The 72089-nt window shown below is 38.2% G+C and overlaps 2 protein-coding genes and 1 non-coding gene across 3 annotated transcripts; 2 read left to right on the top strand and 1 right to left on the bottom strand.

Annotated features, from left to right (window-relative positions):
• Positions 1-43441: 43441 nt before the first annotated feature.
• On the top strand, positions 43442-43523 carry TRNAS-CGA. The gene has a single exon. It is a non-coding gene; the product is annotated as a tRNA-Ser (tRNA).
• A 47-nt stretch (positions 43524-43570) lies between these two features.
• On the top strand, positions 43571-47651 carry LOC113302769 (putative polyketide hydroxylase). Its single transcript, XM_026551712.1, has 11 exons — positions 43571-43890; positions 44214-44296; positions 44444-44579; positions 44756-45249; positions 45336-45383; positions 45523-45697; positions 45791-45903; positions 45991-46087; positions 46184-46403; positions 46742-46889; positions 47020-47651. Exons 1-11 carry the CDS (start codon positions 43692-43694, stop codon positions 47428-47430), a joined length of 2124 nt encoding a protein of 707 aa, XP_026407497.1. The 5' UTR covers positions 43571-43691; the 3' UTR covers positions 47431-47651.
• Positions 47652-59882: 12231 nt separating this feature from the next.
• LOC113305970 lies at positions 59883-69817 on the bottom strand. Its single transcript, XM_026554961.1, has 4 exons — positions 69133-69817; positions 68750-69048; positions 60014-60067; positions 59883-59972 (listed from the first exon to the last, which is right to left on the bottom strand). Exons 1-4 carry the CDS (start codon positions 69815-69817, stop codon positions 59883-59885), a joined length of 1128 nt encoding a protein of 375 aa, XP_026410746.1.
• Between the last annotated feature and the right edge of the window lie 2272 nt (positions 69818-72089).

Below are 72089 nucleotides of genomic sequence, written 5' to 3'. Positions count from 1 at the left end.
AGTATAGATTTAATATGGCATAGTTTAGGAGCGGCCAAAAGTTAGGATTTTGGCTTTGTTTAGTCACGACCAAACTAGGGCCAAAGGTTTTCATGCGTTAGCTGGTAACCTTGGACGGCTAAGATCTGCATCTTAGATGAAAAAGTGGTTGTTGATTGTTGCAGGCCTTCGTTTCGGTAGCCGAGGGAAGGCCGGCATGGTATGGCGCGACAAGGTGGTTGACATGCCATTGGCACATGTGGCATGGCATGCCTTGGCGCGGTTTGGTGTGGAAAAAACTAGGGTTTTGGGCTAAAGGTTACCATGCGTTGTTTGGCGACCTTGGACGGCTAAGATTTGCATCTAAGATGGAAGGGTGGCCGTTGATCATCACACGCCTTTGTTTTGATAGCCGCATAGGGAATGCCGGCATGGTATGGCGCGACAAGGTGGTTGGAATGTCATTGGAACATGTGGCATGGCATTCCTTGGCGCGGTTTGGCGTGGACAAAACTAGGGTTTTGGGACAAAGGTTACCATGCGTTGTTTGGCAACCTTGGACGTCTAAGATTTGCATCTAAGATGGAAGGGTGGCCGTTGATCATCGCACGCCTTCGTTTTGGTAGCCGCATAGGGAAGGCAGGCATGGTATGGCGCCGCAAGGTGGTTGGCATGCCATTGAACATGTGGTGCGGCTGGCATGGTTGGCATGCCTTGGCGCGGAGGTGCGGCTGGCATGGCATGCCATTGGCGCAGTGGTGCGACTGGCATGGTTGGCATGTCATTGGCACATGTGGTGCGGCTGGCATGGTTGGCATGCCTTGGAGCGGAGGTGCGGCTGTCATGGCATGCCATTGGCGCAGTGGTGCGGATGGCATGGCATGCCATTGGCGCAGTGGTGCGGATGGCATGGTTGGCATGCCTTGGCGTGGAGGTGCGGCTGGCATGGCATGCCATTGGCGCATTGGTGCGGCTGGCATGGTTGGCATGCCTTGGTGCGGAGATGTGGCTGGAATGGTATGCCATTGGCACAGTGGTGCAGCTGGCATGGTTGGCATGCTTTGGCGCGGAGATGTGGCTGGCATGGTTGGCATGCCTTGGCGCGGTAGCATGAGAATTAGGGTTTGGCATAGATGATGTCAGCCAGTGTTCAGGGTCTTGCCGTGGAACATGACCCATGTAAAAAAAAGGTACCCGGGTAATTCTTTCGTAGGAATGCTGATTGATTCAATAAATGTGCTAATGGTCATAGTGACGTCATGTCAGATGTAAAATTTTACGATTTTGTCCCTAAACTAAAAACCACCATCAACACCGGGCACACATGCCAGATGCACATGCCAAACGCGCCAAACATGGACACTTACCCCATGCGACGTGCCATATAGGCTAATTAGGGTTTCGACAAGCCAAACCCTAATTTAGGCAAGATTTACACACCAACGTGCCAACATTTCAGTGGCTATGGATACGCGCGCAACCGTGCTAAAGGCATGCACGAGCCATGCCAGCCATGCCACAATACCGCTAGCGCAAGTTAAAAGCGCCACTTCCAGTTAAAGGTAGCCATGATCGACGGCAACCTTTCCTCCTGAGATGCAATATCAGCCATCTAAGTTCGCCACCAAACTAACAGGCTTGTGGAAACTTTTGAGCGACCATGCCGCCAAACCCTAAACTTTGGCCACGGCATCAAATCCCAGTTTGGCCACGGCGCCTAAATTCGGCCACTGCGCCAAGCCCTAACTTTAGTAACGGATCCAAATCTTAACCTTGGCCATGCTACAACACTACATACCTGGCCATGCCCCTAACATGCTGCTATGCCACAGCCACTGGCATGCTGCCATGCCACAGCTACTACCATGTCTCCATGCCACCATGCCACGGCTACTGGAATGCCACCACGTCATGGCTACTAGCTTGTCGCTATGCCACGACCATTGGCATGCCGCCATGCCACGCCTACTAGCATGTCGCTATACCACGGCCACTGGCATGTCACCATGTCGCGGCTATTAGCATGTCGCTATGCAACGGCCACTGGCATGCCACCATGCCACGGATACTAGCATGTCGTTATGCCACGGCCACTGGCATGCCACCATGCCACAGCTACAAGCATGTCGCTATGCCACGACTACTGGCATGCCACCATGCCGCAACTACTAGCATGTCGTTATGCCACGGCCACTTTCATGCCACCATGCCACAACTACTAGCATGTCGCTATGCCACGGCCACTGGCATGCCGCCATGCCACAACCACTAGCATGCCGTTATGCCATGGCTCCACCAGGCGCTACTATGCCAATGGCGCCACTTCGCTATACAACAAGATGCGACCATAATCAATGGCCACTCTTCCTCATGAGATGTAATCTCAGCCATCAAAATTCGCCAACGAGCCGTTCAGCTCGTGACAAATTTTAGGCGACTAGCCAAAACGAGCCTAGAATCACATATGCTATTTACCTACGGCAAGCCTCTCATTTTTAACTTGCCACACGTAGAAAAGTGCTACATGTTTTCCACGAAAACAATCGAGACATCAAAACATGTCACAAACTGGGGGATACTCATCAGGGTTTTGGTCTGGCGGTTTACAACATGCGACGTGCAATACGCCCGTTAAAGAAAGTGTCATAAAGCGGAGCGGTTAGTAATGGAAAGAAGTAATGGTGTAAACAGATCTTTCATTATGGAAACATAAATTCCAGGCGTTACCCGTTACTCCCTTTTTCCACCACTCAATCGTTTCCACTTCCCACGAGACCAGGGTACGTTTTGTTGCGACTTGTATAAATAGGTCTCACCTGTTTTCCACCAAAAAACAAGTTTTGGTCAGGAGAAGAATACAACATCCACAAATCATCTGATAGCTTTTCATTCAGATAGCCAGTTCAACTTTCTGATACAAGTCACGAAACACCCACACTTCCAGAATCAACTATTTGGGTCTCAACACTTTCTTCGCTTCCCTCCTTAAGACCAACCCTTCTCCTTCACTTTGTGACGAAGCAAGCCTGGAACGACCATTTTTTGGTTAGGCCAAGATTGTACAGATTGATCTCTCAAATCAAAAGTACTCACGTGCAGTACATTGTTTAGGGTTTAGACTCGTTTCTCATCCACACACGAAATTACCAAAAACAACAGAAACTGTTTTCAAACAACAAACAATTGGCGACCACAGTGGGAGATTAATCTCTCGGTTACAATATCAATTTCTCAATTCCCGATTCTATCTTTCAACCCCGATATCAAGATGGTAGAACTCAGGTCCGGATCAGCAACAAACCCTGAGAATACTGGTGCTAAAATTATTCCCGTTGTTAACGTTCCTTCCAGTGGTGTTAATACGCCACCTGTCAGCACCAGCAACATGTAGAATGTTCCTTCAGGCGTAACGCCTTCGATTACCAGAGCCAGAGCCTCTGCCGCGGAAAATGCTCCTTCAGGTGTTACACCTCCAATCACCAGAGCCAGAGCCGCTGCCGCCGCTCCCAATGTTTCGCCAAGTATGACACCTCCAACCATCACCAGAGCCGCAGCTACTCCGCCGTCAGGACGAGAAACTGGAGGAGCCATAGGAGGCCGATCCTATATTACTATTGGTGATTTGATGGAAAGACAGAAGGTTCTTGCTAGAGCCCAAACAGACATGGCCTCAACTCAGAAGGAGGTACTTGTTTTTCTCAAGACGCTAACAGAACGGATACCACAAGAATCACACCAGCCAGAGCCAATGAGGAACACCTCCAATACCCCTGGCGCCAGCACCTCAACAGGTCACACCTTTGTAGATGAAGAGACTCGCCCAGGAACTCCAGAGGAGAGAAATCAACCGTCCAATTTTGTCACGCGAGATGATTTGGAACGACTTCTCCGAAACCGGGACAAAAGAGATTCCATGGACATGCATCAACATCAACCCTCATATCCTCCGGAAGTACAAAGAATCCCTCTTCCAAGGGGGTTCTCCTCCCCTCAATTCTCTATGTATGACGGCACCGGTAATGCGCGTGAACATGTTTCTCGATTCTTGGAGTCCCTGTGAGAGCACGAATACAATCACGTTCTCCGTTTGAGGGAATTTTCGAAATCACTTACTGGAAGAGCATACACATGGTACAACAACATTACGCCAGGCAGCATCTCCAACTGGTCTGACATGGTTACGGCTTTCTACAAGAATTACTTCTTTGTGTCTGAGCAAATTACCTTCTCAGATCTAGGAAAGATGTTCCAACGAAACAACAAACATCTGAATGATTTTGTCAAAAGATTCAGAATTCAAGCATTGGATTGTCATGACCCAAATGTGACCGATAGTAATTGGTGGATTCTTGCATCAATGGTATGATTCCCATCTAACGCGCCTTACTAGAGAATCTGCGATTCCAGACATTTTTGGAACTTCATGAAGCTGCGAAACGGTCGGCCACAATAGCATCAGCGTTGTTGGAAAGAACCAGGCCAACCAGAGGCGAGGACACATGCAAAACTCGAGGAAATAGACTCCTCATAAATAAGAAATACAACACTGGTCCCTCCTCTGTGAGCGTTGTAGACGAAGGAGGAAAAAGGAAGGCTCCAGCGGCAGAACAACAATCCAAGCGCGCAGCGCCAGCACGAAAGGCAGTTCCGCCACGGAAGACCACCGCTAAAGCTCCCATGCGACATCAAGAAGCTGGAGAAAATGTCTTGGATTTCCCGTTCCCAATCGAGGAAGTGATTGAACTCTTGGAAGCGTGGATCCAAGACGACGCCATCAGGCTACCTCCTACCAGACACCCACCAACAGAAGCGGAAATGGCAAACCCCAAATATTGCCGCTACCACAGATTTTTCCACCACCCGACCAGTGACTGCAATAAGCTAAAGCATATCTTCAAATTAAAGATAGAAGCAGGGGAGCTTCGAATGGACAATGAAAGAGTTCACAGAGATCCACTTCCAGTCAGGATTTGCATGGTCTCTGGGGACTCTGTACACAAAACTGTGCAATCCATGATGCAGCATGTGTGCGAAATTCTCTATCTCTCCGAGACACAGCGTCAATATATCTTCACATCCCTTAATCTTGTTGTATCGAGCAAGCAACTCTTTCCTACGGAAGAAACCATGCCAGAACCCCAAACTCTCTCGGGAAGCGGTGCTGGAAAATACAACTGGGGACTGCTGACCACGGACTCGACAACATATTAATCGACTTGGCCTCTAACTTCAACATCTTTATCATCAAAACTCTGAGAGCTGCGGGAGTTTCGAAGCAGGAGGCTACCCGTTCCCCAACCGTGGTCAAAAACTTGGAAGGAGAGACGATGGACGCATATGGCTATATCAACCGTGAAATCAAGGTGGGAGACACTCTAACACATGGCAAATTCCACATTGTCAAAGAACTCTCAAATTACGACATGATTCTGGGGCGCGCATGGATACACGACAACAAAGCGAAGTTAAGAGTATCCCCTCTGCCGATGTCGATACCCGAAAGAATTTCCAACAAGCCGTCCAACTTTGAATATTACATGTTTCCGTATCAACAACTTACCAATGTAACTCACTTTCCTGGAGAAATCCCGTCGACGTTCATCCACAGATTCCGAACACAAGTAAGTCTGGTTAAACAACCCTTTCTGTACCCAGTCACCTCTACTCTCGGCCATGCATGGGGACTCGGTCCGGTTATCAACCCAGGCGTCATTAGGAGATGTAAATGGGACGTTGGTCCTTTTGAGTGCTTTGTCAAAAATTTGAAAGTTGTCACAGTCAAAGATGACGAATTCAAAAATCAAGTGGTTGCGCAACGCTCAAACCCGTTTCAAATTGGAGATGTAGTAGTCAAGACGACCTCGTTTCAAGTTGGAAACATAACAGTGAAGATAGCCACTCGACCCGGTCCGCCTAAAGAAAAGGAAGATGAGTCATATCTGGTGGCAGATGTTATCTTGGGTGGTTACTGTGATGAGAACGCAAGTGTGACGCATTTTCACCCATAACTACATTTGCTATGACTAATCTAATCACTAATAGTCTTGTTTTAAGTCTTTTCAAGGAAATAAGCTCTCTTGGAAAAATAGCTCGAAAGAGTGTTAAAGGAAACCAGTGGAACTGATAAAGGCACCCATCATTTCAAATACGGGTACCTAACAAATGGATAGAGGCGCCCTCTTCTTCTTCATTTGAAACAAATTCACATAATTTATGGGAGATCTCAAAGATTTAAGGAAAAGATATCTTCTTGTCTATTATACAGAAAGTTTTCATATCTTGAAGTTAAAAGAGATAATATATTGATGACTTTGTTTTTATTGAAAAGGAGAAAGAAATCTGTGGTTTTATTTATAAATAAAAAAAGATAATATCCCCAGGATTTTATTCTAGCAAATAGAGGAAGGTGTGTGATAAATGGAGAAATAAAGTATTCCTGAGATATCTTTCATTAAAGAGAAGATCTGGTGGAGTTATGGAAGAATATTTTGAAAAGATGTTTGAGTAATGGGTTGTTGTGTATAAATAGGGTGCTAATAGGACCAAACATTCATCGAGAGTTGGGGAGAAGAACAGAGGGTTGTAGAGAAGATTTCTCTGTTGTTGCAGAGAAGAAAAAGAAGAAGAACATTTGACACATACAGACTGTCGCAGAGAACTGTCGTTTATTAATAGTACTCGTAACAGTCAGTTTGGCACGCTTGTTTTGAATTTGCAACAATTTCTTGTAACGGTGACGTATGTAACGCCGCAGATTCACTATATTATTACTCTTCTCCAATAAAAACACCTTTTGATCTATGAATTATATTTTTGAGCGTGTTTCCAACCTAATGAGCTAAACCCCAACACTGGGACGACGGAGGAAGCCGAATTTCATACATAGGTAAATTTATTTTATTTTCTATATGACTTTTGCACTAATTAAAATAGAATTATGATTTGAATTAATTAGTAAATTATTTTATTTGATGGGTCATGCTTGCTTAAATGTTTGATGTCCCATGCTTACGATTTATAACTAATATTTTGAGAATCTACTTTGGAAAAATAAGAGTCGATGTTATTTTTATTGAGCGATAATTGTTGAGAATGAATAATTGAGCCTTATGATATGAATTCGGTGGAATCCTAGTCCCAATAGCTCTCTTTTATCATTTTCGTTAAACCTTTAAATTTAGTCTTCACAAATCTTAGAGTTCAAATCTTATATTACTACAACAACAATTAAAAATCACATCATTTTGGCGCCGCCGACGCGGATTTGTTTTTAGATTAATTTTTAGGTTTATTTTTTTTATTATGTACAGTATTTTCATTTTTTTTAGATTTTTTTTTCTTTTTTATGTGTTTCTTTTTGTATTTCTTTTCAGGGACTTTTGGAGGATGATGACTTCTTCTGAGGAGACGTCACCTAAGATGACGCTGGCGGAATATAAGAGTAGAAAGTCAAACTATCAGGAAACCTCGTCTGAGATGACGCTTATTGAATATAAGCGTAGGCAACGGTATGGAGTTTTTGATCCACATGTGGTAAGTGAAGAATCTCCTCTAGAGATATATGAGAAGTATTATAAACACACACCACTTAGTTTGGACTTAAGATTGAGAATTCTGGAATGTAAAAAATTATTTAATGATGATGATGATCAGTCTTGTAGTGACTCTCTGGTCGAGACAGAATATTTTGATGACCCTGTGAATGATTGTGTAGATGATTTGTCTAATTTATTAGAAGAATCTATCTCGTAAGATCTTTCACCCGACTTAGAGGTTGTTTCTAGTCCCCTAGACTTCCAAAAGTTGCCTAATTTAGGGTTAGAATTGCGTGCTTCTAAAGTGTTGTTGGATTACTTTGCATCTAAGTACCCAGAAGAATTGCTTGTTTCTGATACCGTGCATGAGCTATGCTCACTTCCATGTGAAGTAAAAATTAGGTTTGGGGGTAATCCTCTATTTCAGACAGTTTCAGTGTCCCCGCATTTTCATAAGTTAATTGTGAAGCTGTCGTAAATACTGTATTTTGGGTTGATCCCCAAATTTTCAGGCTGTTAATTTTTGGGGATCCATTTTTGTACATTCCAGTAGGTATTTTTTTTATTAATTTTTTTTTAATTTTTTTCTTTTTTAACTTATTGCATTTCCCATCTTAATATTTACGTTGGATGACTCAATTACATTGAGGACAATGTAATGTTTAAGTGTGAGGGAGAGGTTAACTTTTTAATTTATTTTTTCAGGAAATTCCTTGCAAATCATGACCAGCTGTGTAGTGGGTCTCTTTCTCTTTATCTTATTATATGACCAGCTGTGTAGTGGGTCTAAAATAAATAAATAAATTATGATCAGCTGTTTAGCGGGTCTCAAAAAAAAATTATGATCAGCTGTATAGCGGGTCTAAAGAAAATAAAAAAATTATTATGATTGTTAGGGTTATGACCAGTTGTGTAGCGGGTCTTTTTCTTTTTTTCTTGCATGTTATGACCAGTTGTTTAGCGGGTTTAAAGGAAAAAGAAAAAGTTGATATGAGCAGCTGTGTAGCGGGTCTCTTTCTCTCTATCTTATTATATGACCAGCTGTGTAGCGGGTCAATTTTCTGTTTTACTCGAGGACTAGCAAAATGTAAGTGTGGGGGAATTTGATGAGCACGCAAGTGTGACGCATTTTCACCCATAACTACATTAGCTATGACTAATTTAATCACTAATAATCTTGTTTTTTGTCTTTTCAAGGAAATAAGATCTTTTGAAAAAATAGCTCGAAAAAGTGTTAAAGGCAACCAGGGGAACTGATAAAGGCACCCATCATTTCAGATACGGGCACCCAACAAATGGATAGAGGCACCCTCTTCTTCTTCATTTGAAACAGATTCACATAATTTATGGGAGATCTCAAAGATTTAAGGAAAAGATATCTTCTTGCCTATTATACAGGAAGTTTTCATATCTTGAAGTTAAAAGAGATAATATATTGATGAGTTTGTTTTTATTGAAAAGGAGAAAGAAAATCTGTGGTTTTATTTATAAATAAAAAAGGATAATATCCCCAGGATTTTATTCTAGCAAATAGAGGAAGATGTGTGATAAATGGAGAAAGAAATTATTCCTGAGATATCTTTCATTAAAGAGAAGATCTGGTGGAGTTATGGAAGAATATTTTGAAAAGATGTTTGAGTAATGGGTTGTTGTGTATGAATAGGGTGCTAATAAGACCAAACATGCATCGAGAGTTGGGGAGAAGAACAGAGAGTTGCAGAGCAGATTTCTCCGCTGCTGCAAAGAAGAAGAAGAACATTTGACACCTACAGACTGTCGCAGAGAACTGTCGTTTATTAACAGTACTCGTAACAGTCAGTTTGGCACGCTTGTTTTGAATTTGCAACAATTTCTTGTAACGGTGACGTATGTAACGCCAATACAGCGTTGCAGATTCACTATATTATTGCTTATCTTTAATAAAATCACCTTTTGAGCTATGAATTATATTTTTGAGCGTGTTTCCAACCTAATGAGCTAAACCCCAACACTGGGACGACGGAGGAAGCCAAATTTCATACATGGGTAAATTTATTTTATTTTCTATATGACTTTTGCACTAATTAAAATAGAATTATGATTTAAATTAATTAGTTATTATTTTATTTGATGGGTCATGCTTGCTTAAATGTTTGATGTCCCATGCTTACGATTTATAACTAATATTTTGAGAATCTACTTTGGCAAAATAAGAGTCGGTGTTATTTTTATTGAGCGATAATTGTTGAGAATGAATAATTGAGCTTTATGATATGAATTCGGTGTAATCCTAGTCCCAGTAGCTCTCTTTTATTATTTTCGTTAAACCTTTAAATTTAGTCTTCACAAATCTTAGAGTTCGAATCTTATATTACTACAACAACAATTAAAAATCACATCATACTGCAAGCTCATCAATGCCGACAAATTGTAAGGTGTGACAATTCACCCGCGATGGCTCAAACCCTTCGATACCAAAAACGATGTGCTACCTTCACCTCCAGCGTTCCCCTTTCAGCATTTCCTTCAGCATTTCCCCCTTTCATGCAATACTTGTAACTTATCTAAAATGATTGCACTGCTTGCATTCACGAGTAGAGTTTTCGATATCAATTAAAGAACATCTTTCCTTAAAAGTTTTCCCAAACCATCTTAAAGGAAAAATACCAAGTAAACCCAAATTCTGACAGAGTCATTACCCATCTGTTGAAAACCAGAGAAACCAAACCAACACAAAAAAAAGATATCTATTCAAAAATACTGAAAAGGGAATATGCAAGGAAGATGATCATCAAGCGGCAGAACAGATATCTTCTTCAAAAATATCCGGCTTCAAATCTCACCTATCGCTCCTCTGGTTTTCGGGATGTGTGACAACAATGCTGCTACAAGGGAGAGCCAAGAAACAGGTTAGTCGAACCTTTAACCATTGTTGTTATTTCCCCTATTTTGAGTTACTATAGGTGATGTCGGCGTTCGGAGGCATTGGCTACGAACCGGCCTGCTGCAAATTCCATCCACACTATTTGTGTACGGCGTCTATCCGTCTACTGGATGGCCAGGAGGGTCAAGCGACTTATTTTCGCATAAAGGGTTTTTGGATCTTTTTAGTATGAAGGTTTTATTAATTCATTCAGAGATGTGAAACCATAAGAGCTGAATAACGAAATGTTACTTGGCGAAGCCCTAACTCCGCCATCAAAACAAGAAAGTGAAAGTAAATCTTTGAAATATCATAAGCGGCTACACCAAGAAGAAAGTGAAAAAAAAATTATCGTCAATGGCAGACGCCTGGATCAATAACGCCTCTATTAGAGCTTTTTCAAGCACTTTTCCTAGCACCCTCTCTGGCAGCAAACGTTCCATCCAGAAGTCTCCTCGGCAGCAGCAACTTCAGCATCCCATCCAGAAGATGCCTTAGCAGCAGCGACTTCAGCGTCCCATTCATAAGCCGCCTCAGCAGTAGCGACTTCAGCGTCCCATCCAGAAGCCGCTTCGGCAGCAGCAGCTTCCACATCCTGTCCGGCGTTTGTTTCAACAACAGTCCCAGCGCATGTTTTCATGACTTCTCCAATGGCTCTAACATATGTTTCCTCCGCCTCCTCGCCCCTTCAACGTCCCTGACAGAAGTTTCGGCGTCCACTCCAGAAGCTGCTCCAGTTTCGCAAACCGTGTCGACATCTTCCTCAGGAGATTTTCCAGCAGTTTCTTGAGGATGTCCCTGTTCGTCCGTATCAAAGTCAAGGATTACGATGCCATCATGGATAGGGTAATTAAACTGGTGTAGATGGGGAAAAACGAGCCGCCGGTTTTTTGGGAAAGTGAAGAGTCGAGTGTGCTGTCGAGACTCCTCAGCCGGGAAAAATGTTAATCCTCACACAGATGCACCGCTGCAAAGGGGGTGCTTAGATTCGGGATATCAATCTGTATGACTCCGGCCTAAACCAAGACAATGTCGTTTCAGAGTCAATTCAGTCGCAAAGAGGGAGATGGGTTGATCTGTGGGAGGGAAGCTGAGAGTTGTGTGGGATCAGTGATGATCAAGGATTGTGGTGCGTTGAAGGTTTCTGCAATATTGCTGAACTGCTGAAGTTGAGTTATGTGAATAAGTTTATATCGAGTTGTTGACGGATAATGATGATATTCGATTCTTATGTTGTCCTCGATTTAGACTTATTTATCTTGCAAGAATGATGCACCACTGATCCCTGTAAGTGTGACGGTTTCTTGAGTGAAAGAGTGGGAAAGTGGGAGATCATGGTAAAGTCAGTTCCATTTCGTGTGGAGACTTGACTGATCGTGCACCCACTACTTGTCTAACTCCTTCAACCGTTTACACGACTTATGCACATTTCTCATTGTGGATGAATCCACGTGCCGTAGACCGCCAGACCAAAACCCTAAGTGATATCCCACCATTTGTGACGTGATTGAGATTTCACGAATCGTGGAGTCTGCAAGGCAGACGTGTATTAGTTGGTCAGCTGTTGACTGATTTAGACTGTGAGTCTAATTTTGTTGAATCGAGCATAAGTGGTGAATGCTCGGCGATTCATGGATTGAGCATGTAGTTCTCTGAGATGTCAATGAATTACTGACTAGAGACTGAGAAAGTATTGTTCAACTCGACGAATTGCCTAATATTGAGAGTTTGTCGAGCAACTGAGCAAGTATTGCTCAATTCGACGAATTTGATAATTTGGTGTGCAACTGAGCAAGTGTTGCTTAATTCACCAAAACACTGAATATTGATAACTTGACGTGAAATTGAGCAAGTGTTGTTCAATTCGACAAACTATTGATGAATTACCTAATATTGATGGTTGGATCAATATTCGAGCAACTGAGCAAGTGTTGCTCAATTCAAAGAATTATTTACTGGTGTCGAGACCCAATAAAATATTAATCAAAAATATTGGTGAATTACCGAATATTATTAATTTGGATGTTGATTGCTGAATCAACATAATTTTTTGTTTGAATTTGCTCAGAATGGTGATTCCTGGAGCGTTTGTTCGAAACCCTAATTTTTTGATCAATCCTTCAACAATTGGTGAATTGCTGAAAATTGGTCATGAGTGAAGAGGGACCGACCACATGGGATGATGAGCGTCCATGTGATGCCAGTGCTCGAGTGAGCACGCACCAGGGTTCTCATTTTGAGAGTTGGTGAAAGAACGATGATTAAATGCAGGTTTCATCATTTATTGAAATATTGCTGGATTCAACGTTAGGTGACAAACCTAGGTATGAGAGATGAGGACCGACCAAGAGAGCATGGGACCGGCTCTTGGTGGTCACGTGAGCATTTGTTGGTCATTTGAAGGGTTCTCCAGTTGGTTGGAGAGAGTTCGGGCCCAGTATGAGCAATTGAACAAATTAGGTCAGAATTATGAAAACATGTGGGACCGTCTTTGTGCAAGCCCTATGAATGACTCTGGTCGGTCATGGAGGCATGCACGTGTTTCCGTGGTTTCCGTGTTTCCATACTAAGAGTTTCAGTATTTTCTTATGCGCGTTCGAGCAACATAGTGAATTTTTCAGAAGAGTTTCATCTTGACTGAGAATTCTCGATTTTTGTTGGAATGAGCATGTTTGCTCAATTCATCAATATTTTGAAAATATTAAAATAAAAGTGTTTTAATATTTGAAATTTCTGTGAGAGGCTAGCCAGTCGTGCGACTATGTTGGCTTTTGATTTTTCGTGATTTGAGCAATATTTGAGAAAATATGGAGAAATCATGAATTTTGCTCAAACCCAGGAGTTTCATGAATTGAGGAAAATGATAATTATGCAAGATTAGGGATTGCAAGTTGTGGGACCGACCATGGATAGGGCATGTCCGGTCGGCTAGGTTGCCCTGTCCCGCACACCTTTCCCTATTTTATTATTTTTCATGAATCCTTGAAGTTATGCAGAATCCTTGAAGTTATGGAGAATCCACGAGTTTTTGTTGAAACGGAGGAGTTTCGTGAGATTAGGGAATAATAATTATAAAAGGCTAAGGATTGTGAGGTGTGGGACCGGCCATGGATTAGGCATGGACGTCCGGTTAGGTTGCCCGGTCCCGCACACCTCTCCTTATTTTATAATAATATTATTTCGTGAATCCACCAAGTTATGGAGAATTCACGAGTTTTTCAAAAACAAGGAAAGTTGCTAAAACCAAGGAGTTTTCGTGAGTTCACGAAATAACAAAATATAAGGAAAATAATGGGAGAGGCACGGGCCGACCATGGCTAGGGCATGGCCAGCCGGCCGGCTGGTGGGCTCGGCCTTGGGCGCCTCTTATTATTTTATTAATATTCATTGTTTTCTCTTGTTTTGCGAAGGATTCCTCATTATTTCATATTTTTTGGACACTCGTTCGTGCATCCAGGTGCTCAGTCGTGCATCATTGTCGAGTACACTCCCACCATTTTTGTGGGGCTTACTCAGTGATGGTCCAGATGCCCGGTTGTTGGGTATTTATTACTGATTTATGAAATTCAATGGAGAATAATTCATGAAACTGAGTAATAAGATGAGTAGTTATTTTATCATCAATCCATAAAATCAACAGCGGATTGGACTATGGATTCAGAATAATAAAATGATAATTTCATCACCATCTCATGTAATCGCAGATTTGACCATGAATTCAGAGTAATAAAATAAGTGGTGATATTACCATTTCATGAGATCAGCCGTGGATTCGACCATGAAATCGGAGTAACATCTATTACCATTTCATGAGATCAGCCGTGGATTCGATTATGAAATCGGAGTAATACATTTATATTACCATTTCGATCATGAAATAGGAGTAATGAGATAAGATAGATTATCTTCTAGGAATTCAGTGGTGAATATGACCTAGAATTTAATCTCTTGCATATAGTCAGTAAATCAGCGAGTGTTACTAATGTCCCAAGAAGTTTTGCCCTCTCAACATTTCATGTATGGAGGACCGCCTGAGTCTATACATAGGTCTCTCTACACAGTCAGAAACAATGAGTATCACCGTTCTGAAGACATTATTGCTCTCAATCTTATGGAGAACCGCCCAATTGTTCTTCTATGTATATGCAAATTTCTCTATGTAGTCAGGGAACAGTGAGTGTCACCGGTATCCTGAAGGCGTTAAGCTCTCAATCTTACGGAAAACTTCCCAATTACGTTATTCTACATAGAGGCTATGATGAAATTCCCGGTGTCGAACGCTCCAGAGAGGCCTTTCGAGCGACATATGCATCATACTTCGTAAAACATGAATCATCACATGGATCTCTGAAGCCGTGTCAGAAACATGCAGTATCATGATTTTACGGTTTTGACCTTTGTTGAAAATCCACCATCTACAACTGGCTCTCACCTAAAAGTTTCATGGACTCAGTCTTCCACCGTTTCAACCGAGAGGCGAATCGTCCAGCCCTAGCACTGGGTTGTAGAGAAACTTCATTATTCTGAGATCTCCTGACACGCTGAGATGCTTCATCATGTCTCTACTTTTCCTCCATATCCATCGAAGCCATGAGAGTCTGAACACACGTCCGCACTCTGCATAGATAGGAGAGAGACATGCCTTGTATAATCTCGTCAGCCTCACGGAACAGAGAATCAATTTTGTCTAATGCCTCCTCATGAGAAGAAAACTGGGTTTTGTTAGCTTCAAAATTTCTCTCTGAAGAGTCAGAGGTACGATCATCACTGGAAGTTCCCATTATATGCTACAAAAAAAAAGTTTTACCATGTCTGCACCGGCAATCTACATGATGAAGAAGACAAAATGGGAACTAGGAGAAGAAACACAAGATAGTATATGTGAAGAGGGTGGACACGATTTTGCGATGATCTGTATGAACGAAGGGTTCAAGATCACCTCTTATATTCAGCGGATTGATGAAGCATGAGAAGGAAAACCATTTTACCAGCCGTGAATTAAGGCTTCAAACGCGTGATACAAGCTGGATTAGATATTTGCTTATACGGGATAATTAGGGTTTGGCATCCAAGTCAGCAGCCGTCCCTACCGTTCTATGACTTAGCCCACGCCATCCTTCCATCCCAAGCGCGCGTCCTGAGCAATACCAACAACTTCACGCCCAAGCCAAGCCAGCAGCGCCAACGGAGTCACAACCAAGCCTGCAATGCCAATGGCTCCACAGCCTATCCAGCACCACAGCTTGAATCCTTCTCAACGCCAACTTTTCCGCTCCTGACAAGTGCCATCCGGAGCCCAAGCCAACTCCAACCGCGTCCTAACCAATGTCCTAACCAGCAGTGCCATGAACCATTCCTTAACCAGTAGCCAAAGACGCCGCATTGGTACCAACATCCCATGGCTAAGACGAATTTATGCAAAAGTTGCCAACACAAGGATCACAGATTCCTCATGCCTTCCACCAAAGGTTATTTGCATTCCTTGGAAATCTCTTCACATCTTTCTCTTTTGGTTTTACTCTTGTCTGTCACCATCTCATGCTTACCCCACAACAATGCCACTGTTACGTGCTAAGCAGGGGACTTAATATTGATGGTGGTTTTTAGCTTAGGTTTAAAATCGTAAAACCTTGCATCTGACGTCACTCTGCAAGGAAACGGTGTTGTGAGTGTTAACCTCTCCACCAGCATATTTATTGAGCCATTCAATATATTTACATGAAATTTATCCATACTGGCGAATGTAGAAACCATCCCAAACACTCTGTAAATTTCTGCACCTCGCCAATACAAGACTCACTGAGTACTTTCCTGTGCTATGTTCCCCGGCAGAACCCTTAATATCGGTATGACATGACGGATTTGTGTTCACTCGCAGCGGAGTAGCATGAACCTCCAAGTACAAAAGTTAAGGCCATCACATGAAATTCTCAGACGGAAAGCACACTGCATTCTGTAGATAAGGATTTTTGTGGCAGCACACAAAATCCAGCCAATTATTGTGATAACTCACAAAAAACTCATAAAACCCGACTAATATACAAAATTAGGGTTTCTCGCCCCGCGCAGTACACTAGACCCCGTTGGTCGAAAAACTATGCTTAGCCAAACTAGGCGATTAAATCCGCCACAGCGCACTAGAAGTGTGGCCACGCCCTAACTTGCCGGCCCCACTTTCCATCGACCAATCAGGTCGCTTTAAATGCGCCACACTCACACAGAAGTGTATCCATGCCCATTCCTGGCCGGGCCTCTTACCTTAACCAATCAGGTTACTTTAAACTCGCCACAGTGTCGAAAAGAAGGAAATCGTGCCAGATGGCCGCAAAGCCAATTGGCTCCCTAAAAACGCGTCAGCATGCCAAACGCACATACCGGGCACACATGCTAGATACACATGCCAAACTCGTCAAACATGGCCACTCACCCCATGCGACGTGCCATATAGGTTAATTAGGGTTTCGACCAGCCAAACCCTAATTTAGGCAAGATTTCCACACCAACGCGCCAAAATTTCAGTGGCTATGGCTAAGCGCGCAACCGTGCTAAAGGCATGCACGAGCCATGCTATCCATGCCGCAATACCGCTAGCACAAGTTAAAAGCGCCACTGCTAATTAAAGGTAGCCATGATCGACGACTACCTTTCCTCCTGAGATGCAATCTCATCCATCTAAGTTCTCCACCAAACTAACAGGCTTGTGGAAAATTTTGAGCAACCATGCCGCCAAGCCCTAAACTTTGGCCACGACATCAAATCCCAGTTTTTCCACGGCGCCAAGCCATAGCCCTAGCCTTGGCCATGACTCCAGGCCCTAACCTTGGCCATGCCGCCAAACCCTAACCTTGGCCATGCCGCCAAGCCTTAACTTTAGTCACGGAGCCAAATATTAACCTTGGACATGCTAAAACACTACAGACGTGGTCATTCCACTAACATGTTGTTATGCCACAGCCACTGGCATGCCACAGCTACTAGCATGTCGCTATGCCACGGCCACTGACATGCTGCTATGCCACAACCACTGGCATGCCACCATGCCACAACTACTAGCATGTCGCTATGCCACGGCAATTGGCATGCCACCATGCCACAACTACTGGCATACCACCACGTCACGGCTACTAGCATGTCTCTATACCACATCCACTGGCATGCCACCATGCCACGGATACTAGCATGTCGCTATGCCACGACAACAGCCACTGGCATGCCACCATGCAACGACTACTAGCATGTCACTATGCCACGGCCACTGGCACGCCACCATGACATGTCTACTAGCATGTCGTTATGCCACGGCCACTGGCATGCCACCATGCCACATCTACTAGCATGTCGTTATGCCACGGCCACTGGCATACCACCATGCCACAGATACTAGCATGCCGCTATGCCACGACTACTAGCATGTCGCTATGCCACGGCCACTGGCATGCCGCCATGCCGCGGCCACTAGCATGTCGTTATGCCATGGCTCCACCAGGCGCTACTATGCCAATAGCGCCACTTCACTATACAACAATATGCGGCCATAATCAATGGCCACTCTTCATCATGAGATGTAATCTCAGTCATCAAAATTCGCCACCAAGCCGTTCAGCTGGTGACAAGTTTTAAGCGACTAGCCAAAACGAGCCTAGCATCACATATGCTATTTACCTGCGGCAAGCCTCTCATTTTTAACTTGCCACATGTAGCAAAGTGCTACATGTTTTCCACGAAAATACTCGAGATATCAAAACATGTCACAAACTGGGGGATACTCATCATGGTATTGGCCTGGCGGTTTACAGCGTGCGGCGTGCAATGCGCCCGTTACAGAAAGTGTCATAAAACGGGGCGGTTAGTAATGGAAAGAAGTAACGGTGTAAACATATCTTTCATTGTGGAAACATAAATTCCAGGTGTTACCCGTTACTCCCTTCTTCCACCACTCAATTGTTTCCACTTCCCACGAGACCAGGGTACGTTTTGTTGCGACTTGTATAAATAGGTCTCACCTATTTTCCACCAAAAAACAAGTTTTGGTCAGGAGAAGAATACAACATCCACAAATCATCTGATAGCTTTTCATTCAGATAGCCAGTTCAACTTTCTGATACAAGTCACGAAACACCCACACTTCCAGAATCAACTATTTGGGTCTCAACACTTTCTTCGCTTCCCTCCCTAAGACCAACCCTTCTCCTTCACTTTGTGACGAAGCAAGCCTGGAACGACCATTTCTTGGTTAGGCCAAGATTGTACATATTGATCTCTTAAATCAAAAGTACTCACGTGCAGTACATTGTTTAGGGTTTAGACTCGTTTCTCATCCACACACGAAATTACCAAAAACAGCAGAAACCGTTTTCACCCTCAAACAAGAAGCCCAGTTGGCTTATTATTGAAGCCCATTTTGTTTATTATAGAAACACGACTGGCTTATTTAAGAAGTCCAGTGGCTTATTATTGAATCCCATTTTGTTTATTATGGAAACATGACTGGATTATTTTGGAAGCCCAGTTGGCTTATTATTGAAGCTCATTTGGTTTATTATGGAAATCATTTTTGCGTATGGTGGAAGCCAAAAGACCCATGGGTTGGCTCTTAGAATCCATGGATCGGTCCACCAACCCAAATTATCCTCTCTCCAGGAAGGGGGCTTAAATTTGGATAAAGGTCATGAGGACTAGGATATTTAAAATTGAATATTAACTTTGGAATTATCTAAGATAATTATGGTTATATTAAATTCTAACAAAAAGAGGATAATATTACCATGGGATAATTATCTTGGGTAGTTATAGTTAACATTTAATATAATTATAGAAATCCTAACAGAAAGAGGATAATTATCTTTAGTTTTAATTATTATTTAAGATAATATAAGATAAATGCAAAACCCTAACAAAAAGAGGAAGGAATTAGTTTAGATTTTAAGATAATTATAATTCCTAAGAGAGGGAATAATTATTATTTAAGAAAATAATTAAGATAAATAAGGATTATGATAACAAACTTTATTATGAATCTGGTTGTTTTCTTGGATTTGTACAGGTAAGGGAGGTTACTAAGATAATTATAAAAATCCTAACGGTAGATCTACTTTCTGCCTATAAATAGAGGCTAAATCCTAACTCAAGAGGTACAGATTTTCTAATCCTTTTTCACACAATACACCTGTGAAGAAACTCTCTCTGACTTTAGCATCAGAGTGTTTTTTGCAGGTACCCCCACCATTCAACATAAATCACATCAGCTATCTTTTGTGGAGTTGAATTAGTAGTTGGAGATCGATCAATCTACATCAATCGCAATTTCTTGAGCATCTTTGGAGGAATCAAATCAAAGACGAAGATTTAATCCATCTACACGCATCTTGAAGAGTGTTGGGTGAATATCTTTGCACCAACAGGTTGGATAAACTTAATTTGTTTCCTTGTTTTGATTTTTATGTGTTCAACATGTTTACAGTGTCGTGGTGTTAGTGGAGTTAATGTACTGCTGATAAGCATCCACGAAGTGCATGGTAAGGGAGCAGGATGAGAAGGTTAGATGCAAACTGTGCAATATATACCGAATAGTGAGTTGTTTCTCTTTGTCCTGCATCCTTTATAACTGTTTATGTCCAAAAGAATATCAAACTTGTTTTGCTCACTATATAAAATGAATATGCCATGTGAACATGTTAATATTTATTGTTTTTCTTCCTTTTTGTTGTTTGCGTACATTGTTTTTGGGCGAGATACATTGAGGCTATTGATGCCTAGATACTATTGTATCTCATGGTAAGTGTTTGAATTTGAAGCAACAAGTTATGTACTTGGTCATATGTTTCTTTTTATGTCGTATACTTCCGTGGACAAACTATTTGTGGTCCATTGAGTTTGGGAGAATATGCATTCCTATTTTGACCAATGCGTTAAACTTATCTCCTGCTTGCTCATGCTATTGTAAAACTCTAATTGAGAAGTCTTATAGGATGTCGTTTATCAAGTCGGTAATGTTGTAGATGGATTGGTTCATTACATCCTTTGATTATGGAAAAAGGTACCTTGTTGGCTGATCTTTCCCATATAATTGAAGTTCATCAGTTGATGAAATGACTGAGAAAAGTATATTTAATTGGAATCACATGAATCTTGGATATAAAAAACAAAAATGTATGGCCACTTATCTGTTTATGCTTTGTTACGGGGTATCACTGATGTCGTTTGTTATTTTTTGTGCTTGCTTAGATTGTGTCTGGATAAACTAAAATTTGTTCTTCAACAGGTTTACACTGCCTTGGTGTTAGTGGAGCTAATGTGTGTTGCAACTAAGCATCCATTAAGTGAATGGTTAGGGAGCAGGATAAGAAGGTTAACTGCAAACTATGCAATATATACCAAATAATGAGTTGTTCCTCTTTGCCTTGCATCTTTTATGATTGCTTATGCCCAATAGAATATCAAGTACCTTGTACGATCTATGTTTGTTGCCAGGTGCATGTACCTTGTACCATCTATGTTTGTCGTTCAAGTTAGAGAATGGTTGGAGGCTAATTGAAACTTGGAGTCCTGTAATGTGCCAACATCATACACACTCCCACTATTTTCTTGTTGATCTAGTCATTATAGTTAGGACTAAGTATTGTATTTGGAATGGGATTTCACTGTATAAGTTGTAAAATTCTGTAAGGATGAGTGATTATCTTATCAGGTTGGATCCTAATATTTGTAATATTGGAATTTCGAAAATATCATTTTATTTTACTTTTTTATTTCTGATAACATATTTCGCAACGTATGTAAATGTTGCTTAAATTATATTTTACGTTGCATTAATTCTAAGTAGAGCACGGATGAAGACATATAAAGCGTTGCTTTCATTAATTTAAGCAACGTTTGTAACTGTTGCCTAAAATTTGTGACGCCGTGTAGGCAACGTACATAAGCGTTGCTGAAATTATTAGCAACGCAAATAAACGTGGTAAATCATGGATTTTGGTATAGTGTTAAGTAACCGGATTTGAGTTTGTTTTAGTTTTCAAACTCAGCAGAAATTCACGGACGTGAACTTTCCGCCAGTATGCGTACGGGTACGCGTACTTTAGGTAACCGGATGACTTTGGTTTTGGTTTTCAAACTCAGCACAAATTCACGGAGTGAACTTCCTCCAGTATGCGTACGGGTACGCATACTTACCCAGTCTCCTACAACCTTTTTGTATACACACAAGTATGCATATTTTAGGCTCCCGGTTTTGGACTTATACACTAATGTGCGAACACACTATGCTTATATCCGAAGATGGTTACAAGACTCTAAACTCTTTATTTAAATCATTGAAAATTCTTTTATAATGACAATAGTCGTTTGCACACACTATTAGCATCAATGCAATTTTCAAGATATTGAAATAATCATTATCGAAACATTCAAAGTCTTACACCAAATGATTGTATCACACGAACCATGTAAGATGTTACTCGGCAATTTTCTCATGATATAAGATGAACTTTTTTTGATACGGATATAAGATGAACTCGGTCGAAGCGAAAGCTTACCAATACATATTTCGAGAAATATATAAGCGAGGTATACTCAGCTCGAAATCTCAAATGTGTATAGAGAAAACTATATCGTAACACGACTTATGTATCAGTATAGGAGATAAAGTAGAAATAGACTTTCCAAGTGATAGATGAGTTTAAGTCTCCACATACCTTTTGTCGATGAAGTTCCACAAGCTCTCCTTAGTAATTCTTCGTATTCAAGTGATAAGCATCGGAAGTCTAAGCTCAACTACACAAACTATGTCCTAGTTTGAGACATCTATAAATAGGCTAGAAATCAAGACTTATAGTTTTGATCACTAACATTGACAAACATGCTTGAGATAGCAACACATGTGAGTTCGACCGAGCAGTGCTCTAACAATCTCCCCCTTTGTCAATTTTACTGACAAAACTATCAATACATATGGATTACAAATTAAATAAAAATTGTAGCGTCTCATCCAAATGCTTGATCTTCTTGGCATCTTCAACGCGACTCGAAATCTTCGCCACTTTCCAGTACTCCATGATCCTAAAGGTTGTAAGTTCAGCATCATAGTTGTTGAATATCCGTAGCAATAACAATCAGAAAATAAATGCTCCCAGTCATTGTTATACAGTGTCATAGTATTATTACACAGCATGAAAGTTCAATTGTATCACAACTTTGACAACAATACTATGGTGATATGTATCACTCCCCCATAGTCAATACTTCATCTCGACATGAAAACCACCCCCCTTACATAATGATCCGTAAACCATATGTATTTGTAGTATCACACTACACATTAATTCTCCCCCTTTTTGTCAATATAAATTGGCAAAGGTACGAAAACTAGTGGGATCCTTATGAAATTTTCATGGAGATACTTCATGACCAAAAGAGAATACCATATCAACTTATTTAGATGTCATCATAAAGCCAAAGCTAAATGCATTCATCAAGGAGTTTATAAAGATACAAGATAACCCTTATATTATTCCACGGGCGCACTCCCCACAAATATTTGGCAATTAAGCACAAGTTCAGAAAGAACTCTCCCCCATAAAATGTCATTCCCGAAAGAACAACAAAGACGACCTTACTTTCACGAGAAAAGAAGGATTTCTTTGGACATAACCAAATCACATGAAAACATGAATTTGAATCTAAAGTATTCAATTAATTATCCACAAAAGAACTCATGATTAATCCAATCGAAATGCACAACTAAATTAACCACAAGAAAACCCATGATTAATTCAATTAGAATTACACAACTAAATTAACCACAAAAGTGATTAATTCAATTGGTCATGCTCGTCATAAGAGAACTTACGAAGCAACAACTAAACTGACCACAAGAGAATGATCAATTCAATTGGTCATTCTCAAACATAAGAAAACTTATGGAGCAACACAGTATATGCACAAAAAATGTGGATCAGAGTTGACCAATACTGCGGAATAAACAAGGATTCATTCTATTTTCCATCACTATTTGCACAATGACATATAATAGACTTAATCCTTGTAAACAAAAGTTGTATCCTTTCTTCCATCAAAACAATGACGTAAAAGGCTTTAACTTTTGTAATGTCAAAAGTTCATTCTATCTTCTATCAATACTTTCATATCGACATAATAGAGATAACTTTTGAACAAGTATGGGACAATCACAGGTTCACAGACGTAAAAAAACATATCCCATAACAATTTGCAATATATAAAATCACAAAGATTAAAATTGCAAAAAATCATTTTCCAAATAACTTAAAATTTAAATAAATAAATCTAAAAACATTGAAGATGAAAATTGTCGGACATAGCTATGTGTACTCACAATAATGGATATTCCAAACCCTAGTTATTCTTCTAAAAACATAAAAAAGAAGATTTACTAGACAAAAAAACTCAGACGAGATTAGAAACCATGGAACGGACAAGGGAAAATTCATCAGTTGCTTTCTTTAGCTCACCCTTCGAAAACACTAGATTCTTTGATGCAATCTCGAGATGTTCACGTACGACCTCAAAATCTTGAAGAAGATTTCCAACCAATTGAACATACATCTGGATTGGAAGATATTTTTCATGATAAATTGCTTTATAGCAAATAACGGGAATGGGATCATCATCAAGTTCAAAGGTTACTTCATCAAAGTTGTCTTTTTTTTTTGCTTCCTTCCATCGTGCACTTGCTCAATCAATCCCAGAAAAGCTCTCGGCGTTAACGAACTAGTATTTGTATATCAAAGACTTGATACATATTAAAGGGAAAATCCCACAAGAGAAACCAGGGTTTCTTGTAAACGTTTGGTAACAGGCCAGTGTGCACAGATACAAGGTTAAAACCCAAGACGAGGTCTATTAACGGATGGAGCAAATAGGTTGAGAAGATGACAGGAATCATTGATACAAGGTGACTCGACTGTCATTCTAGGAAGATAAACTAGTATATCTTAAGAAGGTAAAAGTTAAACAACTTTAAAATCAAACTGTTTGGAGCAAACTACAGGAAGAGAGAACACTATCATCACAATACAACACAGACCATTTGTCAAGAAGAAGATCATCGTTGAGGGTTATGTGTATATTCTCATTGGTCCATAGAGGATACACATAAAAGAATAGTAAAGTTGTATATTGATGAACATGAAGTTCATCAGTGGTTGACACACTCCTTTTTACCCTCCTCCCCTATACTAGAATCATTAGGAGAATGACAAGGGTTACTTGGATCAGTTGCTTTCCTTGCCTTCTTGATCTTGCGTTTGAGACCTTTGATACTAGTCTTGAGTTCTGAGACACGATTATTGATGTGAATGTAATCATAAATATCAGCAAGATCGTTATTGAGGTAAAGAGACAAGTTTGAAGAATTTTTCTTTCTTCGACACCTTTTTCTTCTTGCAAGTCTTTCAGAATTATCAGTCATCCACATAACATTGTTCCTTTTGCAGTTGTAAGTAGAAGAAATGTTGTGGTCATAATCAGAAGAAGCCTCTATGCATCCTTTTTCATGATTGTGGAATGAGTTTTTAACTAGACACTGAGGATTTTCGACATCCAAATAAGAATGTTGTGAAGTCTTTCATTCCGTATACGAAGCTGACATCTTCTTTCAACATGACCTTTCTTTACGCAATACTAGCAGTTAACAGGAGAGTTTTTATTTGTCCTCAACTGAATTATTCTTGTAGGCTCACGAACTTTACTATCAGATACATCTACGGTAGTAGAAGGATTTTTTTCCTTAACAAAATTCATCTTACCTGTACATGGAGCTTATATACCTTTATAGCCCAGACCACGTGTATCACGATGTTCTTTGCAAGCTCCAAGCATAAAAGATAGTTTTGTAGAGCTAGAATTGAATTTTTTTCGAATTCTCTTCTAGTGTTTTTCCCGGGTGAGAAAAGCCTTTTCTCTGATGTTGAAACACTCTTGTTGAGAGACATAATTTGCATCGGTTTCTGCAAGCCTTTATTTCAACACAAGGAAATTCTGACGAAGATCATCACATTCAAAAATTTTGAACATATATCTTCATTACCATCTTTAAGAGTAGCTTGTAATAAGCTATCATAACCCTTAAAGAGTTTTCTCAATTTCTGTTTTCAACACATAGAGGAGTTAGAAATTCAGCCAAGCAGGATGTTGACTTCTTTTTCTTTAGAAGACGATAAAAGAGGAGGATGTACTGTGACACTTCTTCTTCAACATCTTGTTTCTCTTCTAAATCGCTCCCATCAGAGTAATCATCTAATTGTTCGTCAAAACGAGCTTCCCAGTTAAGAGCAGGTTTAGACGATGAAGAAGATGTGACCAATTTCTCGGGAGTATCAGGTTTTTTAGACAAGCTTTCCTGAACTGGTGATGCGTGTTTAGAGATAGCACCTATGTCCATACAAGATCGCTACAAACACAGACTTGTAAGGTCTTAAACGTGTTTGCCTGCTCTGATAACAATTGAAAATGCAGGGGCGTAACAACCACACCCAAAAATTCGTTTGGCAATCTGAGAGGACTAACTCCAACACACTTTCTAGAGAATCAACTAGACAGTCAGACTCAATCTAGAATAAAGTATATCAAAGAGTTTAATATCTCTAACTCTTAATTCAAGCAGCAATCAGCAAATGGAAATCTGCGAGCCTGATTGAATATAAGAGGAATTACTTGAACGGTACCAAAGACCAATCTTCAAGTTGTCAATCAATGTAAATCAACAACCAAAGGTCGGATATTCTAATTCATTGATCTTAATGCACAACCTATGATATTTCAATTATATAACAAAATATAATGCAGAAAAGAAATAACACAGACACCAGAATTTTGTTAACGAGGAAAACGCAAATGCAAAAAAAACCCGGGACCTGATCCAGATTGAACACGACACTTTATTAAGCCGCTACAGATACTAGCCTACTACCAATTAACTTCGGACTGGACTGTAGTTGGACCCTAATCAATCTCACACTGATTCAAGGTACAGTTGCGTTCCTTACGTCTCTGATCCCAGAAGGATACTACGCACTTGATTCCCTTAGATGATCTCACCCACAACTAAGAGTTTCTACGACCCAAAGTCGAAGACTTGATAAAGAAATCTGTCTCACACAGAAAAGTCTATAGGATTGAATAAATCTGTCTTCCATAGAAATACCCTAGAGTTTTTGTTCCGTCTGAACAGGAACCAATTGATAAACCAGACTTATATTCCCCAAGAACAGCCTAGTATTATCAATCATCTCACAATAAACTTAATCGACTAGCGAAACAAGTTATTATGGAATCACAAACGATGAGACGAAGGTGTTTGTGATTACTTTTCTATATTGCCTATCGGAGATATAAATCTCAAGCCAATTTTACAATTGCACTCAATCACGATAGAAACATCAATATCAGATCACACAATTATAAAGAGAATAGTTGGGTCTGGCTTCGCAATCCTAATGAAGTCTTCAAGTCGTTAACCTACAGGGTCTCGAGAAGAAACATAAGGTTAAAGGATAATCGACTCTAGTTAGGCAACTAGTAGCACACAGGAGGTGTGGGATTAGGTTTCCCAGTTGCTAGAGTTCTCCTTTATATAGTTTTCAAATCAGGGTTTGCAATCCAAGTTACCTTGGTAACAAACATTCAATATTCACTGTTAGATGAAAAACCTGATTCAACCAAGATAATATCTTTCAACTGTTAGATCGAACTTAGCTTGTTACACACAAATGAAATGTACCCTCATTTAGGTTTATGTAACTGTACCCAAATGTGCACACCATATTGGTTCACAAATAGTTAACCGATGTTAGCCATATGATTAATCTCATATCAACCTTCTCATGGAGTTATACAAGAACACAATTGAAGCAAAATCGGTTTGATTCACTCGAATGGATACATGAACATTATAGCCACGGTTTGCAAAGCTTGCATTCCTTATTGATAAATGTTTTAGGTTCATGTACAACCGATCTTAGAAAGTAACTACTTAAGTATGCGTGTATGCGTACTTAAGTAACCAGATTTGAGTTTTTTTTAGTTTTCAAACTCAACAGAAATTCACGGACATGAACTTTCCGCCAGTATGCGTATGGGTACACGTACTTTAGGTAACCGAATGAGTTTAGTTTTGGTTTTCGAACTCAGCAGATATTCACGGACGTGAACTTCCGCCAGTATGCGTACGGGTAAGCATACTTACCCAGTCTCCTACAACCTTTTTGTATACACACAAGTATGCATACTTTAGGCTCCCGGTTTTGGACTTATACACTAATGTGCGAACACACTAAGCATATATCCAAAGATGGTTACAAGATTCTAAGCTGTTTATTTCAATCATTGAAACATTCTTCTATAATGACAATATCCGTTTTCACACACTATTAGCATCAAAGCAATTTTCAAGATATTTAAATAATCATTATCGAAACATTCCAAGTCTTACACCAAATGATTGTATCACACAAACCATGTAAGATGTTACTCGATAATTTTCTCATGTTATAAGATGAACTTGGTCAAAGCGAAAGATTACCAACACATATTTCGAGAAATATGTAAGTGAGATATACTCAGCTCGAAATCTCAAATGTGTATAGAGAAAACTATATCGTAACACGACTTATGTCTCAATATAAGAGATAGAGTACAAATAGACTTTCCAAGTGATAGATGATTTTAAGTCTCCATATACCTTTTGTCGATCAAGTTCCACAAGCTCTCCTTAGTAGTTCTTCGTCTTCAAGTGATAAGCGCCGTGAAGTCTAAGCTCAACTACACAGACTATGTCCTAGTCCGAGACATCTATAAATAGGCTAGAAATCAAGACTTATAGTTTTTATCACTAACATTGACAAACATGCTTGAGATATCAACGCATGCGAGTTCGAACGAGCAGTGCTCTAACAATAACCTCCATATTTTAATATTAAGAGATAATTCCAGTCCCGCCGTAAGGAATTTACCTCCATATGTTAATATAGTTGGCATTATTACAAACTTATAGATCTTGTTACATCGAAGTTTAAGAAGAAATAAAATATTTATCTATAGCTGTTTGAGAAAATGATGTAACTTTTTGGATGGTTATCGCATCTTTTGAATTGCGGATGTGTAAAACCTCATTACTATGGGCACTTTCTTATTGAAGCCAAAACATTTCCAATTTATCGAGCATATTTAAATCTTCTTGGCATGAAACTCTTGATATCTCTGTATTATCATCATCACGATTATCTCCCTCTGCTTCTTGGCTAATTCAATCGATGATTTCTTCTTTAGTTAAAAGATATCCGACTTGTTGCTCATTTGGATGATTAATGAAGGCATCCATATCAATTATCATTTACATACTTTAGATTAACAAAAAAAAGAAATTGGTAAACCTCCATATATTCTTAAACTCCATATATTAATAATTTTGTGAAGTCCCAAGGCTACTAATATATGTAGTTTTTACTGTACTACTATGACATTTTAAAGAGAGCAAATTTATATGACCTGTGATGTTCAAGTTATCACTTCATATGGAATAACCATAGGAAAGGATCTAAGAACATTCAAAAAAGGATTGATAGAGCAGTTCTCTAAATGTTTAGAAGGCACATATCAAACCCTACCAGAGAAAAGAATGGATCTTTAAATTCTACAACACTTGGCTAAAAGAGGATTCTTATATTCAAGTAATACAATAATCCTGGAAAAGTACAGATGGAGAAGACACCTCTCAAACCCTAGTGTCTAGCTTAAAAACTCTAGGAACAAATTTATTAGATTGTAAAAAAATCTTTGGCCAACCTAGTAGAAAATTAACAAAGCTTATTAAGGAAATAAAGAGATTAAAATCGATAAGTGGAACAATTGAACATTTAGAAACACTTATATCACAGAAACTAACACAGCTTGAACTCCTTTATGACACCCCGGAAGAAATAGCTAAACGGGAATCTAGAGATAATATCATAAGATTAGGGGAGCAAAATACCAAATCCTTTCAGACAGTCACACTAAGAAGAAAGGAATGAAACATTATAGAATGCATAACCAATAAACAAAACATAATAACTTACAATAAGAATTAAATATGTATAATTATTACATATTTTATTAAAAACCTCTTCAGTGAAGAAGCGGTTGATCAATCCTTACATGGATATCCTAAATAATATAACATCTTGTATCTCTGATCTAGAAAATATAGTTATTTCCTCTATCCCTTCTAAAGATGAAATTATCTTGGTCCTAAAAAACATGAAACCAGATAAATCTCCAGGTCCATATGGATTCCCAGTTGTTTTGGGGTAAAAACTGATTCTGCTGGTTTTGGTAAATTTGGGTGTGTTGATGAGAAACGAGTCTAAACCCTAAACAAATGCACTGCACGGGAGTACTTTAGATTCGAGAAATCAATCTGTACAATTCTGGCCTAAACCATGAAATGGCCGTTCCAGCCTTGCTTCGGTCACAAAATGAAGGAGAAGGGCTGATTTTAGGGAGGGAAGCGAAGAAGGTGTTGAGATCAGAATGTTGAATTATTAAGGTGTGGTTGTTTTATGTCTTGTATCTGACGTAGTTTTGAAAGTGATAAGTAGAAGTTCGTTCAAAGACTTGTAAAGATTTGATTTCAGACTTAATTTTGGTTTCACTTAATGTTACGAGAGACTGGGACTCAGGATTCCACCAATAAATCCATTCACGCGATTCATATAGTTATTCTAGACAATTATAGCTCAAATAGAATATTGACTCTGTTTCTTTGCCAAGGTAGATTTTTGAAAAGCAACGACTATAAATCTAAAGCATGGGATATCAAAATACTTAACCTAAGTATAACCCATCAATTGAAATCACAATCGTTCAATAAAAACCATAAAACAATTAATAATCCTTGCAAAAAGTCATGAAAGAATTAAATATAATTACCACACGCATTAAATATGGCTTCCTCCGTCATCCCAGAGTTAGGGTTTAGCTCCTCATATTATTCACGTGCTCAAAGTAGTTGTTCATAGCTCAAATAGGTGAAAAACAAGAGAAAACTAATAAAGCAGACAGTTTGCAACGCTGCAACGGTGTTACAAACAGCTGTTACAACGGGTTGAACTGTTACAGAGAAAAGATGACAAGCTTATGCTATATGTATCTATTATTGTTGAACAACGATACTTCTGTTATGCTGTTTGAAAAAGACTGCCTCTGCGACTGTCCTCGTCTGTCCAATGTTCTTCAGCTTCTCTTCTTCACCAGCAGCAGGTGAATATTCCTGCAACTTCACCTGTGCTTCTCTGCTCCGATTCTATCGACCCCAAACTCTCGACTAGGTCTCGATCCCCTTCTTAGAATCCCAGCACTTGAATTTATACCTCACAGCAACCTCCAAGGCAAGAAATATTCGAAAATAGTTTTCCTTTCACCCTCCAGCAAGTCACGAAAATAACTACCTGCAAGCTCGTCTACGTGTCTGTAGTCTTTCCTTCTTCAACAACAACTTCCTTAGATAGATTCAAAACAAATTAGATAATATATCCTCCCAAATATTCACTCGAAATTCCCGTAAATAATTCTTCTCCCTGTTTGTAAAGAAAGTCCGGTGAACTTCCTTTTTCTTCGATCTCATACCAACTACCAAACCTGATTTACGTTAACAGGCCAATATCAGTCCATACCCATGATAATCTCCGATTAAATCTCGTTCAAAACTCTCCCCAAAATCCAAGAAGACCCGATATAGTTAACTCCCCTGTCTTAGGAAAGCTACGTGAAGAACCTTTTTCCTTCGAATTAGGGATCGTTACCAAGCCTGTTTCGATGTGATAAGACATTCCAGGTAAAACTCCGACCAAATCTCCTTAAAACCCAATCCAGCAGTTACGCAGATGTGAAGCAAATCTTCCCGCCAAATTTAGTTTTTTAATTTGTGAAGAAAGGTGGTCTCCTCCTAACCACTGATGGGGTGCAAATAGTAGTTTCCCTGAGGTGTCCCTTATCAACTGAGTACCCCTTATCCATTTGAAGGATGTAAATAATACATGTCCTGGGGTGTCTCCAACATACTTATGGTGTCCCTTCAGAAATTCCTTCCGAGGGTGCAAATACCACTTTTCGAGCCAATTTCTACGCACATGTTTTTTTCTCCAAAAATACCTACAAAGACATAAAATAATCAAATAAATACAGAAATGGGTACTAACAATATAGAAAATCGAGATGAAAATAGACACATAAATGCGTCTATCAAATACCCCCAAACTTATTATTTGCTAGTCCCCGAGCAAATCTAGTCTAGAAAATTAAATCTTAACTCACTGTCGCAGGCAACGTCGGTTGCATTTAGCGTATGCAACAAGCCTTTAAACCCCTAGGTGGCCCTAGTGGCCGAGTTATAGTCTCGGGAGGGCTTACAACAGATATACCCACAAAACCTTTACTCCAGACCTTAGCCATTTACGCAGAACCTTGGAAGGCACTAAAGAATCTCCTTGGTTGGCATACTTATTGACTACATGAGTTAGTACCCTGATGCAAAATTCCAATTGTTGTACACGAGTTTGCACTCTAGCATACTAAAATTCATATATAAGTGACAAAGCTCTACTCAGATAGTCGCACTATGGACATCAGTATCCGGAGTCAAAACTAATCACATGGATAGATCAAGAAGATGGATATAGAGAAAAACATAGATGGTTTTGATTTTTACTAGGTGAACGGTGTTTCTCATATCTGTCTGAAGGCCTCCGCCAAAATGAACCTATCCTAATGGACTGAGATACTAGTCTGACTAATATCAACACACTGGCATATACAAGGGAACCAGTGATTGATAATCCTAACTCTAGGTCAACACAACTGGCATATACAAGGGTTACAGTGGTCGACTTTATTGAATTTATTCCAGTTGGTCTGATGGTCTGGTCTCAATTTTTTTTCTTTTTTTTTCTTTTTTTTGTATCTCAATCACTCTAATTCACCCTAGCATTGGTAACAACTTGAATCGTGAGCCCCACCTAATCACTTAGAGAAACATAGTTTAAAAACAAAACAAAATAAAAACAGAAGTGAAAAGTACTCAACGAGATATGGTGAAACTATCATGTTATTTCTAACACCTAAGCTATGTGCTTTTATGAATACACTCTTTAGATGTTGCCATCTAGTCAGATTGGTTCCTCAACTCCTACATCCAATATGCTTCCATCCACTTAGATTGGTTAGTGCCATCCTTAATAGGCATAAATTTCTAGGCTCTGGATTTTAATTATGCAACTAAAAAGTTTCTCCTATACCCCCAAACTTAAATCTAACATTGTCCTCAATGTTCTAAAGGTGAAATTAAAAGCATGAACAATGAGAAATTGTTACCATTTGAAGCAAAAGAGATAAGGAAAGATATTACCGTGTCGCATGAAAATTGGGTTACCTCCTAAGAAGTGCTAAGTTTAATGTCTTCAGCCAGACTAAGAAAGGATTAGTCACTTTATAAAATCATAAAGTAATAGCCGAAATATTTGTGGGTCATCAAAACCAAATAGAGCTATCACAAGTAAAAGGAATATGCAACCTATAAAGAAAATAAAGCATACCCTTGTCTAGTTTCCTGTTTAAGACAACTACATCTAGCCGTGGTTCAGGTTCAGGTTCTATAACTGGGTCCAAATAAAATATTTTCATGGGTTGCGTTTCCTCGTAGCTAAGATCCGATTCAGGTATTAGAGTCTGGAAAAACTCAAGTAAAAGCTTAGAAGCACATAATAATAATCTGAACAATTGCGGATCTTTAAAGTCAATCAGTTTTGACTCACACATTTGACCACGATGAAAGTGATGGTCAATCTTAGGCAAATGTGTCGTTTCTAATATCCTAAAGTACTTAGGTTTAGTCTCAAAACTCAGTAACTGACACATTTGAAATTCATACATCCCCACATTTGGAAGAAAAATATTTGGTGGGAAAACAAAGTCAATCTTGGTATCATAGCATGGGCAAACCACATCAACCAGAGGATGGGTTTCTAACAACTGAACTTCCTTATGGACATCACTAAAACGTGTATGAAGATAATCTTTTAAAATGGTTGAGGCACATATGTCAAGTCCCAAGTGAGGGATCTTTGTAAGAGCTAAAGGTAAGGCACAAGGAGAATGATAATCACCCCCAAACTTAGAGTTTTGGGTGTCTCTAGATAGACTAGCTACAATTTCCCTAATTTCTAGATCATCAGAATCCTGAAAATGGTCAATTTCTTCGTGTAGATTATACTCAGGTGATGCATCCTCACTCATATTTAAAAGCTCTACGAGTTCATCTTCTTCGTCTAAGACTAATGTTTCTAAGTCCTGGGCTCTAAAACAGTATTCTCAGAATAAACTCGTTCCTCTAAACCATTATCGACTTCGTAAACAGGAAATACTACATCGTCTAAAACGGGGGTATCTCTATTCAAATTCTCGTACTTTTGAATAGGTAAATAATTATTAAAATTATCTGGATTTGAACTAGAAATAATATTATCATCGTAAAGCTTAATTGGAGTAACAAATTCCTGATCACTATGCCTACATATTTCAAATTCTTCATCAACATTATCCTCATCATAATCATCATTATAAGAACATGAAAATGGTTGAACCTCATCTAAACAAGTAGTGTAACCAATTTTATCCTCGTCATCCTGTTTATGCAAATAACTATCCTCATTTTCAAGGGTATTATTAGAGACATTGTATTGAAAATTAAGATTATTTCGAGCAATTCTTTCGTTCATCTCAGATATCAGCCTGAGGGATTCCTCTACAGAAAGTTTTCTTTCGTCAAAAACTTAGTTATTCATCTCAGCTATCCTACGTGTCGACTCTTCTAATTTCCTGAAAGACTCTTCTAAAGGAGAAATATAAGAATTTTTCTCATATGACCGGTGCGTATGTGGATAGTAATTGGGATCACCATGGTATGGACCATAATCTTCAAAAGGCTGATGTTCCCAACCACTATTCACACTATGGTCAAAGTAGTAACGTCCATTTTGAAACTCGTTCGGATATTCGTTGTATTGGCTATTGTAATACCAGATCGACATTCTACTGCAGGGGTGTGAGTTGTCACACAAATTAAAACCCACTGACATGGGATTCGTGGGTGGATAGAGTCTTACCTGCCGTACCAGACGGGTGATGAACCGTTGAAGTCGACTCAGGCCACCGACTCCAATGTCAGTGTACGAACCCGAGGGGCCGAGACAGTATCGTAATTGTCGTCCTTCCCTGCAAACAGTTTATATTTAATTTTTAACCCTTCCTTAGGGTTTCAAAATAATAATAATGTCCAGTCCAAAATTAAAGTCCAAAAATAAAAATGTCCAAAAAGGAAAAGAAAAATTACAAAAATAAAATCATATTTACAATTTCTAAAAATAAACAAAATAATTATATACAAAATCTTCTTCTTCACTCCTTTCGGATTCCTCTTTTCTTTCCTTCTTTGGCGATGCTTTCCTTTTACGGCAATTTTTCTTTCCTTGTAGCTTCGCTCCAAATCTGAAAAGAATCGAAAAACACCAAAACGCGTAAAAAAGAACAAAAAATAATAAAAATAAAAATAAACCTAAAACAAATCTAAATACAAATCCGCGTCGGCGCCAAAAATTGACGTAGTTTTGAAAGTGATAAGTAGAAATTTGTTTAAAGACTTGTAAAGATTTGATTTCAGACTTAATTTTGGTTTCACTTAATGTTACGAGAGACTGGGACTCAGGATTCCACCAATAAATCCATTCATGCGATTCATATAGTTATTCTAGACAATTATAGCTCAAATAGAATATTGACTCTGTTTCTTTGCCAAGGTAGATTTTTGAAAAGCAACGACTATAAATCTAAAGCATGGGATATCAAAAGACTTAACCTAAGTATAACCCATCAATTGAAATCACAATCGTTCAATAAAAACCATAAAACAATTAATAATCCTTGCAAAAAGTCATGAAAGAATTAAATATAATTACCACACGCATGAAATATGGCTTCCTCCGTCATCCCAGAGTTGGGGTTTAGCTCCTCATATTATTCACGTGCTTAAAATAGTTGTTCATAGCTCAAATAGGTGAAAAACAAGAGAAAACTAATAAAGCAGGTAGTTTGCAACGCTGCAACGGTGTTACAAACAGCTGTTACAACGGGTTGAACTGTTACAGAGAAAAGATGACAAGCTTATGATATATGTTATCTATTATTGTTGAACAAAGATACTTATGTTATGTTGTTTGAAAAAGACTGCCTCTGCGACTGTCCTCGTCTGTCCAATGTTCTTCATCTTATCTTCTTCACCAGCAGCAGGTGAATATTTCTGCAACTTCACCTGTGCTTCTCTGCTCCGATTCTATCGACCCCAAACTCTCGACTAGGTCTCGATCCCCTTGTTAGACTCCCATCACTTGTATTTATACCTCACAGCAACCTCCAAGGAAAGAAATATTCGAAAATAGTTTTCCTTTCACCCTCCAGCAAGTCACGAAAATAACTACCTGCCAGCTCGTCTACGCGTCTGTAGTCTTTCCTTCTTCAACAACAACTTCCTTAGATAGATTCAAAATAAATTAGATAATATATCCTCCCAAATATTCACTCAAAATTCCCGTAAATAATTCTTCTCCCTGTTTGTAAAGAAAGTCTGGTGAACTTCCTTTTTCTTCGATCTCAAACCAACTACCAAACCTGATTTACGTTAACAGGCCAATATCAGTCCATACCAATGATAATCTCCGATTAAATCTCGTTCAAAACTCTTCCCAAAATCCAAGAAGACCCGATATAGTTAACTCCCCTGTCTTAGGAAAGCTACGTGAAGAACCTTTCTCCTTCGAATTAGGGCCCGTTACCAAGCCTGTTTCGATGTGATAAGACATTCCAGGTAAAACTCCGACCAAATCTCCTTAAAACCCAATCCAGCAGTTACGCATATGTGAAGCAAATCTTCCCGCCAAATTTAGTTTTTGAATTTGTGAAGAAAGGTGGTCTCCTCCTAACCACTTATGGGGTGCAAATAGTAGTTTCCCTGAGGTGGCCCTTATCAACTGAGTAACCCTTATCCATTTAAAGGATGTAAATAATACATGTCTTGGGGTGTCTCCAACATACTTCTTGCGTCCCTTCAGTAATTCCTTCCGAGGGTGCAAATACCACTGTTCGAGCCAATTTCTACGCACATGTTTTTTTCTCCAAAAATACCTACAAAGACATAAAATAATCAAATAAATACATAAATGGGTACTAACAATATAGAAAATCGAGATGAAAATAGACACATAAATGCGTCTATCAGTATCAGAATATGGAATTGGCTTGCAGAATGTAAGATATCAGTTCTTGGTATTTTTCTGGATACTTATGTTGATAACACTTGCCCTCTTTGTGGAAACAGGTTGAAAACCTATTTATACGAGTCATGATTGAGCGCACCCTGATCTCGTAGGAAGTGGAGACGGTTAAGTAGTGGAGAAGTGGGGTTGTGTAAAAAGTGATGACTGTCACGTTTCTATCATGAGAGAAGACTGGTCACCCTTACACCCACTACTCTCTTAACCATCCGCATTTTCCTGAAACTATCTCTTAAATGGGCGCGTTGCACACCGCACGCTGTAAACCGCCAGACCAATACCCTGATGAACATCCCCCAGTTTGTGACATGATGTCTCGAGTATTTTTATGGAAAATATGTAACACGTCGCTAAGTGGGTCTTGTTTGCAAGACCTAGCTATTTTGACCAATCACGCGCAAGCTAAGCGGTGTGCGGTCATATGTTACAAGTCAAATCATGAGACTTACCACAACAAACAACATGTAATGCTTTTAAGTCAAATAATTAAATTATTTGTGAAATCGATATTTATAAAACATCGTTCATAATCGATGCACATAAAGCATCGTTTTTAAGCAAGCAGCTCAAAATAATCGATACTCGTGAAGCATCATTATGTAAAGCTCGTTTAAGTTAGTCGCGGAGCTTAATGTCTTAAAATTAATGTGACCAGCCATTTTTGGGAAGATGCTAGGAGCTATCCGTGTACGCCAAAGGTGAGCCGGTCGGTCCTTATAGGAGAGTGATGGCTGGTAGCCATTTTGACATCCTATTGGTCGGTCCAAGTAGATCTAGACAGATTAAAATGGCTAGCCAAATTGAGTGGCTGAGATGATTTGCGGCAGTTGTTGGCTGTCGTTGAATTTATTTGAGACTTTTGTAGGCAACGCGGATAGCTACCTTTGGGAAGACATTCGGAAGACGTGCGAGTAGGCCATGGTTTGGCCGATCATTGCTCATGAAAGGGGGATGGCTGGGAACATAGCATAGAATGAATACTCAGAAAATTACAGAATATTTGGGATTGTTGCTACATGCACCATTCTAGATAAATTTCATATAAATACATTGAGTTGCTCAATACATATTGTAGGTGAAGAGACCTGGGCTCTAGTCACTTTTAAATGGCTCTGCTTCTCTACAGAATGAAATCACATTAAACACAGGGTTTCACAATTTTAGCCCTGAACTAAAAACCACCATCAACACCAGTAAGTTTCTTTTTAAATAACTGGGATAGGTAGGAAACCAAGTCATTCGCTCGGTCCAAGAATTCTTAGAAACTAGAAAGATGAACCCAGAATTAAATAAAACGTACCTCTTTCTATTTCTAAGGGTTCAATATCCTAAAGACCCAGGAAAATTTAGACTGATTGGCCTCCGTAACACAATCTATAAGCTCATCACTAAGATAATAGCTAACAGATTAAAATCTCTTCTAGATAAAATTATATCTCCTACTGCTTTCCTCTCATCTAGACCTAGCTATTTTAACCAATCACGCGCAAGCTAGGCGGCGTGCGGTCATATGTTACAAGTCAAATCATGAGACTTGCCGCAAGAAATAGCATGTAATACTTTTAAGTCAAATAATTAAATTATTTGTGAAATCGATATTTATAAAACATCGTTAATAATCGATACATATAAAGCATCGTTGTTAAGCAACAGCTCAAAATAATCGATGCTCGTGAAGCATCGTTATATAAAGATCATTTAAGTTAGTCGCGAAGCTTAATGTCTTAAAAGGAACGTGACATGCCATTTTTGGGAAGCTGCTAGGAGCCGTTCATGTACGCCAAAGGTAAGCAGGTCGGTCCTTATAATAGAGTGATGGATGGTAGCCATTTTGACATCCTATTGGTCGGGCCAAGTTATATCTAGACCAATTAAATTGGCTAGCCAAATTGAGTGGCTGAGATGATTTGCGTCAGTTGTTGGCTGCCGTTGAATTTATTTAAGACTCTTGTAGGCGGCACGGCTAGCTACCTTTGGGCAGCCATTCGGAAGTCGTGCGAGTAGGCCATGGCTTGGCCGATCATTCCTCATGAAAGGGGGATGGCTGGCGATCACGGTGACATCTCATTGGTCCCCTAAGATTAGATCTAGGCCGGTTGATTCGGCTAGCGAAGTTGGACGAACGAGATGATTTCCGGCAGTTACATACTGTCGTTAATTCAATTTAGGGTTTAATAGCCGTGTGGCCAACCTTCTTTGGGCAAACGTTTTTGGTGTTAGCCTCGTATTGAGAGTTGTCCAATCGGCAAGCACAATAGTCGGGCCGCTGATGAGCATATCCGCTCCTTGCCCGTCGATTAAGATTGAATCTAGGTCAGTCAATCCGGCTGGCGAAGTTGGGCGGCCAAGATCGTTTTGCGGCAACAATATACTGCTGCTAATATAAATTAGGGTTTTATAACCCGTGCGGCCAGCCTACTTTGAGAAATCGGTTTGATGTGCTCCTGACATGTCGTGGACAACTTGACTGGCCAGGGATGGAGATGGGTTGTTGGCGAGCATACCGGCATCTCATTGGTCGTCTGAAATAAAATCTAAGCCATCCAACTAGGCTGGTTAAGTTATACGGATGTGATGGGTTTGGGATTGTCGTATCCAGTCTTAAACTCGTTGAACTTCTTTTCAACATCACGACTAGCCTAGATCCGGCTAGCGATCGGGGAAGTTGCTAACGAGCTAAGAGGATTCTGATTGGCTGGAATGATGGTGGGCTTTCCGGAGGATATCATGGATTTTTCTTAGTCTCGTTGGTAGGAGGCCAGGATCGTCGAATAGGCTGGCCAAAACGTATGGTTGTGATCGTTTTGAGACTGACATGGGCAGCCTATGTTCAATTCCTTAAGGAATTAAGTAAATGGACCAGCCGACTTCCACTTTTAATTAAAAGTGTGTGCGGCACTTTTGAAGCATTTTGATTGGTCGATGGGAAAGAGGGGCCAGTAAGCAGTAATAGGAGGCATGGCCGACCAGCCACGGGCGGTGCCTTCTAGAGCAGACCGGACGGTCAAGTGGCATGGCCGCACCTCCTCCTGCTGCTGTTTTTTATTTTCGCAGTTTCTCTTTCACTTCTTGTTTTCACTTTTGGTAGGATTTTGCTCCTACTAATCTATGGCGGATCGATTTCCTAGCTTGCCTAAGTTTAGTCTCGACCAATAGGGTTCGAGACATTGCGCAGGCTGCAAAAAGGTCCTAATTTTTGTAAATTAGTAAAATTAGGTTAGAAAGATCGAATTCTATAGGCTAACACAAAATCAATCAAATTCTGGTGAATTTTGTACGTTTATACAAAATCACTGATTAGATTTCAGAGGTAAGCATAACTTTGCGCGCCTCTAATTGAGTACTTCCATGCACGTCTTGATCCTGACACTTCGGGAAATTCATGCTACTCAGCTGCGAGCGAACATTAGTTATCATGTCATGTCAATATCAAGAGTTCGACTGGGAACATAGCATATAATGAACTCAAAAATTTACAGAACATTTGGGATTGTTGTTACACGCACCATTCTAGATAAATTTCATACAAATACGCTGAGTTGCTCAATACATATTGTAGGTGAAGAGACCTGGGCTCTAGTCACTTCTAAATTGCTCTGTTTCTTTGCATAATAAAAGCACATTAAACACAGGGTTTCACAATTTTAGCCCTGAACTAAAAACCACCATCAACACTTGGGATACAGTAGGAAACCAAGTCATTCTCTCGGTCCAAGAATTCTTAGAAACTGGAAAGATGAATCCATAATTAAATAAAACACACCTCTTTCTATTTCCAAAGTTTCAATATCCTAAAGACCCAGGAAAATTTAGACTGATTGGCCTCCATAACACAACCCGTAAGCCATCACTAAGATAATAGCTAACAGATTAAAACCTCTTCTAGATAAAATTATATCTCCTTCTGCTTTCCTCTCATCTAGAAAAATTTCAGATAATATAATAGTTGCACAAGAAATTATTCATTCTATTAAGAAAAAGAAAGCTAAGTCTGGATGATTGAGAGTCAAAATAAATATGTCAAAAGCTTTCGATAGGGTGAACTGATAATTTCTACTTAAAAATATTGAAAACTTTTGGATTTAATGAGAAAGTATGCTCTCTAATAGAACAATGCATCTCTACTTCTAAATTGTTGTTTTGCTTAATGGATCTCCGGGAATTTTTTTTTAAACCTACCAGATGTATTCGACAAGGAGATCCATTATCTCCACATCTTTTTATTATTTGCATGGAAGTTTTTTCTAGGCTACTTCTAACTCAGGAAGAAAAGAAACTTCTGCATGGGGTTAAAATAACACAAAAAAACTCCCCTATCTCTCACCTACTTTTTGCAGATGACTGTTTTCTTTTCATTAAAGTTGATCTGGTGGATTGCAAAAATCTTTTGCAAACAATAAACCTTTTCAGTCAAGTATCTGGTCAACTGATAAATTTAGATAAATCGGGAGTCGTTTTTAGCAAGAAGGTACACCGTACACCCCAAACACCAAAGAATGATGTCAAAACTACTAAAAATAAAACACATCAACCTAAAAGATTCTTATTTGGGGACTCCTCTTTTCATAGATAGATCTAAAATTAAAACCTTTTAGTTCATCCTTGAAAAGATAGAGCATAAATCTCAAAGTTGGAAAAGTAAGGTCATACCTCAAACCTGTGTTGGCTAGTATGGCATCTTATCCAATGGGGTGCTTCATTCAACCTAAGAAAATAGCAAATAAGATAAATGCAATCCAAAGAGACTTCTGGTAGGGAATTGAACCTAATACAAAATGTTACTACCCCAAAGCTTGGCCAAGTATATGTAAACCAATTAATAAGGGAGGCTTAGGATTCAGAAATTCACATAAATCAATGTAGCCTTAATAGCAAAAGTAGATTGGAGATTATTAACAGAGCCTAAACTGTCTTTGGGCAAAAACTCTAAAACCTAGGTACTTTAGAAACAAATATTCACTTAGAGCAAAACCCTTAGATATGGACCTGGAGATGCATTTGCACAGGTCTGAACCTAGTGGCACAAAATAGTATCTGAGAGGTAGGAAAATGGAACCAACATAAATATTTTGGAAGACCATTGGATACAAGGGCTAACTGAAAACTCAATGAATTTCAAATCAAGCAATAACTCATATCTTTCGATAGTCACAAACTTAATAAACACAACCGCTAAAAAAATGGAAACACACCTCTCATATTTGCTAGCTTCCCTAACTCTATTGCTGATAAAATTTTCAAAATCAACCTCTTCTTAGACAAAGATAATAATCTGAAACAAGATATCCTGAGATGGAAACTTACCAAATCTGGAATCTTTTATGTCAAGTCAATGTATGATAAGCTAAATGAAACTAGTATGAATATTTCTAGCCTATGAATTGATGAGGCTTCCTGGAGATCTTTGTGGAAACTAGACACCTCACCTAGAATCAAACTATTCTTATGGAAATGTCTTCATAATGTGATATCAACAATTACCAAACTAAAAGGAATAATTAAAGACATTCATCCAAATTTTACTTTCTGTCATGAGCAAGAGGAAACATTAGAACATCTTTTTCCTTCATTGTCCATTTGCTAAGGAAGTGTGGGAACTAGGCCCTAACCCAGTTCTTAGTAACTTTGATAGTTCAACAAAACTAGTTGATATTTGTAAAGAATGGTTTCAAAATTCCAACCCAGAGATATCACTAGAACTAGTGGCTACTAAAATGTGGTTCATCTGGAAAGCAAGGTGTAATAAAGCTCTTCAAGGTATTGTTCAAACCCCTCAGAGTTTAGCAAAGGAAATGCAGATACACATAAGATGCCGGACAAGGAAAGGTAGAAACACAAACAAAAAGAATAAAAGTAAGAAACAGCCAAAGAATGTTTCATGGACTCCACCCGATTGCAATACCAAAAAGATAAATGTTGATGCCTCTTGGATATCAAAAAATACTATTTCCAGTTTTGCTGTAATACTAAGGAATGATGCAGGTACATTTGAAGGTGGAAGAGCAGGACCAACACAAAGTGCAAATCCACAAGAGGCGGAAGCTCTAGGACTTCTACAAACAGCAACATAGGCATAGGAAAAGAAACTAACAGACTTCAACATTGAAGGGGATTGTGAAGTTCTAATCAAGTATCTAAACAGACAGAAGACAGACATCTCTTGGACCAGCAAGGCGTTTTTGGATGAAGCAAATCGCAAAACCTTTCTTTGTAGTAACTTCCTAGGTTTTCATTTTGTCTGCAGAACATGAAATGAAGTGACAGACACACTAACCAAAAAAACGAAGCATTTTACTGTTGCTTTTGAATGGGATATCATCCCTCCTTCTTGTACTAAAGGAAAACTTATGTTTGATAAATCTGAATGGGATATCATCCCTCCTTCTTGTAGTAAAGGAAAACTTCTACTTGATAAATCTAATATCAAGAGGCCGACTGTCCAAATATTAGATAAGTCTACTTAGGGCTTTTAGTCTTTTGAATAAATTTTTACTTACGACAAAAAAGCAGCAAGCATAAGACGTGTACTATATCCAATATCCGGTGTTGCAAACGTACGCAAATGACTTGTGCGATCTGCTAACTGGAAGGACGAACTCTAGTTTCTTCTATGTATTGAAGCGGACGTGTTCGTCGATATGTCCGAGTGGTTAAGGAGACAGACTCGAAATCTGTTGGGCTTTGCCTGCGCAGGTTCGAATCCTGCTGTCGACGTTTTTAATATTTTTTTTTTTGCCGGCCTTGCATCCGCAGGTTCGAATCCTGCTGTCGTCTTGTCGACGTGGGTGAACCATTTCACGTTCTAATTTCCCTTTTGTTTGGTTTTATTTTAGTCTCTTGATCAGTACTCCATGTTCATTCTCTGAGAGGAGAGTAGTCTTCATGGGGTTTCTCAAAATTTTCTCCAAAAGCAATAGATTTTACAACCCTAAAACCAAAATTAAGGCTTACCCGTTTCATTACATCTCAAATAGAAGATATAGGGATGTGACAATCAACGAAAGAGCTGAAATTTTGCCGGTTCTCATTGTTGGTGCTGGTCCAGTTGGTCTTGTTCTTTCTATACTTCTCACTAAATTAGGTATTTGTTTCCTATATAACTTGCGTTTTTTTTTTTTTTTTGATTCAATTATCTGTATTTTATTTATAGAGTAATAGAGTACAGGAAACTAAATTTTAGTTATGGAGTTGGGAAAACTTGATGAGCATTGCCTTTAATGGAGTTGTCGAGGCTTGTACTAAGTATGTGATACTTAAAAGTAGAACCATGGGTACTGTGTATTTGCCTTTGGGCTTTTCTAATATATCAGCCTCAGCTATTATCAACAGAAGAGGAATATGGTATTTGCTTTTTAGTATGTGATGGAGATTTATTTTAATTGTAATTTTTGAAATTCTGTGTAGGCGTCAAGTGTGCAGTTATAGAGAAAAGCTCTAGCTTTTCTCAGCATCCGCAGGCACATTTCATTAACAATCGAACTATGGAGGTTGCTATTCTTTCTCGAAACTTGTTTGCTTTGTTTAGTTTGGGGGAACTTCTTTGGGAAAACATTCATCCTAACGTATTAGAGCTAAACGTCTAAACTATACCTTCACTGAAATATCTCAATTAGTTATATTTAAGAATTTTTCAGGTGTTTCGCAAATTAGATGGTCTGGCAGAGGAGATTGAAAGGCTGCAACCACCTGTTGATTTGTGGAGGAAGTTTATATACTGCACCTCTCTTTATGGTTCTATGCTCGGGTCAGTAGACCATATGCAACCCCAAGGTATGAAAAATGCTCCAATAATTTTTTAGCCGTCTTTTATACATACAATGTTTCTCATGGTTATAGAGAAATACATGTGAGCTAAGGTTTTCAGTGAGATAAAATGCAAATGTTATTGTCTAAGGAAAATTAAACTATGATTAGGAGCTTTACACCAATGATTTTCTTGTCTCCAGATTTCAAACGGGTAGTCAGCCCCGTTTCTGTTGCGCACTTTTCACAGTACAAGCTTACCAAGTTGCTACTGAAGCAATTAGAGAAACTCAACTTCTGTGTTTGTACTTCTGATGAACTAGAAGGTCCTAACCGTGGCTGGATTGGTGAAAGGAATATACTGCTCGGATATGAGTGTGCATCTATAACTGCTACTGATGACGGCATCGTGGTGGGTGCAAAATTTCTCAAAGATGGAGTAATGACTGTAAGAAATATACGCTGTGGTATCCTTGTTGGGTCTGATGGTGCTGGAAGTACTGTCAGAAAGCTGATGGGTGTAGCCATGAAAGGTGAAACGGACTTGCAAAAGCTTGTCAGCGTCCATTTCATGAGCCGTGATCTTGGAAACTACCTACTCGGCGAGAGACCTGGAATGCTATTCTTTATCTTCAACACGGAAGCAATAGGGGTTCTCGTTGCACATGATCTGGACCAAGGAGAGTTTGTGCTACAGGTATTTTGTGACTCAGCTATTGTACTATGATGCCGTACATGCCCTGATTCCTTGGCGGAAATCTCATTACTTCTCTTATCTTGTAGCTTCCATTCTATCCTCCTCAGCAGACCTTCGAGGATTTCAATGCAAAGGTATTCCCATTCTTGGAAAATATCAATGCTGGATAATGTAGTGTTTGTTAGAAATCTACCCAAGAACCTAATAGTTTTTTCGTTTTGACCATCTGTTACTCCGATGCTATTTTGTTAAACATATGAAATCTTGATGCAGGTATGCGAAGAGTTAATCACCAAATTAGTTGGCAGAAAGCTCGTGGACATAAATGTCATTGGTATAAAGCCATGGGTGATGCATGCTGAAGTTGCAGAGAAGTTTGTATCTTCAAATAATCAAATAATACTTGCTGGTGATGCTGCGCATCGTTTTCCACCAGCTGGTGGTTTTGGTGAGAAACCTACTTCAGCTGTTTTAGTGTACAGGGTAATCCTCTTTTATTGTTTCTTCTCATGCTTATGAGCTGTCTGGATATTTGGTACAGGAATGAATACTGGCATCCAGGATGCTCATAACTTAGCTTGGAAAATTGCAGCTATTGTAAAGGGTGTTTCTCCATCTTCGCTTCTGCAGACTTATGAAATGGAACGCAAGCCGGTACAGTTTTCTGACCTTGTTTCTGGGCATTCCATTTTTCTTTCCGGGTTGACTTAGGATCCTCTGCTCGTGGTGAATTTTGTGCAGGTTGCTGTATCCAATACAGCACTCAGTATTCAGAACTTCAGAGCTGCTATGAAGGTTCCTGCTGCACTTGGTATTGACCCAGCTGTTGCAAACTCAGGTGAAGTATTCTAGCAACTTCCATTTCCTTGCCTGTTGAATTTGCAATTTCACACCCTGCAAGTTTAACTCTTGGTTACCTATTCTCCTTTGGCAGTGCAGCGAATAATTAGTAGTGGATTTGGTTCCATACTGCCTACTGGTTTACAAAAAGCAATCTTGGATGGAATTTTTATGGTAGGGCGTAAACAACTTTCAGAATCACTCTTAAACGAAAACAACCCACTGGGGTCATTGAGGCTTGGTAAATTAAGGCGGATATTTGAGGAGGGAGACAGCCTTCAGCTCCAGTTTCCTGCTGAAGATCTTGGATTCAGGTCCCAAATTCGCATTAGTTTTTGGCACTTCATCTAAAAGGAAAATAAAATAAAAAATAACTAGAGGTTTCTGCAGTAATTTCTTCTGTTGCATGCCGCCAAACTTAACTACTGGCTTGAACTTAGATTTTCACTTCAATCTAGTTAGGCAAATTAAATACTGCACCCATGAATAATGTTGCATACCATTTCATACTTGCATGCATATTCTCTTGAACTTTTATCTAAGGTTTTAACAGTTTATGCCTTGTTCAAGTTTCGAGGGAGTAATACATGTTTGGTGCCAACTCGATTATTTTCAGATACAACTGTTCTAACTCCTGCTTGACCGATATTAGGTACCTTGCAGGAGCTCTTGTTCCTGAAGATGGTGACACAGTGTTGGAAGCTCCAACTGGACGTAGAAGGGACTATGTTCCCTGTGCTGAACCTGGGGCACGTTTACCACATATGAATATCAGACGTTTGCTGAAGGACTCTAGTGAGGTGGGTTGTTGTATATTTGTTTGTCGAAATACAATCTACCAGACATCAACAGTGCATATGGCAAATTGAAAACAGGCACCAATGTTTTTGGCTTTTGCTAGCTTATATCTTTCATTTTTTATTCTCATAGGAGACATTGTCTACACTGGATCTTGTAAGTGAAGATAAACTCGAGTTCTTGCTCATTATATCTCCAAAAAAGAAGTCCTGTGATCTTGCTAGAGCTGCATTCAAGGTATCTGAGGGATTTGACGTCTCTCTCAAGGTATGTGTAATGTGGCCTCACGGTTCCCTCGTAAACAGACTAAATAGAAGTAATGAGACACTTACTCCCTGGAGTAATTACATTGATGTTGAAGAAGTGAGCATGTCTTCGACTTCATCATGGTGGGACACTTGTCAAATGACAAACGATGGAGCCATTCTAGTCAGACCTGATGAACATATTGCTTGGCGTAAGACAACTGTTATCCTTGATCCTATTTCGGAGATGGAGAGCGTCTTTTCTCAAGTATTAGGAATCCAGAGAACTAAACTATAAAGGTGTCCTCAAAATGGTGCAGAGAATTCATTACATTACTCCATTTATTGTTTAAAGCTCAAGCATCACTATTTTTATCTTTTTGAAAGAGCTCTAGTAAATATTCACCCGTATCTTTCACCAAAATCCGATATGTTGCAGAAATCTATAAGAAAATTCTTGTGTATTTGTGTGAAATATTTTGTTAGACATATATGATCAACGGCAATCTATTTAGAAAAGAAACAGTAACATCTGGCAGATCATATTAGAAGGTCTTTAACAGGAATCAGATGGAACAGTGCATTCAAACAATTTAAGCGAAACTACCATTGTTTTGAAATAAATTTTGAAATGAAACAATTAGCACCAGGCCACCAGGCACAAGCAATCTTTACAAAGCTACAGAACCATTTAGATGTGTGCTTGTTGGTCAATTCGTAATGGCAAAGAAGATTTGTTTTTGTCTCCCACATCCGCATATGTAACATACTCTGATGGTATCTCCATCTCTGTCAATGCTCACATTTTCATCTTGCACAACCTTCTGCACTGCTTTTACATTTTGAGCAGACGATACAGTCTGGAAAGCTTCCTGCAACCACCAATAACCAGCAACAGTCAATCAAAGCTCGACACAGCTTGTTAAAGCGAAAAGATAAACAAACGTTTTAGGCATAAAGACAAAGTGGACCTGATTGTTGATATCATCATTTGGTTTCTCAGTTACAGCGATAACAGGAGCTCCATTGTTTTGTTCTTTGAGTTGTTGACTGATGTTGTTCATCATCCACTGACACTGCATCTCTTTCAAGCCATCTCTCACTCTCATCCACCTCTTCTTCTGCCATTAAACCAATTGAATTTTAACATCCAAATTCAAAACTAATAAACGTAAACAACAATCAACTAGTAACTTATCCAGAAAAAGAAGTTCTTACAGCAGCATCGCTGGGAGGAGTAGCACCACCTCCATTGCTTTTCGCTGTTTCTGATGCGAGTGGTGATGATGGTGATAATAACAATGGGGAATCTTGTCTGTTAGACCCACCACTACATTGACCATAAAGAACACAGCTAGAACTATTTGTGGTTGGACTAGTTAATGGTGTTGATAAAGCAGACGAGATTAATCTATGCCTATATAAAGAATTGGGCTTTCTTGGTGACGGTGAAACAGGAGAAGGAGATAAAAGTGGTGGAGATGGCAAAACAAAGGAAGGAGATAATAGCGGTGGTGATGGAGACGGAGATGGGCGCCACCCTGACGGTGGAACAGAGGATGCAGATAATGGTGAATTCGAGATTGATTGTAATGGTGAATCTTGTTTTTGAGATCCACCACCACATTGACCACAAGAAAGCGAAAGGAAATGCAGAAGAAACGATTTCTTGCCAAGATTTCTTGGGGGCTGAAAAAGAATCAAGATTTCTTGGTGGTGTTGGTGAAACACAGGAAGGGGATAATAGTGGTAGTGATGGCGATGGTGGTGAAGCAGAAGAAGGGGATAACAGCGGAAGTGTTGGTGATGGTGAAACAGAGGAAGAAGCCATTGTTTGTAATGAAGATGGGTAATTAGGGTTTGAAAATGAAGCTGAGATGAAATTAGTACTGTTTAGTTGAATCTTTTTCGGAGGAGAAAAAAGATTTGCTGGTGATGAATGATTGTTAGGGATTTGTGAAGACGAAGAAGAAAGTGATGATGAGTGTCTCTTCCTCTTCATAATACCACATTCTGAACATGAAATTGTAAAATTTACAGGACCACCATTGTTGTTGAAACTAGATAAAAGATTAGTTATTAGTGGATCTTTCTGATCCTTTCTTTCTTGCTTTTCCGTCGTCATCTTCTTCTTCTTTCTCTTTAGATTTCTTGAAGCTTTGTTTCTCTCTCTCTCTAGAAAATCTTGTTACTCTCTCTTTCTCCGGAGTTCACTCTTATGCAGAATTTAAGGGTGGCGGGAGTAATATGTTAGGGAAAGCCACTATATCACTAGGGGGAATCCTGACTTCAGTTACAACACGTTTGTTTTTTCCTCTATATAGGTAGAGTGTTCTATATAGAGGTTTACCTCTATATCTATATAAATATCACTATATAATCTCTCTTAAAATCATGTTTGTTTGACCACTATCTAACAACTCTATATTGTGTACCCAATTTTATATATTTCTCATTTTACCCTTATAATATTCAAAAAATCCATGAATATCCATTACAACCAAAGATGTTCAAAAATTCCAAAAGGAAAAAAATGTATTAGAAAATACAACCAAAGATGTTCACTTTTTCTGAAACGGAGCGAAAGTATAACTTTTTTCTGAAACGGGGTAAAAATATCACTTTTTCTGAAACGGATCAAAAATATCACTTTATCTGAAACGGGCGAAAGTATCACTTTATCTGAAACGGGCGAAAGTATCACTTTATCTGAAACGGAAAAAAAGATCACCTTTTCTGAAACAGGGCAAAAATCACTTTTTCTGAAACGGGGCAAAAACATAACTTTTTCTGAAACGGGGCAAAAATTTCACTTTTTCTGAAACGGGGCAAAAATTTCACTTTTTCTGAAACAGGGCAAAAATATCACTTTTTCTGAAACATGGAAAAAATCACTTTTTCTGAAACGGAGCAAAAATATCACTTTTTCTGAAACGGCGCGAAAGTATCACTTTTTCTGAAGCATGCGAAAGTATCACTTTTTCTGAAACGGGGCGAAAATATCACTTTTTCTGAAACGCCGTGAAAGTATCACTTTTTCTGAAACGGGGGAAGTATCACTTTTTCTGAAACGGGACTAAAGTGTCACTTTTTCTGCAACGGAGCAAAATATCACTTTTTTCTGAAACAGTGGAAAATATCCCTTTTTCTGAAACGGGCGAAAATATCACTTTTCTTGAAACATGTAAAATTTTAGATTTTAAATTAAGGAATTATTTTTGGACATTATAAGTTTGTTCGAGGATATATTAGTCATTTGAAGGTTTAATAGAGGTAGAGGCTCAAAGATAGCACCTTATTGGTGCTATTTGATTTCCTCTATCTTTGTAGAGGTAGTGGAAAAAACAAACACCAAATAAATGGGACCCACCACTATATAGAGGCTAATAGAGGTTAGCCTCTACATAGAGGAAAAAACAAACATGATGTTAGTCTACCTAGCATATTTGACTTCGGATCATTATTGTGTGGATTTAGGAATAAGCTTTTCCCCTAATAATAAATTATTTATATGGAGCTTATTTGCCATCACCGGTTAACCGAAACAAAAAGAGGTAATCAAGTATTGTTGGGGCAATACACTGCAACATTTGGATATGTACGCGTGATTATAATCGGAGATCAACTGCATCAGAATTCTTTATCATCGTCAAAATTCTATCGACACTATCGTGTCCATCGAAAATACAAATTTTTTTCGTGAAAAGCACCGACCGAAGACCTTTCACAACTCCGATCGGAAGACTGATGGTCACATTATGCTTTAATGTTTTGCTCCTATAGATTCATGGTCCATGATTCCAAATGTAATTGACGTGGATACCACATACCCACGTGTAATAGCCCCTTAGTAATTTAATGCATTTCATGCTTCAAAAAAAATAAAAAAAATCACTTGTTAACCTCCATATACTAAATGTTCACATGAGTCCCATTTAACCCCTAAGAGCAACTGCAATGGACGAGTAAACCCAAATTTTTACTCGAGTGGGCTGGCGTAGTGGGACGGACCATCGATCAAAATTTGATCAAAGAGTAAAATCCAGATCAAATTTGGTCGGCGATCAAGACCAAATCCAAATATAGTCGGGCGTTAATATAATCTCCGCTACACATCGGGCGTTGATATAATCTCTGTCATTCATCGCGCGTTGGTATAGTTAACGTCCAACGAACAGGCGTGCATATAAACTTCGCCTGAATGGGGCGTTGGTAAAGATAACGTCCGATGGGGCGTTCATAAACTTAACGCAGGAAATGGGGCGTTCATATACTTAACGCCCCATTCCACTTTTAAACTTTTAAACTTTTAAACTTTTGAAACTTGCATGGGGAAGGATTTATGCCTCCGCCCCATTATTATTTATTTTATTTTTGTTTTTTGAAGCGTATACTATACCAACGCTCCACGTCGGGCGTTATCTTTATCAACGCCTGATCCCAGGCGTAATCTTTATCAACGCGCGACCAAATTTAATCTGCAACCACTACACCACACGACGGACTAAACCCAAATTTGATCTTTTTTTTAGTCTTTGGTCTTTGGTTATACTCGCACCACTGTGGACGCTCTAAGGCCGTAACCATACGAGTGTTGTATCTTGTAACTGTGCATTAGATACTTGTCAATCCAGGATTTATTATATGATATTAAAACTAGCTAAACAAAAACCAGTCAATAAAAATTGAGCCTAGTAAAGTTATTTACATTTCCAATAACATGCCATGGATAAGCCAAAGAGATCTTTTTTGATCGACCAAAAGAGGTGCTATTGATCATTTGAGAAACTGCAATTTGTTAAAAACCAAATCACCTTTCATGTCACTGATATAACTTTCTCCACTTCAGTTAACATTTTTAGCTAAAACACGTTTCAGCGCAGCTGAAAAAAGAATTATAATAAAAAAAAAGGACACCGCAAGTAATACATGTACATAAAGTAGTTATACCTAGGGCTGTCAATGGGTATCCATTAACCGGGTCCTTAAATTGGACCCATTAACCACTTTGGATCCGGCGGGTAATTACCCATATATACCCGTTTATGAACGGGTCCATCCGGATCCTACCCCGTCGGGTATCCGCGGGTATTCGGGTATTTCATAAAGGCTAATTGTGTAAAATCCCCAGCGAAAATTAGGTCATATATAAAGGAAAAGATGAGAAGCTCACCACCCATTCCGATCTACTTTCTTCTCCTGCCTCTGCCTGCAACTACTTCTACACACTGGAAGTGGAAATCCTTTGTTTCTCAAATTCTTTCGCTGAAAGAAAAGTATGATATGCTACTCTACAAATTCTTAAAGGTTAATCAGTGGGTATCTTTCAATTTCTCAATTTTAATCAGTGGGTATCTTTCAATTTCTCAATTTTAATCAGTATTTGGTGTGCTCAATTTCTCTAAATTCAATAATTGAACTTATGGCTCTAATTGTTGCTGCTAGTGAAGTTAGATTTGTGGGTAGAGTTGTCAAACAGGCCGGCCTAGATTTGTTGTTGTGTCTAGTTATTATACTATTTCTTATCTAGTAATTGTCTAGTTGAAATGAATCGCTCATCTCTTATTAGTCTACTGTTTAATTTCTTTCATTTTGTATCAATTTTTTTCCTTGTTCTTGATGATTTCTCTTGCAATACAAGGAAAACTTATTATGCTTGAATGGGTATCCCTGTAATCTCAATGATATGTGAACTCTATGGTTGTTTTTGTGAGAAATCAATGATAGCTCGAAGGTTGGGTGTTTTCAGTAGCTTGCAGCAAACATGCACAAGAGCAAGTCTTCTACTGCCATTTTGGCAATTAAGTAATAAACTACTAATTCCTTGTGTGTGGTTGATGCGTATGCTGTTTATGCGTATATGCTTGGAACATTTGTCTTTTCCTTATTGTATATGCTTGTTAAATTTATTATCGTTTATACTTTATGACACCTGATAGGCTGATACAGATGTTTGTTGGTTTTTCCTTGCAGAGGCAACATGAAAAGTCAAACAGGAAGTAGTGTTGGTGATCATTGTGTTCCTGTAAAGAAGACTAAAGTTACCGTTTCGAAATCCCCGTGTATGTCGCCTCCTAAAGCTGTCGTTTCGAAGGCTGCAAAGAAGAGTAAAGTTGTAAACTCAGAAGAGCAGAAAGAAGTAGAAACTGTAGCCAGTGAGTCAAGTGATTCTGGTGATTCTGATTCTGATCATATAGAAGCGGCAACAACAGATGTGGTTCCGTCACCTACACGTAAACGCAAAAGAACCTCAAAGTATTGGGCTGAATTTCAAGAGGTATTGATAAAAGGGAAAACACACGGAGAATGCAAGCACTGCAAGAGGAATATTGGTGCGGAGAGCAAAAATGGGAAAAGCAGTTTGAGGAAACATCTAAATAGTTGTATGGCCTACAAAGGAGCACAACATCAAATTAACCAAATATTCTTAAGCTAGTGAAACACAAGATGGGTCAGTAGCTGCTTACAACTTTAAGTTTAACCAAGAAGTAACTCGTGATTGTATTGCAAGAATGATTATCTTGCATGAACTCCCTTTCTCATTTGTAGAGTACATTGGTTTTAGAAGGGTGCTGACTTCATTACAATTCAATATTAAACTTGTAAAGCGGAACACTACGAAGTCAGACTGCATAAAGATTTATCAAATGGAAAAGAAGCATTTGTATCGAGATTTTTAGTAAGGTACAGAGTCGCATAAGCCTTACTACTGATATGTGGACTTGTACCACTCAGAATAGAGGTTATATGGCTTTGACAGCTCACTATGTTGATGAAGAATGGAAAATTTAGAAGAGAATTTTATCTTTTAACGCTGTGGATGTGCAACACACTGGAGTTAACATTGAAAAGGTACTGATGGAGCAGTTTTACAAGTAGAATATAGATAGGAAGATAGCTTCAATTACGCTGGATAATGCTTCAACTAACAAAGTCGTGGTAAGTGAACTTCTTGCTCATCTAAAACCAGATAATGGATTACTTTTGGATGGGGAATTATTCCATGTTCGATATTCTGCTCATGTAGTTGCCATTATTGTTGATCATGGGATGCTGCAAATTAAAGAAGAAATACAGAAAATTAGAAATTCAGTGAAATTTATTAGAGGTTCACCACAAAGACAACAAAAATTTAAAGAAGTTTGCTTGCAAGTCAATGCTCCTGATAAAAAGTTGATTCAAGACGTCGATACAAGGTGGAATTCTACCTATCTGATGCTTGAAACAGCACTTCTATTTCGGGAAGCATTTAACCGGTTCGGGAAGATTGAACCTGATTTTCTTAATGTTGCTCCAACGAGTGAAGACTGGAAGAATGCAAGTAGTCTTTCAATTTGCTTGAAGTTCTTTTATGAAGTCACCATTCTCTTTTCAGGTACGTCATACGTGACAGTTAATCGTTATTTTGATACTGCTTGTTATTTGTATTTAGAACTTCGTGAGTGGTGTGATTCCGATGATGCATTAATCTCAAAAATGGCAGTGAATATGATGAAAAAGTTTGAAAGATATTGGCAACTTACTAGTAAAACATTTGCAATAGCTTCCATTTTAGATCCTCGGTTTAAAATGAAATTATTGGATTATTATTTCCCATTAATATATCCTGGTAACAGCGAGGAGAAGAAGTTAGAAGTTATGGAAGTCTTGAAAAGATTGTATAATGAATATGCAACACATTATGCTTCTTCAGCTCATGTATACTCAGCAAACATTTCGACAAATCAAGTGAACATGGAAGATTCAGTTGGTAGTAGTGGTAGTACTTCATCTTCTCAAAGTTATTTTACTTCTAGAAGGAAAGGTTTGACGGCATTTTTGGAAGAAAGTTCACAACATGACGTTGTTCGCACAGATCTAGAGCAATACCTATCAGCTGATGTTCACCCTATTAGAAAAGGAAGTGGTATTGATCTGAATGATTCTAGTTTTGATGTTTTGGGGTGGTGGAAATTTCATGGACCAATGTATCCAATTGTAGCAGTGATAGCTCGTGATATATTAGCAATTCCTGCGTCATCGGTGGCTTCTGAATCTGTTTTCAGCACCAATGGTAGAGTTGTAGATAAATTTCGTTCTTCAATGCTTCCAGAAACAATTGAAGCTCTGATATGCACACAAGATTGGATAAGAAGTGCGCTGAAGAGTAACTAACATATTCAATTCATGTTTGCTATTATATCAATTTTAGTTAGTGATTCATTTACTATGGTTCTTGTACGTCAACTAACTATTTTATTGTGTTAGATGAGGGATTTGGGTTAGGTAGTACTTCACTTCAGACTCTTTTGGAGGCAATGGAGGAGCTCGAGTCAGACGATGATGATGCAACATCGCACATTTTCTAACTGACTGACTATCAATTTAAGGAAAAATAACCAGCTAACCTTGGAGTGCACAAATTTGTATTTCCTTAAACTTTATCGAAATGTGATTAGTAGTACAGTATAAGAAAGTTTGACTTGTGTCTGTCTATACAATATTTGTCCTAGCTAGTTGTATATTTGGGAATTTTAATGTTTGTTTGTGGTCCTGGCCCTAGCTAGTTGTATATTTGGTGAGTGCAATCACGGAAGCAACTCTTGCTTCATCACAGGAAAGGTCTTTGATTGTGATATGGTTACTTGTACACGTTGTTTGGTTGAAGATGCAAGATTTGTACTTTTTTACTCGTAGCACATTGTCTTTACGTAATGTATTTCCTTAAACTTGGTAGAGAATGTGGTAGTGATAATAATTTTGAGGTGGTTTCTGAATTGGGAAAAATTGGGAATATGATCAACTGTTTTTGTTTCTCTTGTAGGAACAATTGGAAATATGATGGTGAAATCTTTAGTGAACTGGTTGGAACTTCTTTTTGGTATATATATATTATATAGGCATAGCCAAAGAACATGCGAAGTGCGAACTACATCCTTCTTTTTTGTATATGTACTTGTGAAGGAAACGCATTTATCTTTTGGGGCTTCTACACTTTATAGAATGATATGTCTGTCAACTTTTGTGGTTATAATACGACAGACTATATTAGCCATTAGGGCTGGCGTTACTTGTAGTTATCGGCTAAAAAAATGTCTGCCAACTTTTGTATTTAATATTTATCATATATAATGGCAGATTATTACTTATAGCTAGGATAGTAACTTTGATTTTCCTAATCTAAGGATTCTAAGCTCAAGTTTACTCTACTTTTGTATGTATGTTAAAGATGGTCACTTTTCAGGTGTTGAATAATCCTTTTTCAGTACTCAGGAGCCATAAAATTGGGAAGTCATATAACTGATATAAGTTTGTGTTTTTACCCGATGTGTACCCGGACCCGGTGATTACCCGTGACCTTTACCAGGTCCGGTTCTGGGCCAACACATTATGGAACCGGCCCCGGAACCGTTAGGACCCGGAACCGACGCTGATATGTCGGGTCCGGTTCTGGGCCATGTACTACCCTGGAGGACCCGGACCCGTTGACAGCCCTAACTTATACCCAAACAAAAGAATGTAGGAGATTTGTCAATCTTGAAATTTCTTCAAGATCATGCATTTTGCTTAATGAATTGTGGATATTTCCAAATAGAGAATTATGATCTGTAACTGTGCTTCTTTTCCATCACCCCCATCCCCAAAATAATTTTTTAGTACAAAGGTAAGGACAGCTCTAAGATTTTGAAAGAATCTAATAGAACTATAAATCATACCCGTAGTTGAATTGTTATAGAAAACAGTGTTACGAAGAGCCCATAACTAGCCGTGAGCTGATAAATGGGTGTTTATCTCCGATAACAAATACCGCACTATATATGAGTTTTTCTAAACATTTTTATGGCACATCCTCTGACGTAAACTTGAGTAAACCTCAGATACACAACACCCATTTTATAAGTAAATGAAGAAAAAAGGTACCAAAATGCATTTGTTAGAAGTACATGACAAATATGAGAATTTTTTTTTATGAAGTTCAATATACAAAGGTTAATGTGTGATATGCATATAGAAAATTAAACTCTAAATATAATTTTAATTGGGGGGAAAGATTATTCCTAAATCCATTTTATATTGAAACAGGCTAAACATAAGTCAGCTTTCCGTAAAGTAAAAGTGGTTTTTCCCATCATAATTCACTAGTAATTTTTTTGAGCAAAAAGCATAGAAATCCAAATAAATTGGTCAATCTACTTATCCATCCAGTGTTTCAGCCAACCTAAAGTGAAGGATAACTAATATGCATCTGTGATTGAGTAAGTATGTATTTATATTCCATGCTTACTCCTCCACCCTAGTTAGGTTGGTCCCTATGCACACAACAAATCCAAGAATTTACAAATTACAGTGTCATTATGAGTAGTAAATGTCAATCTCAATAGGAAAATTAAAAGTTTTGCAAATTAGCCCATTGAGGCGAGCGGTAGAGTCTTAGTCGCTCGTTAATGTCTATGTCGGTCAGTGTTTTAACATCCAACTGTCAAAAATCAATCTTCTAAAAATATTTAATCTTTTATACAATTCAACTCTCACCTTTTCTACACCTCTCGTTAAAAATTGCTCGTATTCGCTTCACTCGAGAAGAAGATGTTGGTCTTATTCGAGTTTGGATATTAATCGCATGTGATGGAGGTATAAATCTAAGTAGGTTTAATTGATGGGACAATATGTTTCAAAATTTTGCTGGTGTTAGCCGGTAATAAAAATTTAAAAACCAGGAATAACCTTAAAGTTATACTTTCCAGAATCAAGGCCATGTGAGAAATTATGCAGAAAATTTGTGGATGGTTAGCATCCTGGATTGTCCATCAAATAACGAGTGAGTATCCTAATAAATTTTTAGTCATGTCGAACGACTCAATTTTAATTATCAAAATCATATTAGCTTATAATTTATCTATATTCGCAGAAAATTATGGTTCGTACCAAATTTATTGAAGCCAACGAAACTGAATTTAGTATGATGAATGTTAGAACTCTTTAAGAATCATGTATCTGAATTCAATGTTGATTAAGTTTTATGTAATGAAATGTAAAATCGAGTTGGATTCGAACTTTAAATCTAGGATAATTTTCATTACTAAAAAGATAACAATTACATCAAATGGTTGAAATCAAATAATATATATAAACTGCTGATTTTCCCAGCCATCAAAGATCCATCCCGACATGTATGGATCAAGAGTGGTATTAAACAAAGCAAAGAACTCGCCGGTTTGAGTCTCATTACTGGGTGAGCAGAATCAAAAGAATTATTTTCGTAACTACGGAAAGTTACCTAGGATAGCCCGACAGCATTCTGCAAATGGACGAAATCTTAATACGTTTACGGTGAACTGAGGTATAAAGAGTAGATTGTCGAGCTGCTTCAATGTTCAAGCCACCACCAAGAGTTTGTATCTAAGTTTCTGGCATGTTAAAGAAACCACCATGATTTTGTAGCTAAGTTTTTTCCATTTCAAATCCTTCATCACCGGATGCTAGTTGACGCTCTTGCACAATTTTTATGGTAGAGCGATAACTTTATTGCCTTCCACGATTTCTTTGACTTCCATCACCAAGATTAAAACCTACACCACCATGAGTGGAAGACCCTGGAGTAGACATGTCAAACATCAAGTTATCTTTCATCTAATGCTTCGAGAAAACCAATTGTTGTCATTAAATTAGCATTTGGAAATCGCGACTATCCTAGTACGTATAACACAAATACTCGTTCGAGCTCATCAAAATGGTTAGAGCTCAAATACGTCGAAGTTGTTGGCACTTTCTTATTATAACGCTTCAAAGAATTCTTCAACTTAGACACCCTTAATCCACTAGCTTATAATATTTCGTGTTCCAGTTTTTTTCTTCATCATCATAGTATAATTGATCGTTGTAGCCATTTCCTTTCTGACTCCCACCTCGTTATAGATAAAATCTATGTCAGAGAAAGAGTCGTTGTGGATGATGAACCGACCGTTAGAGATAGATTCTCTGTCAAGCAACCTAGTCTTTATCGAGAACAACATATTATCGGTTGCTCGAGATAGAGTATTTATTGATTGATAAAAATTGTGCCTCTCATGTCATTTGCTAAAATGGTGTGGCTAGTTTGTCAGGCTACCTGGCATGGCAAATCAAAAGATTTCTCATAGGAAACAACCTTAGTAACCTCAACCATAATTAGTTTTTTTATTAAGGTTTGTAAAATAGTTTGATTCTAATCCCGAATTTAATATGGATATTATGTAGTCCGCGGAATTTTAATTCTAATATGGGTTTTTTTCTGCATATACCCTTATCTACGATACACGGGTATCATCACACCTTAGTAATGTTTCTAGTATTGAAAATAAAACAAAGGGCAAAAAAAGATAAATGATGAATTCTTATGAAATGAAAGAGAATTTTTAATCTAAGAGATTCAACCAATTTTACGAGGAGAGAAGACGAACTTAATTGATCGAAGAATATTTAGGGAGAAAAAATGGATGTGGTTTGTTTTTTTTTTATATTAAATGTTGTGTAAAGTGCGAATAAATTAAGTTGAATATTTATTGTGCTTACTTGATCATTTCATATTAGCACTAAGCGAAGTAGGAACTTTTAGTATAGTTAGAATTCCACATACAAGTAGTGTAACTATTACTGCTTATGTCACTACCATAGTGTACATTAGGGAAGTTGAGTAACAGGTTTCAATGAAGCTAGTGGATTTTTTATGCTCAGTGAGCATCAAAGGATTTTTGAGCATTTGAGGCTTGTATTAATTTGAACCGATATCTTTTAAGAGTTATTCGATGTTGCAGCTGCTGCTGAAACTGAATTTACGGACCCAATTAGCCATGAATTACCACGCTCCTGCCTATCTGGATGCTAAAAAGATATTCAAATTGGATATATGGGACAACATATACCTGTTGACCTTTTGAGGATATAAGCTTCTTGATACCCGTTCTATGATTAGTTATCTACAATAATACATGAGTCAATAGAGTCCACTGAAATTATGTGAGCTACGACAAAAAAATAATCTAAATGTAGATCACTAATCACAGAATGGGTATCAAGAAGGTAAATAGTAAAACTTTTCTTTCCCGATTGAAATAGATATTAATAAGATTATTTTGGTTCAACTATACGGTTAATACGACTATTTTAATTCGACTATTGTTCGTATGTGTCAACATACTGCTTTTCTTGTGAATAACTATCTTAGAACATAGGAAAATCAAGTTATTCATTGTGTTTTTATGTCTAAGATTACTATAGGCATCCAAATTTTAGATGTGAGATTGTAGTTCCCCAGTACGTTAAGAAGCTTTGGAAAGTCGAGTTGTTTGATATAAAAAGATTAGTTGTTTTTTTTGCGTTCATGTCCAAAATTACTAAAGGTATCCTACTTTTAGGCGTGAGATTGTAGTTTTCCCTGCACGTTAAAAATTAGGGAAACTGCAGAAATCATCAAAATTTTATCCGTTACCCAAGAAAAATTAAATAACTACCTAAAGTTAAGAAGCTTAACATGGTACTGATGAGTGCCAAATATTGTATATATTTATCCCTTTTGTTGGCATTTTAACTCATCTTTTATGCATTAATTCTACATTTTATCCCATATTTTGTATTTTCATTGTTTTCAAGAATAAATATTTTTATTAATTAATTTTGCATTTTTAGGTAATAAATAAAGTTCGGATGAGTCGCGGAGCGAAAAGAGCAGAAAAGTAGTGAAAAGCCGGAAGAAATTACGCAAGGAAGCCGCGAATAATGGTGCGCACAACCTCATTTTCTACACACAAAAGCGCCTCCGTTCTCAGCCATCAGATCATTTCTCAGAAGCATCCGACGGTCGCTCCCTCATAGAGCATCGAAATCTGATGTCTCTGCCGAGCACCACAGAGCTGAAATTCCAAGCCTTCAGATTAGATGGTAGTTGAATCCAACGGTCGCTCCCTTGCTGTGCATCGAAGATTGATATCTCCGCCTAACACTACAACACCTAACTCCATCTGGCATCGTTGATTTTGTTGTATCATATAATACAACGGTCGCTCATCGCTTGCCTCCGCATCACCGTCCGATCTACCAATCATCATCACATCCCACGGTCGAGATTCGCCAAACATCAAACTCGATGATCCCACTACACACCTTAGTGACCGAACACTATACCCCAAACCAAACATCACCTAATCTCATTCTATCGACCCATCTCCACCATCACCACCCACCCTGTGCAGAACCACCACCATCTCCCTGTTCCCGCTCAACCACCACCACAACCACCTCTACCAACTCTCAAATCACTCAACCACTATAACCCATCTCCACTACCATCATTACCACCTATCTAGCCACCTAATTTCCCATTTTGATACACGTTTTTCTTCCAAAACCCTAACGTGTGAAAATTGGTAAATTAGGTTGATTTAGATGGACAATTGGACGTAGCTAGAGCATCAGGAGAGGAATTGGAGGCATGGGTCGACATCTACCAGTGTCATCAGTGATTAGGTAAACTTTAATAGAAATTTTTATATGAACCCTAATTCCATAAATTGGGGATTTTTGGGGGAAATTGATGGTACTTCTAATTAGAAGCATGGGTCACGTATTAGGGGTGTTATCAGTGTGTTAGGTGAGTGAATTTTGGATTTTTGGGCAAAACCTAATTTCACTGATTTTGGGGGAAAATTGGGGGAAAGCCCTAATGATGTAATTGGGTATAAATATGTGGTGAGGGATGTGTGTAAAAACTATGTTGGGATTAGCCCACATCCAGGACTGCTAAGTTCTGTTAATTCTCTTGTCCTGTTGAATTTTCATGTTTCAGTTAAATGTGCTAGTAGTTAATTCTCTTGCTGTGTTTTGTTAATTTCTTGCTTTGTTCTGTTATATGTTAAATGTTCTGTTAATTTCTTGCTCAGTTAGTATGTTCTGTTAAATGTTCTGTTATAAATATGTTAAATGTTCTGTTATTGTTAGTTCAGTTAGTTGTATCCTGTTTAGATGTTGCTCACTGTTAGTATCAATTCACTATCATGTTTGTTGTTGCTTTGTCACTGTCAATTTGAAGGAATGCTAGGCTAGGTATCTGTGAAGCAATGTGCTGATTGTGCAATGGCAAGAAATCAGTGCTCATAGCAAGCTGATGTTCTTGCCATTCTCCTTGTATGCTTAGGTTGTAGTGTTGATTGTGCATTGGGAGAAGCTAGTGCTTATAGCAAGCTAGTTTTCAACCCATTCTATAGGAATGCCTGTATTCTTGCCTTAGTATTGCTTCTTGTCAGTTTCTTTATCACCCCTACCCTTGGCCTTAGGCCTTGGTCCATTCTTGTTTTGTTCTTTGCTTTTGCTGTTGCCCTGTTGTATCTTTCATTTTATTTTCTGTTGCTTTTGCATTGTTTTGTCCACTGTAATTTTCATTTGCTTCTGTTCACTTTTATTTTGCTGTTGCTTTGTTCCTTGCTTGTACATTCTATTTGCTGTCCCCTGCTGTGTGCTCTCTTGTGCTGCTGTGCAGCTCTTTCTTTGCACTGCTTGTGCAGCTGCCCTGCCAAGCTGCTGCCACTCTTGCTCCTGCTGCTTGTGCTGCTACTTCTTTTCTTGTTGTGCACTTGCCTTGCTGTGCACTTTCATCTGCTGCACTGCTGCTGCACTGCTTGTGCAGTTGCTACTGCTGCTACCACTTCCCCTGCTGTCAAGCTGCTGCTGCTCTTGTTGCTGCCTTGTCTGTTGCTGTCAGGCTGCTGCTACCCTGCCACTCCTTCTCCTGCAGCCAACTGAACCCAAGTTCCAATCCAACTGAGCCCAATTCAAATCAGTAAAGCCCAAAGGCCCAGACTCTTTACTAAAACAAAAGCCCAAGATCTAGACAACTGAGTCCAAAGCCCAAATTCATTAAGGCCCAATCCAATTCAATTAATTGTGGGCTTAACCCAAAAGCCTGAACTCACTGTAAGGCCTAAGCCCATTTGCACTTCAAAGACCAAACTGAGCCCATGCTCAGTTCCTTTTATTGTGAACAAACCCATTAGCACTCAAAGCCCAATTTAAGCCAAAAGGCTTCAAAACCCAACAACAATTTAGGAACCCAATTAGCTAAAACACTTCCAAAACACACCCGATCTCTGTGGATCGACCCGTACTTGCACGAGCTACAACTGACGACCGTGCACTTGCGGTATTACTGTAGGCCCCCGTTTTTATTTGCGCTCAATTTCTATACCCTTTCGAGGCCTACCAGGTACATTCAGTTAAATTGATTGTTCAAGACAAGATTTTGTAGGTGAACTGTAACAAAACTTTATTATTATATTTAACCTTATTATCTTTAACATTCCTACATTTATCCAATACCTACCTTATACTTTTTATTAATTAACACAAAACAGTCTCCCTTAATCAGCTCGAAAAATATTACCGCCGGAAAAAACACAATATAATATTAATTCTTTAAAATTTCTTCGTGACTTAAATCAGTTGTTCGAATATACATGTCATAAGTTATGTCTAGCTACAAATAAACAAAAGAACTCATTTTTAATGAAAAGGGGGAGAGTACCAAGTACACATCAACTTTTTGGTTATGGAACCTATATAGGATTCCTTATATGAGATTCAATCAAAGATTAAAGCCTCAAGAAATATTATCGGATAATATCAAATTGAGATTCTTGAATCACAAAGATTGATTAGAGTACTACCTGCTTATACATTTAGTTATAAAGATAAAACGCGAAAAGAGAGACTCGGACAAGAGACGACCGCAAATTGATTAGTGTACTACCTGCTTATTTCCCCTGGATTTTAACTGAAATTTAAGTATGCATACGGGTATGTATATCTTGGAAGGCAAAAACTCACGGTTGGGTCCTTATTTCGTATTTTCGGGTCGGGTTCTTGAACCGAACTAAATACTTGATGGCTAAGCAATGTAAACCTATATAAAGAAGTATTAGATCATGAATGAATCATAATCAAAAGGTCACTAAATTGTAAGTCTTGGAGAGGGGAAACATCACAGGATCGCAAGTTAGGGTTTCAGAGCGGTTCTTCAATCGTAACGATATCTCTAAACTTTTCTTATATGTATAACATGGATGTTTCTACATCCATGAGTAACTAAACACCTATTGATTGAGGATGAATTCTAAGTTGTAAACAAGATTTGAGTTATTATATTAATCTACTTTGAAGTTCTTCATATGATTATCGTTTGTTTATACTATAATGAATATTTATGATTGATTGATAGATTGTTTAGGTAGACAATTAAATTAATTTGTTGATTCAATCTATTGCTAGTATAAAGTTAGGAGATAAGTAATCGTCGAATAACCTGTACACAAGTAGAGAACACAAAACCTTGCAGAGGGATTCTGTGGAGCGATTGTGTGTATGAACAACACTAAAAAATAGACATTGATATAAGAGTCTAACTAGTTGGATCAACCTATAAATTCACAAAAGATAAAGTATTCGACAAAATTACACCTTGAGTGATCTACTACTAGGTGGTTTAGATGAATAGAATCTGGTAGGCGAGAACTTTTGTATCCAGTGATATAAGGAATTTAGGGGATAACACTGATCTAGATGTTATTCCAAGGTTGGTGATAATCTATGATTAACGATGAGTAGACAATTATAATAACTCATTGACGGTTTATGAATTAAGAAGAATTCCTCGATCATATCTCTCTCCATTGATTATAATTTAACTTTATTTGCTTTGATTATTTATTTTGTTTAAAATCTAAAACAAACCCTCCCCCCCCTTTGTGACACTTTGACAACTAAAACTCACTGCTCTTCATGGGAACGATACTTACTTCCATTATATTACCAGTTAATTATGTGGAAATAAGATTATTAATTTGATTGCACTTACGACAGCCATCAGTACTGAGTCTAACTATTAGGATCAAACCTAAATTCACAAATACAAAAACGATCGATCGAGTTACACCTTGTAAGTGTACCTCGAGGCGGCTCAGTTGGATAGAATTCGATGACTAAGCGTACCTATTTTCCGGTGATTAAAGGAGTTTTGGGGATAGCTAAGCAAACATGCTATTTTATGGTTGGTGATGAATGATTCTAACAAAATATAGATAAATATACTATTGAATCAATGTTTCGTAACGACGAAGGGCTTCTTGATCATCTTTATTTTATTTTTTATTCTTTTTATTTTACTTTGATGTAATTCCCCTTTGTCTTTTATCTTATTTTGCTGATTCAAATAACATATCAATTACACAGCTCTCTGTGGGAACGATCCTTACTACCACTATATGACTAGTTAATTAGTGAGAAATATCTTGATTAATTTGTTGCACTTACAACACGCATCAAAAACCTCGGGACCTAGTCCAGTTTGAATAAATTATATTAGGTCGCTACAAACACTAGCTTACTACAATAACTTCCGCCTGGATTGTAGTTAAGGCAAAATAAATCCTCCAGGATACTTTGTTGTAGTTTTTCGCCATATCTCTTGATTTTCGCAAGAATCTGTGCACTTGATTCTCCTAGTTGAAGTTTTGTACATGCCTAGGAGTTGCTCCATAGTCTGTTGTGAAGACTAGCGTTGTCCTACCTCAAACATGATGTCAGGCAATTTATTTTCTAGTGCAAGTCAAGGAGATAAAAATTTATTCTCTTATTTTGACGAATCTATATCAACAAGTTTAGGGTCTATTCTCTTCAAAAGTTACAAAGATACCTAATCAATTATGTAGACAAGAATATCAATCTAAAACTAAATCTAAGATGAATTCTTGTGGAAAACTTACAAACAAGATTTCAGTTGATAAGATTATACTCAATCATGTTTGAAGGGTTTTTTCAAGTCTAGATCTGATCAGTAATTCTTAAGTAAACTTACATAAGAAGAGAATGACCTTATAATAAATAAGAATCACAAACAAAACAAATAAAAATACAAGTTGAAAAATTATACTCCCTCCGTCCCACTATTAAGTGACCTATTTCAAGTTTGCACAATATTTAAGGCAAGCAAGGGAAATGAGTATATTTAAGCATTTTTTACAATTATACCATTATTGATAATAACTAGTGAAATTTTGAAATGATTTCTCTCTCAAACTACACCACGGACGTTCGCAAATTTTATACCATTGAAAAGTATTTTAAAACACCTACGTAACGAATATAAACATGCCCATCAAATTATGCATATTTCTTATATTTCTTATAATCAATTAAAAGGATAATTTTAGAAATATCTCCTTGTTTAGTGATATAGGTCACTTAATAGTGGGACAAAATCTAAAAGTAAATAGGTCACTTAATAGTGGGACGGAGGGAGTATTTCTTTAGAAGATAGGCTGATCTTGTACTTCACGAATCCCAAGTGAAGTATTCCAAAGCTTAGAAAAATTGTGGAATGTAAAGTCATGACTTCCCAAGTTGGGGTCATCCACATTTTTCCAAGTTAAAAAGTTTCTTGGGAGAGACTTGGAATCCAAACTAAAGAGTGATTTAAAATGATGCTCGACGTCAAAAGGATTGACGTTCAATCTAGTGGTTGGTACTATTTTTAAATTCGATCGTCCCCTCCTAACTGTTAATCTTGAATGTCAAAAATGGAGCGTCAATTATTTTGGCGTCTTCGAGCCTATTTTATCTTCCATCATTATACTTATACTTCCAAAAGCTACTCCAAATGGTGAGGTGGTAAATTTTTCCATTAGACTTTGTTAACAACACGTTCATTTCAGATTTTTTAAATCCCACGAATTCAATTATGGGGTAATCCTTTTCCTCTGGAATTGAATTCCATTCCACCGGTCCATGGGTGTAATGAAAAAGGAGAGTTTTAAGGGAACTAGATCCCTCTGAATCAAATTCCTTCGGGGAAATAATCTTCCTGTTTGGTCCATAATTATTTACAAATATTCAATGAACCAAAATACCCTTCCGTGTTAATTCCTACTTATTTTTTGTAGCAGTTCATTCTGTCTGATGAACTATCAGGATTTTTGTAAATTTGAGTTCATTTTGTATCATGAAAACTGTACACTTCATTATATTCTATGAAATTCATTACACTTCATTAAATTCTACAAAAATTTCGTTATTAAGAACAAAATGTTAGAGTTCATTCTTTCAAATGAACTCCTGGTAAAAACCTATATGAAAACAGAGTTCATTCTTTCAAATGAACACACACCAAAGAAAAGAGTTCATTGATTCAGATGAACTCATGATAAAAACCTATATGAAAACAAAGTTCATTCTTTCGAATGAACACCTAATAAAACCTATATGAAAACAGATTTCATGCTTTCAAATGAACACACACCAAAAACAAAAGTTCATTCTTTCAGAAGAACTCCCGATAAAAACCTATATGAAAACAGAGTTCATTCTTTCGAATGAACTCCTGATAAAAACCTATATGAAATCCGAGTTCATTCGTCAAAGTGAACACCTATCAAAAATTAAGCAGCAGGTTCATTATGTTCGATGAACTTCATCGTCTTCATCTTCAACAGCAGCAGAACTTCATCTTTAAACATGAACAGCAAACAAAAGATCATCATCTTCATCTTTAACACGAGAAAAAAACATCAAAACGATGAAGCAGACGAACAAAAATCAAGAACAGATATCCGAGATGAAGATTCAAGATTATATTAGTTTTCTTCATCATACACAACAACAGAATCTTCAAAACACCATCGTCTTCATCATCAAAACAACAACATCTTCAAATAGAGTTCGTCATCTTCAACATCATCTTCATCGTCGATGTTTTCATCATCTTTATATGATTCAACGCCTTCACATCTCTGCAAATCGTCTTCATCATCTCTGAAAGTCAAAATCCTAGAAAAAAACACAAATCTTCATCGTTTCTTTGCAGCAGCAGAAAAAGAAAAAAATGGAGAGGAGAGAAACTAGATCTGAAATAGAAAGGAGAGAGAAAGTAAATCTGAGAATGAGATATTTTCTACTGATTTTTTGTATATATGTGGTCCTAAAAAGGTATTTTTTCCACTACAAACTGACAATTACATCATCTATGACGTCATCCTAGGACCAAACCATAATTTGTAGGACCAAATAATAATATATATTTTTAAAAAGGACCAAACAGACAGTTGACTAGGTCAACTGGACCAAACTCACTATGGGATAGAGTGAGTTTCTCACCATGGGAAGGAGTGAGTAGAGGGACTATACGGCACTTAATTAGCCATCCAAACCAAAATTCCTTTTTTATAATAATTTTTATAAGATTTAATAATATTTTTATTTATCCAAATATCAAAATATACCTAAAATATATTTTTTTTTAATTTTTATATTGGTTTTTAATAACTTAAGACTTACACGACAATTGATTTGGCGTTTTTCTTTCTTTTTCTTTACATGGCATTTAGTAAGGAAACCTTTCGTACCCTCTTTCGATTGAACGAGTCCATGATTGATTTTGGAGTGAATGAGTGTTTCTCTCAACCCATAGTAGACCAAATTAGGTCTTTTTGGATTAGACTCATTCATATCGAATGAGACTCTCAACCCCATAGACCTTGCTCTTAGGACTAATTGGTATTTCCTACATTTGTTTTTTGAAGCAGAAAAAATTGTATTGATAAAAAAGATTAAGTCAATACATGAGAACAATCCACCGCAACTTGATTAGAAATTACAGGTGGAGGGGAACATCCCCAAGACAAAGAAATTATATTTGTTCTAGACATTTTGGCTAACATGTCAGCTACTTTACTCCTCTCTTTTGGAACATAAGAGAGTTTCCAAGAACTAAAAGTTGAAAATAAATTCTTAATATCTTGAACAATGTGATGTAGTCTCCAATCGATGGCACTATTGTCGTTGTCGACAGCGTCTGCAACCACTTTAGCGTCCATTTCAAAGTGAACTCGTTCAAGCTTTAATTCCTTAGCCCATTGCACTTCACTCCATAATCCCATACATTCAACATGTTCAGCACTTCTGGCTATATTCAGGCTGACGCACCTTGCTGCTTATTGTGCACCTGCAGAATTTCTAATTATTAGACCAATGTCACCCAAAAAGTTAGTTGAATCAAAGGAACCATCACAATTTGTAGTCAAACAATATATAGGAGGATGGATCCAGTGAACATTTTGACGATTAACTCTAGGAGTAATGTGTAATGGGTTTGCAATCATGTTCGAATGTTCTTCAATTATATTCTTGCATCTCTGAATGATCACTTCAGGGCCAACATTGCTACCGTTGAAAGATTTGTCACATCTCTCTGTCCAAATACTCCAAGCGATGATTGCTCTTTTAACTAAGTCATTCTCTATAATTGTTCTACTGTGCAGGCTATCGAACCAACTGAGTGTCCATTCCGATAGTGTACCATTGTTATTAGATGTCCAACCAATAACTGCAAACCAAACTGCTCTTGAAAAGTTGCAGTGCATAATCAGATGTCCTGCGGTTTCCGTTTGAAGTTCACACAAGGGACATAAAACATCATCACCAACAATTGCGCTACCAAGCACATCTTTAGTAAGTTTGGAGATGGCTTTCCACATGAATTGATGAATCCTTGGTAAAGTAGGCAGTTTCCATAGTCTACTATAGATATTCCTCATCCTAGTGTCTGCTGGTGGAAGTAAAGTAGTCTCCTGGTAGATCTTTTCGTTACATGATTTCACAAATAATTTCCCGTTTTCTCCGATAACCATATCAATTTATCAGTATGCTCAGGGTGAATGGAAATCCGCAGAATATAATTTACTATCTCTGGATTAAACAGCTGCTCGAGCAAAGAAGTATTCCACTCTGCAGAATTAGGTATAAAGAGCTGGTGAACATATGTGAAATCCTGTGCAGAAGTACACCCTAGTTTTGGCTCAGGTGGGACTTGTAGTTCTGGTATCCAATGGTGGTTCCAAATAAGAATTGATGCTCCATTCCCCAAATTCCAACAACTATGTTTTTGAATAAATTGAAGCTCTGAACTGATACCGCGCCAAGACCATGTTGTATTGGGTTTCTTCTGTAATTCAAAACGTTTACCATCTGGGTAATACTTCACCTTGAGAGACTTTGACATAACTGAGTTTTGATCGGTACAGAGTTTCCATGCTGACTTTGCCAGCAAGGCTTTGTTGAATGTGCATATCTCGAAAACCAAGACCGCCTTCTAACTTTGGATGACAAGCCCTTCTCCAGGTAATAATTTTCCTGCTTTTAATACTTTTTTTGTTTCTCCAGAATGATTGCTGAGATTTATCCATATTATTGATTGTCGTATCAGGAAGTTTGAAACTCTGCATATGATACATAGGGATGGCATTTGAGACGTTTTTAATTATTACAGAACGAGTCACTTCTGACATATTACTTGCATTCCAGTTAGAGAAACGACGGTTCATCTTCTCTTGTAAAACCCCAAAAAGCACCTGGCCGTTTCTTTCCACAAAGAATGGAAGACCTAAGTATTCTTCTTTTGGATTCATCTCACGTACCTGAAGAATACCGCTGAAAATTTGATAGGATGTAGGCGACAAGTTTGAGCTGAAATAAACTACTGATTTGTTGAAGTTTATTAATTATCCTGAGCAAGCACTAAACTCTTCAATGACTTGGAGAAGTTTGTTAGTCTGATCAAGAGTAGTTTTGCAGAATAGAAGACAATCGTCCGCAAAGAGGAGATGATTAATCTTAGGAGCTGATCTAGAGATTTTCATACCTGTGAGTTGATTTGTTCTTTCACAATGAGATAGAACCCTAGAAGACGACTCCATAGCCAAGATGAATAGATATGGAGATAATGGATCTCCTTGGCATATTCCTCGAGTTAGAGAGGAAGCTTTAGTTGGACTGCTATTCAGAAGTACTTCAGTTTATGTTTTGCCGATACATTGTTCGATGAGCTGACAAATTTTATCACCAAAATCAAACTTTTTTAAGACATCAATTAAAAAACTCCACTCCAATCTATCGAATGCTTTCGACATATCCATCTTGAGAGCTAAGTGACCACTACCACCATATTTCTTCTTCATAGCTTGTACAATCTCTTGAGACAAATATTCTCAGATATTAATCGCCTTGGAACATAGGCAACTTGCATTGGAGAAATTATCTTTGTAATATGTTTCTTCATCCTTAATGATATAATCTTTGATATAATCTTGTAAACAGTATTACATAATGCGATTGGCCTGAAATCTTCGGGTTTACTTGGAGATTTCACTTTAGGAATAAGTGATATTCTGGTTTTGTTAAGTTCTTTGAGAAGAAAATCTGATTGGAAGAACGATTTTACCATATTGCACACCTCGTCTTTGACCACTGACCATTGGGTTTGATAAAAACCCGGTGGGATACCATCCAGCCTTGGGCTTGTCCATGGTTCCGTAGTCATAAGAGCCTTGTAGATTTCTTGTTCAGATGGAATTGGCTCAAGTTCCTGATTATCAACATCATTCAAAATAAAAGGAATATGTTCCAGAAAGTAATAACTATTGCCTGAGGAAGAAGTAGTCATTATCTTGTGAAAATGGTTGCTGAGAAGATATTCAAATGAAGATTTATCAGAGCACCAAGTGTCATTTGGAGCAAGAAAAGCATCTATCATGTTACAAGATATTCTTTTGTTGGCTCTCACATGGAAATACTTGGAGTTTTTATCCATATCATTGAAGTAATGATCTTTGGCTTCTGTCTATTAGAACTTGCAAGGATATCTTCAAGGTAGTTGATTTCTTTTTCAAGTCTGATAACTTCATTAGTGTTGCTGCCATCTTTATCAGAAACTTGTAATTGAGAAATATTAGACCGAGCAATAAGAATTTTGCCTTCAATGTCACCAAAAGTAGATTTGCTCCATTGAGACAAAATATGTCTAGTATTAATTAGATTTTTAGCAAGAACAAAAGCATCGAAACCTTGAAAACTAGATGACCAAGCATTTTAATCTCTTCTTGACACTGATTATTCTGAAGCCAA

This window comes from Papaver somniferum, chromosome 8, assembly GCF_003573695.1.
Source record: "Papaver somniferum cultivar HN1 chromosome 8, ASM357369v1, whole genome shotgun sequence".
In the NCBI taxonomy this organism is placed as follows: Eukaryota; Viridiplantae; Streptophyta; class Magnoliopsida; order Ranunculales; family Papaveraceae; genus Papaver; species Papaver somniferum.
Note: the sequence above shows the minus strand (reverse complement) of the source record. Positions and strands in the feature narration are given on the sequence as shown.

Bases quoted from the DNA above. Each gene is read 5' to 3' on its own strand.
- LOC113302769 (XM_026551712.1), top strand. From the start codon at position 43,692: ATGGGGTTTCTCAAAATTTTCTCCAAAAGCAATAGATTTTACAACCCT. The intron at 45,698-45,790 runs GTGAGAAACCTA...TATTTGGTACAG, and splicing joins TCCACCAGCTGGTGGTTTTG to GAATGAATACTGGCATCCAG. The intron at 46,088-46,183 runs GTGAAGTATTCT...CTCCTTTGGCAG, and splicing joins CCCAGCTGTTGCAAACTCAG to TGCAGCGAATAATTAGTAGT.
- LOC113305970 (XM_026554961.1), bottom strand. From the start codon at position 69,817: ATGGTTATCGGAGAAAACGGGAAATTATTTGTGAAATCATGTAACGAA. The intron at 69,049-69,132 runs GTGCACAATAAG...TATGGAGTGAAG, and splicing joins AATAATTAGAAATTCTGCAG to TGCAATGGGCTAAGGAATTA. The intron at 60,068-68,749 runs GTATTGACTTAA...GTATTATTGTAG, and splicing joins TTGCGGTGGATTGTTCTCAT to ATAACTAATCATAGAACGGG.